This window comes from Lolium perenne, chromosome 3 (genome assembly GCF_019359855.2).
Source record: "Lolium perenne isolate Kyuss_39 chromosome 3, Kyuss_2.0, whole genome shotgun sequence".
Lineage (NCBI taxonomy): Eukaryota > Viridiplantae > Streptophyta > Magnoliopsida > Poales > Poaceae > Lolium > Lolium perenne.
Window position 1 is genome coordinate 151086494 of NC_067246.2, and position 72089 is coordinate 151158582.

Sequence of the window (72089 nt, forward strand, 5' to 3'; positions counted from 1 at the left end):
CTCTCACCTCCTCACCTATCACAAAGCTTGACACCGCTGTCACGAAGCCTGGCACCACGCCGGTGCGCGGGAAGACCACCATGCCACTCTCGCCGACGATGGCCAAGGCAGCGTGCGCAAGACTGGGTTGAATATGATAGGGCGAAGCTTTCAGTGTAGCACAACAAGAACATCGACACCATAACACCGTCACTTCCTACACCTACACGGTTACCGCCATGGATTACTGCATATCACATACTATAACCATCACCATCATGACACCGTCAGTCACACCCATCACAGGCATCACCACGACGACGATCAACATCATGACAGCGCCGTTCACGCCCGTCATAAGCATTACAATGTCACCGACGACGATGTCGAACACCACCATGACATCGCCGGTCACGCCAATCACAGACATCACCACGTCACCGAATACGAAGAACACCACCATGACACCGCCGTTCATGCCCGTCACAACCATCACCATGTCGCTGAGCACGAAGTTGAATACCACCATAGCAACGCAGGTCATAAGCATCACCACATCGCTGACCACGAAGACGAACATCACCATGCCGCCACCACCATGGATTATCACCTCTCCCGTTCATGAAGATGGCGAGCCAGAAGTTGAACAAAAGTACTCTAAACCTTAGTCACACATACATACAGATTACACTATACTTCTGAGTCATTTATCTATCAACGTATGTACACCGAAACAAAAACCTGTCAACATGAAAGTCACGCGGAATGGTGAGGTGAACCTACTCATGAAAGGAAATCTCAAATGGTTAAGCGTGTGCGACGAATTTGACATAATTCGCTTAATACTTCATACACGAAATTGACGATTTTGACCGACGAAACTCGAAACCGATTGTGGAAATTGGTTCGTATCATCGACACGCATCTTTTTCATATACATCTTATTTCGATTCAGACTATATTTGTGTTGATTTGAGAGAGGGTGTGTGGAGTAGTATGAGAGAAAGTGAGTATAAGCAACAGCTCGTGCAGCCGTTGCATCGCTAGCCAAAGTGGCTTGAGAACATGACTGTCCTTCAAGAAACTGCCATTACGAGCATTCCTCCAGAACCTGGGCCAACGCTGTTTTAAGAACCGGTCCTGCAAAAAACGCGGCTCAGCCCAAACAAACAAACAGACGAAAATTGCTAACCCCATACGAGGCAATGGACATGCAGCGTAGCAAACGCGCCCCAAGATGATTAGATTCTTTTCCAGCGGAGACGTGTCTAAGTCTACTCGATCGCGCCATCGTTTTCCTGTAATCTTGTGGGCGCACAATCGCGTGCACATGTCCTGGACGCTCGATACGTCTGTGTCTATGCTTCTTTGCTCGGCTATCATTGAAGCCTTGGTTAGCACAGAGTTTTAATGGAGATTAGTGGAAATAATCCTCACCAAATTTTAAATCTTTACTTATTTTAAATGCATATTTGTTGTTAGAGTATAAGCGAGTTAATTTAATCCCTGATTATGCCCACTTTTCTCCAACTTTTAGTGCATTTTTCGCAATCCCCAATACCCTACCTCTACCTAGTGGGTTGAGAATTGGATTTTGTGGGAATTGGATGACAACAGAGGTTTCGTCCAATACTCTAAAATATTATCCCACTAAACCCCACAACACTCTAGTGTCAAATAAGTCCTAAATGGAAAATTTTGCTTGCAACAAGAATCCGCCGGGAAAATAACATCTTATTTTTTCGGTACGTCTGTGTCAAATTGTCGATGCCGTTTGCTCGGCTAACATTAAACGGGAAAATTTCCTTGCTCAATGAATCATCCAGGAAAATATGATCTTGGGTTTTTAGTGTAGATAATGATTTATGCTACAAGTGTGCAAACAAGTGTGGATCTGAGAGAGTGAACCTGTAACTTCTCGAATCTCAAAAGTTTGCACACTAGGTATACTACTCGAATCTTCTTTTTGTAGCCAAGAATACTAGGTATTTCACCTTGAGATTTTGCAGAATCCTGTAATACATCACTCACAATATCTATGATTTATTTCATAATTTTTTTGACTTTAAAATGCTGTTTTCGAAATTTAAAAATAACGACACTACAGCTGTATAACGAGGACCCAAAACCCTCGGCAAACAATTTGGCCCTCGGCATTTACCTATTTTCCTGACATCCATGTAGGCCAAGCTTCATTTATGGTTTTTGTAAAATGTTCACTTTTGCTCTATATCTCTTTCATCTAAGTTAATGTTATTTCGTAAGAGCACGTGTAGAGGGCCGGCTCTTCGTAAGAGTCCACTTCTTCTCTTATTTCCTATCTCTCCTTTTTTTATAAGCAGAAGTGTCATGTAAGTAGGCTTATAACCCAATATTATATTCTCTAGTAGATGTACTGGCAAATGCCCTTTTTTTCTTCTGAGAAGATCAATCATTCTCCTCCGAGGAGAACGGAATCGATCTTAGTAAATGATCCAATTCTATAGTACTTTAGCTACCTTATAATTTGGAGCGAGGAATTGTGAGGAATTAACAGAACATGCATTCTACACCTACGTGCAGGTACTTCGTGGTGGCAAACGCGATGGCGTGCGCCTTCTCGGTGGTATCTCTGGCGGCGTGCCGCAGCCGGAGCGCGGTATTGCCGCTGATGATCGGCGACCTAGTGATGCTGGCGTTGCTGTTCTCGGCGGTGGGCGCGTCAGCGCAGTTCGGCATCCTCGGCGAGCGCGGCAACTCGCACGTGCAGTGGGGGAAGGTGTGCCACGTCTACAACAAGTTCTGCGAGCGCGCCATGGCCGCCGTCATCGTCTCCCTCATCGCTGCCTTCACTAACCTCGTCCACCTCATGCTGGCCATCCTCGACATCCACAAAAACTCCTCCTACTACTAGAGCTATATAGCTCAGCTAGCTGCTGACTCATGGCCACGCATCGGAGATCGACCGATGCATCATGGTAGTACTAGCTTGATCGATCTCCGAGTGAATTATTAATGGTCTCCGTCTAGTAGTTGATTTGGTGACTCTGGTCATTAAGGTTCATAATGCAGTACATGGTTTTCGCCCCCGGGGCTCCTTATATTTTGTTTTGGCACCATCTTTTTTACAAGGGTTGGTCGGAGAGATGTGTCTCACGAAGAGGTACGTGTGCTCTAGCGACTCGGGTGGCGATTGGGAGCTCGCCCTCCCCGAGCGCCGGCGGCGCGGCTCCTACCACGTCCTTGGGGGGCGCTGGGGCCTGCGTTCGACGCCAGTGGGGAAGGGGTACAGGTCCGCACCCCTCGCCGCCGTCGTCTTCGAGGCCGAGGGCTCGAAGGACGATTGCTGGGATACAGAGGATGATGCTGTTGCGCCGCCGCCCCCTTCTCCGGTGAATCTTGGCTGGTTCTGGTCGGATCTGGGGGACGCCGCCGCAGGCGTCTGCGCCTGGTTCGCCGTGGGCGGGGAGCTCCCCGGGGAACCACCGCACCTCCGCAACATCGCCGTCACCTTTGCTGGGGTTCGACCATTTTCCCCCGCTTCAAGCCTCGATGGGACCAGGGAGGTGCCCCGCTTCTACAGATCTGGAGTGCTGTCAGCTAGAAGGAGGGCCTCTTGTGATCCTCGTCGGAGAACTGGTGGTGGACCTACCGCCGTGCCCAGGGCGGCCGGAGGCAGGGAGGATGGCGCAGCAGCTAGGGTTGGATTCTGGGAAGGTCCTACTGGGGGCGGGCCGTGTTGGGCTCTCTAGGCCGACCCAAGGTGCGGGGAACAGGCCTGCGGTATAGGTCCAGTCCGACCGTGTATCGCTTGGGCAGTTCGGGCTGGCCCAAGTTGTGCGGACTCCCCTTTCCGCTGATGCCCCGAGGCCTCGACCGCTGGATGGCTGCCACGTTGCTCCTGCGGACGATGTGCGGTCCAGGCGTTCTAGGGCTCCTATTGCGGACAGTTTTACTCCTCACTCTAGGTTTCCTAGCTTTCCCTCGTGACGTTCGACGCAACATCGCCGCCGCCAAGACCTTGTCTACCCACCTCGACCCCACCTCCGGTGAACTCGTTCCTCGCCTTACGACCATGGATCAAGACCGATCCTACCATGGCAAGCGGCACTACGACGACTTCAACGATGGTTACACACGCAACCGAGACCAAGATCTCCGACAGAAATTGGATAGGGAGCAAGAAGAGCACTGCTGACAACAACGTCAATGAGACCGCGAGTTCGACAGTGCGGGCTCCTCGTCGTGGCGTTCTGAGGGGGAACATGCACGATAGGACCCCCGGGCCCCTCCACCGTCGCCGCCGTTGGCTAGCGGCCACGATTCTGGGAAGAATGCGCGCCGGAGGTCGCTCCGCCAACCTCGCGCTCAACAAGGGGCGGGCTGACACGCGTACAGCACGCGTCCGTTGGGAACCCCAAGTGGAAGGTGTGATGCGTACAGCAGTAAGTTTTCCCTCAGTAAGAAACCAAGGTTTATCGAACCAGTAGGAGCCAAGAAGCACGTTGAATGTTAATGGTGGCGGAGTGTAGTGCGGCGCAACACCAGGGATTCCGGCGCCAACGTGGAACCTGCACAACACAACCAAAATACTTTGCCCCAATGTAACAGTGAGGTTGTCAATCTCACCGGCTTGCTGTAACAAAGGATTAGATGTATAGTGTGGATGATGTTTGCAGAGAACAGTAAGAACGAGTATTGCAGTAGATTGTATTTGATGTAAACAATGGACCGGGGTCCACAGTTCACTAGTGGTGTCTCTCCAATAAGAAATAGCATGTTGGGTGAACAAATTACAGTTGGGCAATTGACAAATAAAGATGGCATGACAATGCACATACATATTATGATGAGTAGTGTGAAATTCAATTGGGCATTACGACAAAGTACATAGACCGCTATCCAGCATGCATCTATGCCTAAAAAGTCCACCTTCGGGTTAGCGTCCGCATCCCTTCCAGTATTAAGTTGCAAACAACAGACAATTGCATTAAGTATGGTGCGTAATGTAATCAACATAAATATCCTTAGATATAGCATTGATGTTTTATCCGTAGTGGCAACAGCACATCCACAACCTTAGAACTTTCTGTCACTGTCCCAGATTTAATGGAGGCATGAACCCACTATCGAGCATAAATACTCCCTCTTAGAGTTACAAGTAACGACTTGGCCAGAGCCTCTACTAGCAATGGAGAGCATGCAAGATCATAAACAACACATATATGATAGATTTATAATCAACATAACATAGTATTCCATATTCATCAGATCCCAACAAACGCAACATGTAGCATTACAAATAGATGATCTTGATCATGTTAGGCAGCTCACAAGATCTAACAATGATAGCACAATGAGGAAAAGACAACCATCTAGCTACTGCTATGGACCCATAGTCCAGGGGTGAACTACTCACACATCACTCCGGAGGCGACCATGGTGGTGAAGAGTCCTCCGGGAGATGATTCCCCTCTCCGGCAGGGTGCCGGAGGCGATCTCCTGAATCCCCCGAGATGGGATTGGCAGCGGCGGCGTCTCTGGAAGGTTTTCCGTATCGTGGCTCTCGATACTGGGGTATTCTCGACGAAGGCTATATGTAGGCGGAAGGGTAGGTTTAGGGGCGACGCGAGGGCCCCACACGCCAGGGCCGCGCGACCCAAGCCCTGGCCGCGCCGCCCTGTTGTGTCGGCGCCTCGTCGCCCCACTTCGTTTCCCTTTCGGACTTCTGAAAGCTTCGTGGAAAAATAAGACCCTGGGCGTTGATTTCGTCCAATTCCGAGAATATTTCCTTACTAGGATTTCTGAAACCAAAAACAGCAGAAAACAGCAACTGGCTCTTCGGCATCTCGTTAATAGGTTAATGCCGGAAAATGCATAAATATGACATAAAGTGTGTATAAAACATGTGAGTATCATCAATAAAGTAGCATGGAACATAAGAAATTATAGATACGTTTGAGACGTATCAAGCATCCCCAAGCTTAGTTCCTACTCGTCCCCGAGTAGGTAAACGATAACAAAGATAATTTCTGAAGTGACATGCTATCATAATCTTGATTAATACTATTGTAAGCACATGAGATGAATGCAGCGATTCGAAGCAATGGTAAAGACAATGGTTAAACAACTGAACCATATAGCAAAGACTTTTCATGAATAGTACTTTCAAGACAAGCATCAATAAGTCTTGCATAAGAGTTAACTCATAAAGCAATAGATTCAAAGTAAAGGCATTGAAGCAACACAAAGGAAGATTTAAGTTTCAGCAATTGCTTTCAACTTGTAACATGTATATCTCATGGATAGTTGTCAACATAAAGTAATATGATGAATGCAAATATGAAAGTATGTAAGAATCAATGCACAATTAACACTGTTTGCTTCTAAGATGGAAGGAAATAGGTAAACTGACTCAACATAAAAGTAGAAGAATGGCCCTTCGAAGAGGGAAGCATGGATTGCTATATTTGTGCTAGAGCTTTTATTTTGAAAACAAGAAAAAAATTTGTCAACGGTAGTAATAAAGAATATGTGTTATGTATAAGATATCCTACAAGTTGCAAGCCTCATGCATAGATTACCAATAGTGCCCGCACCTTGTCCTAATTAGCTTGGATTTACATGGATTATCATCGCATAACATATGTTTTAACCCAGTGCCACAAAGGGGTACCTCTATGCCGCATGTACAAAGGTCTAAGGAGAAAGCTCGCATTGGATTTCTCGCTTTTGATTATTCTCAACTTAGACATCCATACCGGGACAACATAGACAACAGATAATGGACTCCTCTTTAATGCATAAGCATTCAACAACAAATAATATTCTCATAAGAGATTGAGGATTGTTGTCCAAAACTGAAACTTCCACAATGGATCATGGCTTTAGTTAGCGGCCCAATGTTCTTATCTAACAATATGCATACTCAAACCATTCAACTCATGATAAATCACCCTTACTTCAGACAAGACGAACATGCATAGCAACTCACATGATATTCAACAAAGATAGTTGATGGCGTCCCCAGGAACATGGTTATCGCTCAACAAGCAACTTATTAGGAAATAAGATACATAAGTACATATTCAATACCACAATAGTTTTTAAGCTATTTTTCCCATGAGCTATATATTGCAAAGACAAAGGATATAAATTTAAAGGTAGCACTCAAGAAATTTACTTTGGAATGGCAGAGAAATACCATGTAGTAGGTAGGTATGGTGGACACAAGTGGCATAGTTTTTGGCTCAAGGATTTGGATGCACGAGAAGTATTCCCTCTCAGTACAAGGCTTAGGCTAGCAAGGTTATTTGAAGCAAACACAAGTATGAACCGGTATAGCAAAACTCACATAAGAACATATTGCAAGCATTATAAGACTCTACACTGTCTTCCTTGTTGTTCAAACCCTTACTAGAAAATATCTAGACCCTAGAGAGACCAATCATGCAAACCAAATTTTAGCAAGCTCTATGTATTTCTTCACTAATAGATGCAAAGTATATGATGCAAGAGCTTAAACATGATCTATATGAGCACAACAATTGCCAAGTATCAAATTATTCAAGACATTATACCAATTACCACATGTAGCATTTCCCGTTTCCAACCATATAACAATTAACGAAGCAGTTTCAACCTTCGCCATGAACATTAAGAATAAAGCTAAGAACATATATGTTCATATGCAATAGCGGAGCGTGTCTCTCTCCCACACAATGAATGCTAGGATCCAATTTTATTCAAACAAAACAAAAACAAAAGCAAACAGACGCTCCAAGTAAAGCACATAAGATGTGATGGAATAAAAATATAGTTTCACTAGAGGAACCTATTATGTTGTCGATGAAGAAGGGGATGCCTTGGGCATCCCCAAGCTTAGATGCTTGAGTCTTCTTGAAATATGCAGGGATGAACCACCGGGGGCATCCCCAAGCTTAGAGCTTTCACTCTTCTTGATCATATTGTATCATCCTCCTCTCTTGATCCTTGAAAACTTCCTCCACACCAAACTCAAAACAACTCATTAGAGGGTTAGTGCATAATCAAAATTCACATGTTCAGAGGTGACATAATCATTCTTAACACTTCTGAACATTGCACAAAGCTACTGAAAGTTAATGGAATAAATAAATCCATCAAACATAGCAAAACAGGCAATGCGAAATAAAAGGCAGAATCTGTCAAGACAGAACAGTCCGTAAAGACGAATTTGTTAGAGGCACCAGACTTGCTCAAATGAAAATGCTCAAATTGAATGAAAGTTGCGTACATATCTGAGGATTACTCACGTAAATTGGCAGATTTTTCTGAGTTACCTACAGAGAATACTACTCAAATTCATGACAGCAAGAAATCTGTTTCTGCGCAGTAATCCAAATCTAGTATGAACCTTGCTATCAAAGACTTTACTTGGCACAACAATGCAATAAAATAAAGATAAGGATAGGTTGCTACAGTAGTAACAACTTCCAAGACTCAAATATAAAACAAAGTGCAGAAGTAAAATCATGGGTTGTCTCCCATAAGCGCTTTTCTTTAACGCCTTTCAGCTAGGCGCAGAAAGTGTGAATCAAGTATTATCAAGAGATGAAGCATCAACATCATAATTTTCAGAACTTGTCACAATAGGTATCTTAGATGCTCCATTTTCTATAATGGTATTAAGAGCTTTATCAGTTTTAGGCCTATAATAGTTTTTTTTGGTTTAGGCACCTTAGAGACATACATGAACTTTTGCTCCTTACCCACATAAGCTTTCTCCTTAAACTTAAGAGAAGAAAAAGTCAAACCCAAGGTTCCCATAGCTTCTTCAAGTTCACTAATCCTCTGGGTTTGATTATCATGAATAGCACAAGCTTCTAAGATGGCAATTCTCTCATTAATTCTACCTAGAGATTTGTCAAGTTTATCAGTGCTATTAAGTAATTCTCCCAATTTAGTCTCAACACTTGGAAGATTTTGCTCTATGGTCTCCAACTTTTTCATGACATCTTCAAGAGAGATTTCAATTTTAACTTCATTAACAGGTGGTATTCCAAATAGACTCTCGATAATGCAACTAGCTTCTAAAGCAGGAGTGCCTAGGAAATTACCTCCCGCGAGACAATCAAGAACATACCTATTCCAGCTAGAGATACCAACATAAAAATTCCTGAGTACGATAGTGGTGGAGTGTTTCTTAGTGCACCTATTATGAGCATCACTAATTCTATACCAAGCATCCTTTAAACATTCCCCCCTTGTTGCTTAAACGAACGAACTTCAACTTCAGGATTACTCATTTTAGCAATAGTAAATAAAGCAAACTAGATAAAGTAAATGCAAGTAACTAATTTTTTTGTGTTTTTAATATGGAGAACGTAAACAAGATAGTAAATAAAGTAAAGCTAGTAACTACTGTTTTGTATTTTGATATAATGCAGCAAACAAAGTAGTAAATAAAAATAAAGCAAGACAAAAACAAAGTAAAGAGATTGGAAGTGGAGACTCCCCTTGCAGCGTGTCTTGATCTCCCCGGCAACGGCGCCGGAAATTTAGCTTGACACGTGTATAGCACGCATCCGTTGGGAACCCTAATACGCGTACAACACGCGTCCGTTGGTAACCCAAAGAGGAAGGTGTGATGCGTACAGCAGCAAGTTTTCCCTCAGTAAGAAACCAAGGTTTATCGAACCAGTAGGAGCCAAGAAACATGTTGAAGATTGATGGCGGCGGAGTGTAGTGCGGCGCAACACCAGGGATTCCGGCGCCAACGTGGAACCTGCACAACACAACCAAATTACTTTGCCCCAACGTGACAGTGAGGTTGTCAATCTCACCGGCTTGCTGTAACAAAGGATTAGATGTATAGTGTGGATGATGATGTTTGCAGAAAACAGTAAGAACGAGTATTGCAGTAGATTGTATTCGATGTAAAAGAATGGACCGGGGTCCACAGTTCACTAGTGGTGTCTCTCCAATAAGAAATAGCATGTTGGCTGAACAAATTACAGTTGTGCAATTGACAAATAAAGATGGCATGGGAATGCACATACATATTATGATGAGTAGTGTGAAATTCAATTGGGCATTACGACAAAGTACATAGACCACTATCCAGCATGCATCTATGCCTAAAAAGTCCACCTTCAGGTTATCATCTGAACCCCTTCCAGTATTAAGTTGCAAACAATAGACAATTGCATTAAGTATGGTGCGTAATGTAATCAACACAAATATCGTTAGACATAGCATTGATGTTTTATCCCTAGTGGCAACAGCACATCCACAACCTTAGAACTTTCTGTCACTGTCCCAGATTTAATGGAGGCATGAACCCACTATGGAGCATAAATACTCCCTCTTGGAGTTACAACTAATGACTTGGCCAGAGCCTCTACTAATAACGGAGAGCATGCAAGATCATAAAAAACACATAGATGATAGATTGATAATCAACATAACATAGCATTCCATATTCATCGGATCCCAACAAACGCAACATGTAGCATTACAAATAGATGATCTTGATCATGTTAGGCAGCTCACAAGATCGAACAATGATAGCACAATGAGGAGAAGATAATCATCTAGCTACTGCTATGGACCCATAGTCCAGGGGTGAACTACTCACACATCACTCCGGAGGAGACCATGGCGGTGAAGAGTCCTCCGAGAGATGATTCCCCTCTCCGGCAGGGTGCCGGAGGCGATCTCCTGAATCCCCCGAGATGGGATTGGCGGCGGCGGCGTCTCTGGAAGGTTTTCCATATTGTGGCTCTCGGTACTGGAGTTATTATCGACGAAGGCTTCTTATAGGCGGAAGGGTAGGTTTAGGGGCGACGCGAGGGGCCGACACAACAGGGCCGCGCGGCCAGGGCCTGGGATGCGCTGCCCTGGCGTGTCGCCGCCTCGTCGCCCCACTTCGTTTCCCTTTCGGACTTCTGGAAGCTTCGTGGAAAAATAAGATCTTGGGCGTTGATTTCGTCCAATTCCGAGAATATTTCCTTACTAGGATTTCTGAAACCAAAAACAGCAGAAAACAGCAACTGGCTCTTCAGCATCTCGTGTAGGGATTCGTTGCATAGAAAACAAAAAAATTCCTACCGCGAGAACGCAATCCAAGCCAAGATGCAATCTAGAAGACGGGAGCAACGAGGGGATGACCGAGACTCACCCTTGAAGATTTCCAAAGCCTATAAGAGTAGGCTCTTATTGCAGCGGTAGACGATCACTTGCCGCTTGCAAAAGCGCGTAGAAGATCTTGATCACGGTGCCACGATCGGGCAGCACCTCTGTACTCGGTCACACGTTCGGTGTTGATGAAGACGACGTCCTTCTCCCCGTTCCAGCGGGCAGCAGAAGTAGTAGCTCCTCCTTGAATCTGGCAGCATGACGGCGTGGTGGCGGTGGCGATGGAGAACTCCGGCGGAGCTTCGCTAAGCGTGCGGGAGAGGTAGAGGAGAGAGGGGGTGGCTAGGGTTTGGGAGAGGGGGTGGCCGGCCACTATGGGGTGCGGCCTCCTTGAGGGCTTGTGGTAGCCGGCCCCCTCCCCCATGCCCCTCATTATATAGGTGGATCCCCAAGTGTTGGACTACAAGTCTTCGAATAAGACCCCAACACAAGAACCTTCCATGTAGTAGGGAAACCTACCCAAGGTGGGACTCCCACCTCAAGTGGGATTCCCCCCTTCCATGTGGGGGGTGGTCGGCCCCCTTAGGTGGAGTCCACCTTGGACTCCCCCACTAGGGTTGGCCGGCCATGGGGAGGTGGAGTCCCTCCGGGACTCCTCCTTCCTTAGTGATTCCTTCCGGACTTTTATAGAACCTTCTAGAACCTTCCGTAAAATCACTGGATCATTTTCAAACTTATAAAATGACTTCCTATATATAAATCTTACTCTCCGGACCATTCCGGAACTCCTCGTGATGTCCGGTATCCCATACGAGACTTCGAACAATACTTCGAACTCCATTCCATATTCAAGTTCTACCATTACAACATCAAACCTTAAGTGTGTCACCCTACGGTTCGTGAACTATGTGGACATGGGTGAGAACTCTCTCCGACCAATAACCAATAGCGGGATCTGGAGATCCATAATGGCTCCCACATATTCAACGATGACTTTAGTGATCGAATGAACCATTCACATACGATACCAATTCCCTTTGTCACGCGATATTTTACTTGTCCGAGGTTTGATCATCGGTATCACTCTATACCTTGTTCAACCTCGTCTCCTGACAAGTACTCTTTACTCGTACCGTGGTATGTGGTCTCTTATGAACTTATTCATATGCTTGCAAGACATTAGACGACATTCCACCGAGAGGGCCCAGAGTATATCTATCCGTCATCGGGATGGACAAATCCCACTGTTGATCCATATGCCTCAACTCATACTTTCCGGATACTTAATCCCACCTTTATAACCACCCATTTACGCAGTGGCGTTTGATGTAATCAAAGTACCTTTCCGGTATAAGTGATTTACATGATCTCATGGTCATAAGGACTAGGTAACTATGTATCGAAAGCTTATAGCAAATAACTTAATGACGTGATCTTATGCTACGCTTAATTGGGTGTGTCCATTACATCATTCATATAATGATATAACCTTGTTATTAATAACATCCAATGTTCATGATTATGAAACTAATCATCTATTAATCAACAAGCTAGTTAAGAGGCATACTAGGGACTCTTTGTTGTTTACATATCACACATGTATCAATGTTTCGGTTAATACAATTATAGCATGGTATATAAACATTTATCATAAACATAAAGATATATAATAACCACTTTTATTATTGCCTCTTGGGCATATCTCCAACAGTCTCCCACTTGCACTAGAGTCAATAACCTAGATTACATTGTAATGTACCTAACACCCATGGCATTCTGGTGTTGGTCATGCTTTGCCCTAGGGAGAGCTTTAGTCAACGGATCTGCTACATTCAGATCTGTGTGTACTTTGCAAATCTTTACTTCTCCATCTTCGATGTTCTCGCGAATCGAGTGGTAACGCAGCTTGATATGCTTCAGCCTCTTGTGTGACCTTGGTTCTTGTGCATTGGCGATGGCACCCATGTTGTCACAGTAGATGACTAGTGGGTCCAATGCACTAGGAACCACACCGAGCTCTACAATGAACCTCTTCATCCATACCGCTTCTGATGAAGCCTCTGAAGCCGCTATGTACTCTGATTCTGTTGAAGACTTCGCCACCGTGCACTGCTTCGAGCTTGCCCAGCTTACTGCAGCACCATTCAATATAAACACGTACCCAGACTGTGACTTAGAGTCATCAGGATCAGTGTTCCAACTTTCATCGGTGTAACTTGTTACAACGAGCTCTTGGTCACCTCCATAACAAAGAAACATATCCTTAGTTCTTTTCAAGTACTTCAGGATATTCTTGACTGCTGTCCAGTGTTCCATCCCTGGATCACTTTGATATTTGCTAGTCAAACTAACAACATGTGCTATATCCGGTCTAGTACATAGCATGGCACACATAATAGAGCCTACTGCCGAGGCATAGGGGATCTGACTCATCCTTTCTCTTTTTTCTGCCGTAGCCGGTCCTTGTGTCTTACTCAAGACCTTGCCTGGTAACATAGGTAAGAACCCTTTCTTACTTTCGTCCATTCTAAACTTCTTTAGAATCTTGTCCAGGTATGTACTCTGTGATAGCCCTATTAGACGTCTTGATCTATCTCTATAAATCTTGATGCCTAATATATACGATGCTTCACCAAGGTCTTTCATTGAAAAACTATTGTTCAAATAACCTTTTACACTGCTTAATAGTTCTATATCATTCCCAATCAATAATATGTCATCTACATATAATATCAGGAATGCTACAGAGCTCCCACTCACTTTCTTGTAAATACAGGCCTCTCCATGACACTGTATAAACCCGAAGTCTTTGATCACCTTATCAAAGCGTCGGTTCCAACTTCTCGATGCTTGTTTCAGTCCATAGATTGAACGCTGAAGTTTGCATACTTTGTCAGCATTTTTAGGATCGACAAAACCTTTGGGTTGTACCATATACAACTCTTCCTCAATGTCTCCATTAAGGAACACCATTTTTACATCCATCTGCCAAATCTCATAATCGAAAAATGCAGCTATTGCTAACAAAATCCTCACAGATTTTAGCTTCACTACAGGTCAGAAAGTCTCATCGTAGTCAACTCCTTGAATTTGTCGGAAACCCTTTGCGACAAGTCGAGCTTTATAGACAGTAATATTACCATCAGCATCTGTTTTTCTCTTGAAGATCCATTTATTCTCGACAGCCTTGCGGCTATCAGGTAAGTCTACCAAAGTCCATACTTTGTTATCATACATGGATCCCATTTCGGATTTCATGGCTTCTTGCCATTTGTTGGAATCTGGGCTCATCATCGCTTCTTCATACGTCGCAGGGTCTTCATCATTGTTGTCCACAATCATGACATTTAGACAAGGATCATACCAATCAGGAGTGGCACGTTCCCTTGTCGATCTGCGAGGTTCAGTAGTTTCCTCGTTCGAAGTTTCATGATCATTATCATTAGCTTCCTCTGTTGCCGGTGTAGGCGGTACAGGTACAACTTCGATGCTTGCGCTACTGCGATCAACGAGTAAAGATTCATCAATCTCATCGAGTTCTACTTTTCTTCCAGTCACTTCTTTAGTGAGAAATTCTTTCTCAAGAAAGGTTCCGTTCTTAGCAACAAAGATTTTGCCTTCGGATCTGTGATAGAAAGTGTACCCTATAGTTTCCTTAGGGTATCCTATGAAGACGCATTTCTCCGCTTTGGGTTCTAGCTTGTCCGGTTGTAACTTCTTTACATAGGCTTCGCAACCCCAAACTTTAAGGAACGACAGCTTAGGTTTCTTATTAAACCATAATTCATACGGTGTCGTTTCAACGGATTTTGATGGTGCTCTATTTAAAGTGAATGCGGCTGTCTCTAATGCATAACTCCAAAATGATAACGGCAAATCAGTAAGAGACATCATAGAACGAACCATATCTAGGAGAGTTCGATTACGGCGTTCGGACACACCGTTTCGTTGTGGTGTTCCCGGCGGTGTCAATTGTGAAAGTATTCGCATTTCTTTAAATGCATGCTAAACTCATAACTCAGATATTCACCTCCATGATCAGATCGTAGAAATTTAATCTTCTTGTTACGTTGATTTTCTACTTCACTTTGGAATTCCTTAAACTTCTCGAAAGTTTCGGATTTATGTTTCATGAAATAGATATACCCATATCTACTCAGATCATCTGTGAAGGTTAGAACATAACGATAACCACCGCGCGATGCTACACTCATTGGTCTGCACACATCGGTATGTATGATTTCCAATAAGTCAGTAGCTCGCTCCATCACACCAGAAAATGGAGTCTTAGTCATTTTTCCCATCAGACATGCTTCGCATCTATCAAGTGACTCAAAATCAAGTGATTCAAGTAATCCATCGGTATGGAGTTTCTTCATGCGTTTCACTCCAATATGACCAAGACGACAGTGCCACATATAAGTAGAATTATCATTCAATTTAATTCGCTTAGCATCAATGTTATGTATGTGTGTATCACTACTATCGAGATCTAAGAGAAATAAGCCATTCTTTTCAGGTGCTCGACCATAAAAGATGTTATTCATAAAATAGAACAACCATTATTCTCAGACTTGAATGAATAACCGTCTTGCATTAAACAAGATCCAGATATAATGTTCATGCTTAACGCGGGTACAAAATAACAATTATTTAGGCTTAAAACTAATCCCGAAGGTAGATGTAGAGGAAGTGTGCCGACAGCGATCACATCGACTTTGGATCCGTTTCCAACGCGCATCGTCACTTCATCTTTCAGTAGTCTTCGTTTATTCTTTAGTTCCTGTTTCGAGTTACAAATATGAGCAACCGAACATGTATCAAATACCCAGGTACTAGTATGAGAACCAGTGAGATAAACATCTATAACATGTATATCAGATATACCTTCTTTCTTCTTCTTGACAAGGCCGCTCTTCAGATCAGCCAGATACTTGGAGCAATTACGCTTCCAGTGTCCCTTCTCCTTGCAGTAATAGCACTCAGCATCAGGCTTAGGGCCGTTCTTAGGTTTCATAGGAGGCGTGGCAGCTTTCTTGCCACCCTTCTTGAATTTTCCCTTAGACTTGCCCTGTTTCTTGAAACTGGTGGTCTTGTTGACCATCAACACTTGGTCCTCTTTCTTGATCTCAATCTCAGCAGCTTTTAGCATGCCAAAGAGTTCAGGTAACTCCTTGTTCATGTTCTGCATGTTGTAGTTCATCACAAAGTTCTTTTAACTAGGTGGCAGTGATTGAAGGACACGATTAATCCCCAGTCTGTTAGGAATCACTATTCCCAAGTCACTGAGTTTCTTCGCATGCCCGGTCATAACGAGCATGTGCTCACTAACGGAGCTGCCTTCTTCCATCATACAGCTGAAGAAGTGTTTCGATGCTTCATAGCATCCCACGGCCGCATGAGTCTCAAATATAGCTTTCAGCTCATTGACCAACTCATGAGGATCGTGGTGCTCAAAACGTTTTTGAAGATCGGCTTCCAGACTGCACATGATGGCACACTGAACTTGAGAGTACCGAGCTTTCCGAGTCGCGTAAACATTCTTTACTTCATCGGTTTCAGTTTCTGCAGGAGGGTCACCTAGCGGTGCATCAAGCACATATTGCAGATTTCCGCCAGCGAGGAAGATCCTCACACGACGGAACCAGTCGTTGAAGTTGCTACCGTTGCTCTTAAGCTTTTCTTTCTCTAGGAACTGGTTAAAATTGATTGGGGACGCCATATCTACAACATATATTTGCAATAGTTTAGACTAAGTTTATGACAAATTGAGTTCAAATTTTAATTCAACATAATTAAAAATCTAGGTGAACTCCCACTCAAAACAATATCCCTCCAATTGTCTTAGTGATCACACAAACCAAATCCACCACACCTAAGTCCGATCATCACGAGACAAGATGTAATTTCAATGGCAAACACTCAAAGTGTTCATCATATCAATCATATGATTCATGCTCTACCTTTCGGTATCACGTGTTCCGAGACCATGTCTGTACATGCTAGGCTCGTCAAGGCCACCTTAGTATCCGCATGTGCAAAACTGTCTTGCACCCGTTGTATGCACTTGTTGATTCTATCACACCCGATCATCACGAGATGCTTCGAAACGACAAGTCTTGGCAACGGTGCTACTAAGGATGAACACTTTATTATCTTGAAATTTTAGTGAGGGATCATCTTATAATGCTACCATCGCGATCTAAGCAAAATAAGATGCATAAAAGGATTAACATCACATGCAGTTCATATGTGATATGATATGGCCCTTTTGTCTTTGCGCCTTTGATCTTCATCTCCAAAGCACAGACATGATCTCCATCATCAACGGGCATGATCTCCATCATCGTCGGCGTAGCGTCAAGGTCCATGACGCCGTCTTCATGGTTGTTCACCTCATGTAGCAACTATTACAACAACTTTGAAATACTACTCAACACGAAATTTAAAGACAACCATAAGGCTCCTGCCGGTTGCCACAATACAATAATGATCATCTCATACATATTCATCATCACATTATGGCCATATCACATCACCAAACCTTGCAAAAACAAGTTAGACGTCTCTAATTTGGTTTGCATATTTTACGTGGTTTAGGGTTTTCGAGAGAGATCTAATCTACCTACGAACATGAACCATAACGGTGATACTAGTGTTGTCAATAGAAGAGTAAATTGAATCTTCACTATAGTAGGAGAGACAGACACCCGCAAAGCCTCTTATGCAATACAAGTTGCATGTCGAACGAGGAACAAGTCTCATGAACGCGGTCATGTAAAGTTAGTCCGAGCCGCTTCATCCCACTATGCCACAAAGATGCAAAGTACTCAAACTAAAGACAACAAAAGCATCAACGCCCACAAACCATTGTGTTCTACTCGTGCAACCATCTATGCATAGACACGGCTCTGATACCACTGTAGGGATTCGTTGCATAGAAAACAAAAAATTTCCTACCGCGAGAACGCAATCCAAGCCAAGATGCAATCTAGAAGACGGGAGCAACGAGGGGATGATCGAGACTCACCCTTGAAGATTTCCAAAGCCTATAAGAGTAGGCTCTTATTGCTGCGGTAGACGATCACTTGCCGCTTGCAAAAGCACGTAGAAGATCTTGATCACGGTGCCACGATCGGGCAGCACCTCCGTACTCGGTCACACGTTCGGTGTTGATGAAGACGATGTCCTTCTCCCCGTTCCAGCGGGCAGCGGAAGTAGTAGCTCCTCCTTGAATCCGGCAGCATGACGGCGTGGTGGCGGTGGCGATGGAGAACTCTGGCAGAGCTTCGCTAAGCGTGCGGGAGAGGTGGAGGAGAGAGGGGCGGCTAGGGTTTGGGAGAGGGGGTGGCCGGCCACTATGGGGTGCGGCCTCCTTGAGGGCTTGTGGTTGCCGGCCCCCTCCCCTATGCCCCTCATTATATAGGTGGATCCCTAAGTGTTGGACTACAAGTCTTCGAATAAGACCCCAACACAAGAACCTTCCATGTAGTAGGGAAACCTACCCAAGGTGGGACTCCCACCTCAGGCTTTGTTTACTTCTCTCGTATTTTTCTTCCCAATAGGTATGGGGATGGGAGGGGATTTGGTGTTCACCCAATCCCCTCAAATACCCTTCCCCAAAAATACACTAGTATGATGTAGAGTTTTTGATTTAGGCAAAAAATGTGGGGATGAAAGGGGATGGGAGGGGATATCTCGGGATTATGTCGTTCAAAACCGGAGAAGTAAACGGACTAGTGGGGATTTTCCGGGATACGAAATAATTCCCTCCCATCTCCATAAATACCCTAGAAGTAAACAAGGCCTCAAGTGGGATTCCCCCCTTCCATGTGGGGGGGTGGCCGGCCCCCTTAGGTGGAGTCCACCTTGGACTCCCCCACTAGGGTTGGCCGGCCATGGGGAGGTGGAGTCCCTCCGGGACTCCTCCTTCCTTAGTGATTCCTTCCGGACTTTTCTAGAACCTTCTAGAACCTTCCGTAAAATCACCGGATCATTTTCAAACTTATAAAATGACTTCCTATATATAAATCTTATTCTCCGGACCATTCCGGAACTCCTCGTGATGTCCGGGATCCCATCCGAGACTTTGAACAATACTTTGAACTCCATTCCATATTCAAGTTCTACCATTACAACATCAAACCTTAAGTGTGTCACCCTACGGTTCGTGAACTATGTGGACATGGGTGAGAACTCTCTCCGACCAATAACCAATAGCGGGATCTGGAGATCCATAATGGCTCCCACATATTCAACGATGACTTTAGTGATCAAATGAACCATTCACATACGATACCAATTCCCTTTGTCACGCGATATTTTACTTGTCCGAGGTTTGATCATCGGTATCACTCTATACCTTGTTCAACCTCGTCTCCTGACAAGTACACTTTACTCATACCGTGGTATGTGGTCTCTTATGAACTTATTCATATGCTTGCAAGACATTAGACGACATTCCACCGAGAGGGCCCAGAGTATATCTATCCGTCATCGGGATGGACAAATCCCACTGTTGATCCATATGCCTCAACTCATACTTTCCGGATACTTAATCCCACCTTTATAACCACCCATTTACGCAATGGCGTTTGATGTAATCAAAGTACCTTTCCGGTATAAGTGATTTACATGATCTCATGGTCATAAGGACTAGGTAACTATGTATCGAAAGCTTATAGCAAATAACTTAATGACGTGATCTTATGCTACGCTTAATTGGGTGTGTCCATTACATCATTCATATAATGATATAACCTTGTTATTAATAACATCCAATGTTCATGATTATAAAACTAATCATCTATTAATCAACAAGCTAGTTAAGAGGCATACTAGGGACTCTTTGTTGTTTACATATCACACATGTATCAATGTTTCGGTTAATACAATTATAGCATGGTATATAAAAATTTATCATAAACATAAAGATATATAATAACCACTTTTATTATTGCCTCTTGGGCATATCTCCAACATCTCGTTAATAGGTTAGTGCCGGAAAATGCATAAAAATGACATAAAGTACGTATAAAACATGTGTGTATCATCAATAAAGTAGCATGGAACATAAGAAATTATCGATATGTTGGAGACGTACCAGCATCCCCAAGCTTAGTTCCTACTCGTCCCCGAGTAGGTAAACGATAACAAAGATAATTTCTGAAGTGACATGCTATCATAATCTTGATCAGTACTATTGTAAGCACATGAGATGAATGCAGCGATTCGAAGCAATGGTAAAGACAATGAGTAAACAATTGAATCATATAACATAGACTTTTCATGAATAGTACTTTCGAGACAAGCATCAATGAGTCTTGCATAAGAGTTAACTCCTAAAGCAATAGATTCAAAGTAAAGGCATTGAAACAACACAAAGGAAGATTTAAGTTTCAGCGGTTGCTTTCAACTTCAACATGTATATCTCATGGATAGTTGTCAATATAAAGTAATATGATGAATGCAAATATGCAAGTATGTAGGAATCAATGCACCGTTAACACGAGTGTTTGCTTCTAAGATGGAAGGAAGTGGGTAAACTGACTCAACATAAAAGTAAAAGAATGGCCCTTCGCAGAGGGAAGCATGGATTGCTATTTGTGCTGGAGCTTATATTTTGAAAACATAAAGAGAGCATAAAATTAAAGTTTTGAGAGGTGTTTATTGTTGTCAACGAATGGTAGTAGGCACTCTAACCCCCTTGCCAGACAGACTTTCAAAGAGCGGCTCCCATGAAAAAGTTTTATTTTTGGGTGGCACTCCTTCCAACCTTGCTTTCACAAACCATGGCTAACCGAATCCTCGTGTGCCTGCCAACAATCTCATACCATGAAAGAGTGCCTTTTATTTTAGTTTTTATTTATATGACACTCCTCCCCACCTTTGCTTTCTCAAGCCATGGCTAACCGAATCCTCGGGTGCCATCCAACAATCACATACCATGGAGGAGTGTCTATTTGTAAAATTATGAAAGTTTATTAATTTGGGACTGGGAACCCCATTGCCAGCTATTTTTGCAAAGTTATTGGATAAGCGGATGAAGCCACTAGTCCATTGGTGAAAGTTGCCCAACAAGATTGAAAGATAAACACCACATACTTCCTCATGAGCTATAAAACATTGACACAAATAAGAGGTAATAACTTTTGAAGTGTTTAAAGATAGCACTCAAGCAATTTACTTTGGAATGGCAGAGAAATACCATGTAGTAGGTAGGTATGGTGGACACAAATGGCATAGGTTTTGGCTCAAGGTTTTGGATGCACGAGAAGTATTCCCTCTCAATACAAGGCTTAGGCTAGCAAGGTTATTTGAAGCAAACACAAGTATGAACCGGTACAACAAAACTCACATAAAAACATATTGCAAGCATTATAAGACTCTACACTGTCTTCCTTGTTGTTCAAACCCTTACTAGAAAATATCTAGACCTTAGAGAGACCAATCATGCAAACCAAATTTTAGCAAGCTCTATGTATTTCTTCACTAATAGGTGCAAACTATATGATGCAAGAGCTTAAAAATGAGCACAACAATTGCCAAGTATCAAATTATTCAAGACATTAAACCAATTACCACATGTAGCATTTCCCGTTTCCAACCATATAACAATTAACGAAGCAGTTTCAACCTTCGCCATGAACACTATGAGTAAAGCTAAGAACATATGTGTTCATATGCAACAACGGAGCGTGTCTCTCTCACACACAATGAATGCTAGGATCCAATTTTATTCAAACAAAACAAAACAAAAACATACAGACGCTCCAAGTAAAACACATAAGATGTGATGGAATAAAAATATAGTTTCACTAGAGGAACCTGATAATGTTGTCGATGAAGAAGGGGATGCCTTGGGCATCCCCAAGCTTAGATGCTTGAGTCTTCTTGAAATATGCAGGGATGAACCACCGGGGCATCCCCAAGCTTAGAGCTTTCACTCTCCTTGATCATATTGTATCATCCTCCTCTCTTGATCCTTGAAAACTTCCTCCACACCAAACTCAAAACAACTCATTAGAGGGTTAGTGCATAATCAAAATTCACATGTTCAGAGGTGACATAATCATTCTTAACACTTCCGGACATTGCACAAAGCTACTGAAAGTTAATGGAATAAAGAAATCCATCAAACATAGCAAAACATGCAATGCGAAATAAAAGGCAGAATCTGTCAAAACAGAATAGTCCGTAAAGACGAATTTTTTAGGTGCACCAGACTTGCTCAAATGAAAATGCTCAAATTGAATGAAAGTTGCGTACATATCTGAGGATTACTCACGTAAATTGGCAGATTTTTCTGAGTTACCTACAGAGAATACTGCTCAAATTCGTGACAGCAAGAAATCTGTTTCTACGCAGTAATCCAAATCTAGTATGAACCTTACTATCAAAGACTTTACTTGGCACAACAATGCAATAAAATAAAGATAAGGAGAGGTTGCTACAGTAGTAACAACTTCCAAGACTCAAATATAAAACAAAAATGCTATAGTAAAATCATGGGTTGTCTCCCATAAGCGCTTTCTTTAACGCCTTTCAGCTAGGCGCAGAAAGTGTGTATCAAGTGACATCAAGAGATGAAGCATCAACATCATAATTTGTTCTAATGATAGAATCAAAAGGTAACTTCATTCTCTTTCTAGGGAAGTGTTCCATACCTTTCTTGAGAGGAAATTGATATTTAATATTGCCTTCCTTCATATCAATAATAGCACCAACAGTTCGAAGAAAAGGTCTTCCCAATATAATGGGACAAGATGCATTGCATTCAATATCCAACACAACAAAATCAACGGGGACAAGGTTATTGTTAACCGTAATGCGAACATTATCAATCCTCCCCAAAGGTTTCTTTGTAGAATTATCAGCAAGATTAACATCCAAATAACAATTTTCAATGGTGGCAAGTCAAGCATATTATAGATTTTCCTAGGCATAACGGAAATACTTGCACCAAGATCACATAAAGCATTACAATCAAAATCATTGACCTTCATCTTAATGATGGGCTCCCAACCATCCTCTAACTTCCTAGGAATAGAAGTTTCAAGATTTAGTTTCTCTTCTCTAGCTTTTATGAGAGCATTTGTAATATGTTTCGTAAAGGCCAAATTTATAGCACTAGCATTAGGACTTTTAGCAAGTTTTTGTAAGAACTTTATAACTTCAGAGATGTGACAATCATCAAAATCTAAACCATTATAATCTAAAGCAATGGGATCATTGTCCCCAACATTTGAAAAAAATTCAGCAGTTTTATCACAAGCAGTTTCAGCAGTTTTAGCAGTTTCAGGCAGTTTTGCAAGCCTTGCATTAGGAGTAGAAACATTGCCAACACCAATTATTTTACTGTTGATAGTAGGAGGTGTAGCAACATGTGAAGCATTTTCATTGCTAGTGGTGGTAATAGTCCAAACTTTAGCTATATTATTCTCTTTAGCATTTTCTTCTTTTTCCCACCTAGCACGCAATTCGGACATCAATCTTATATTCTCATTAATTCTAACTTGGATGGAGTTTGCTGTAGCAAATGACTTAATATCTTTATCTTCATTAGGCATAACTTTCGATTTCAAAAGATCAACATCAACAGCAAGACTATCAACTTTAGAAGCAAGTATATCAATTTTACCAAGCTTTTCTTCAACAGATTTGTTAAAAGCAGTTTGTGTACTAATAAATTCTTTAAGCATGGCTTCAAGACCAGGGGTACATTTCTATTATTGTTGTAACAATTCCCATAAGAATTACCATAACCGTTACCATTATTATAAGGATATGGCCTATAGTTGTTACTAGAATTATTCCGATAAGCATTGTTGTTGAAATTATTATTTTTAATGAAGTTCACATCAACATGTTATTCTTGAGCAACCAATGAAGCTAACGGAACATTATTAGGATCAACATTAGTCCTACCATTCACAAGCATAAACATAATAGCATCAATCTTATCACTCAAGGAGGAGGTTTCTTCAACAGAATTTACCTTCTTACCTTGTGGAGCTCTTTTCGTGTGCCATTCAGAGTAATTAATCATCATATTACCAAGAAGCTTTGTTGCGGCGCCTAGAGTGATGGACATAAAAGTACCTCCAGTAGCTGAATCCAATAGGTTCCGCGAAGAAAAATTCAATCCTGCATAAAAGGTTTGGATGATCATCCAAGTAGTCAGTCCATGGGTTGGGCAATTTTTAACCAAAGATTTCATTCTTTCCCATGCTTGAGCAACATGCTCACTATCCAATTGCTTAAAATTCATTATGCTACTTCTCAAAGATATAATTTTAGCAGGAGGATAATATCTACCGATGAAAGCATCCTTACATTTAGTCCATGAATCAATACTATTCTTAGGCAAAGATAGCAACCAATCTTTAGCTCTTCCTCTTAATGAGAAAGGAAACAATTTTAATTTTATAATGTCACCATCTACATCCTTATACTTTTGCATTTCACATAATTCAACAAAATTATTAAGATGGGCAGCAGCATCATCAGAACTAACACCAGAAAATTGCTCTCTCATAACAAGATTCAAGAAAGGTGTTTAATTTCAAAGAATTCTGCTGTAGTAGCAGGCGGAGCAATAGGTGTGCATAAGAAATCATTATTATTTGTGTTTGTGAAGTCACACAACTTAGTATTTTCAGGAGTACCCATTTTAGCAATAGTAAATAAAGCAAACTAGATAAAGTAAATGCAAGTAACTAATTTTTTGTATTTTTTAATATGGAGAATGCAAACAAGATAGTAAATAAAGTAAAGCTAGTAACTAATTTTTTTGTATTTTGATATAATGCAGCAAACAAAGTAGTAAATAAAATAAAGCAAGACAAAAACAAAGTAAAGAGATTGGAAGTGGAGACTCCCCTTGCAGCGTGTCTTGATCTCCCCGGCAACGGCGCCAGAAAATGTGCTTGATACGCGTACAACACGCGTCCGTTGGGAACCCCAAGAGGAAGGTGTGATGCGTACAGCAACAAGTTTTCCCTCAGTAAGAAACCAAGGTTTATCGAACCAGTAGGAGCCAGGAAGCACGTTGAAGGTTGATGGCGGCGGAGTGTAGTGCGGCGCAACACCAGGGATTCCGACGCCAACGTGGAACCTGCACAACACAACCAAATTACTTTGCCCCAACGTGACAGTGAGGTTGTCAATCTCACCGGCTTGCTGTAACAAAGGATTAGATGTATAGTGTGGATGATGATGTTTGCAGAGAACAGTAAGAACGAGTATTGCAGTAGATTGTATTCGATGTAAAAGAATGGACCGGGGTCCACAGTTCACTAGTGGTGTCTCTCCAATAAGAAATAGATTGTTGGGTGAACAAATTACAGTTGGGCAATTGACAAATAAAGATGGTATGACAATGCACATACATATTATGATGAGTAGTGTGAAATTCAATTGGGCATTACGACAAAGTACATAGACCGCTATCCAGCATGCATCTATGCCTAAAAAGTCCACCTTCAGGTTATCATCCGAACCCCTTCCAGTATTAAGTTGCAAACAACAGACAATTGCATTAAGTATGGTGCGTAATGTAATCAACACAAATATCCTTAGACATAGCATTGATGTTTTATCCCTAGTGGCAACATCACATCCACAACCTTAGAACTTTCTGTCACTGTCCTAGATTTAATGGAGGCATGAACCCACTATCGAGCATAAATACTCCCTCTTGGAGTTACAAGTAATGACTTGGCCAGAGCCTCTACTAATAACGGAGAGCATGCAAGATCATAAACAACACATAGATGATAGATTGATAATCAACATAACATAGCATTCCATATTCATCGGATCCCAACAAACGCAACATGTAGCATTACAAATAGATGATCTTGATCATGTTAGGCAGCTCACAAGATCGAACAATGATAGCACAATGAGGAGAAGACAACCATCTAGCTACTGCTATGGACCCATAGTCCAGGGGTGAACTACTCACACATCACTCCGGAGGCGACCATGGCGGTGAAGAGTCCTCCGGGAGATGATTCCCCTCTCCGGCAGGGTGCCGGAGGCGATCTCCTGAATCCCCCGAGATGGGATTGGCGGCGGCGACGTCTCTGGAAGGTTTTCCGTATCGTGGCTCTCGGTACTGGAGTTATTATCGACGAAGGCTTCTTATAGGCGGAAGGGTAGGTTTAGGGGTGACGCGAGGGGCCCACACAATAGGGCCGCGCGGCCAGGGCCTGGGCCGCGCCGCCCTGGCGTGTCGCCGCCTCGTCGCCCCACTTCGTTTCCCTTTCGGACTTCTGGAAGCTTTGTGGAAAAATAAGATCCTGGGCGTTGATTTCGTCCAATTCCGAGAATATTTCCTTACTAGGATTTCTGAAACCAAAAACAGCAGAAAACAACAACTGGCTCTTCGGCATCTCGTTAATAGGTTAGTGCCGGAAAATGCATAAAAATGACATAAAGTATGTATAAAACATGTGTGTATCATCAATAAAGTAGCATGGAACATAAGAAATTATCGATACGTTGGAGACGTATCAAACCCCAAGTGGAAGGTGTGATGCATACAACAGTAAGTTTTCCCTCAGTAAGAAACCAAGGTTTATCGAACCAGTAGGAGCCAAGAAGCACGTTGAAGGTTGATGGTGGCGGAGTGTAGTGCGGCGCAACACCAGGGATTCCGGCGCCAACATGGAACCTGCACAACACAACCAAAATACTTTGCCCCAACGTAACAGTGAGGTTGTCAATCTCACCGGCTTGCTGTAACAAAGGATTAGATGTATAGTGTGGATGATGATGTTTATAGAGAACAGTAAGAACGAGTATTGCAGTAGATTGTATTTGATGTAAAGAATGGACCGGGGTCCACAGTTCAGTAGTGGTGTCTCTCCAATAAGAAATAGCATGTTGGGTGAACAAATTACAGTTGGGCAATTGACAAATAAAGATGGCATGACAATGCACATACATATTATGATGAGTAGTGTGAAATTTAATTGGGCATTACGACAAAGTACATAGACCGCTATCCAGCATTCATCTATGCCTAAAAAGTCCACCTTTGGGTTAGCATCCGCACCCCTTACAGTATTAAGTTGCAAACAACAGACAATTGCATTAAGTATGGTGCGTAATGTAATCAACACAAATATCCTTAGACATAGCATTGATGTTTTATCCCTAGTGGCAATAGCACATCCACAACCTTAGAACTTTCTGTCACTGTCCCAGATTTAATGGAGGCATGAACCCACTATCGAGCATAAATACTCCCTCTTGGAGTTACAAGTAACGACTTGGCCAGAGCCTCTACTAGCAACGGAGAGCATGCAAGATCATAAACAACACATATATGATAGATTGATAATCAACATAACATAGTATTCCATATTCATCGGATCCCAACAAACGCAACATGTAGCATTACAAATAGATGATCTTGATCATGTTAGGCAGCTCACAAGATATGGCGATCCGCTTGGTGACGATCTTGTTGTAGAACTTGGTCTTGTGGAGGACGTTCATGTGGACGAGCATGGCGATGGAATTCTCCTCGCCTAGAGTTGGAGCGAGAGTCTTCATGACGTACATGTGGGAGATGAGGTCAATGATGGTCTTCATGTCTTGAGGTGGAGCTTGAGGACGAATGGCCACCATGAGAGTAGTAATCTTGTGACGAGCTTGATGATGATGAAGTAGAGCGGTGTCGGCGATGACGACCCAAGGTGGTGATGGCGCGCTCGAGGCTATCCATGCGCCGCTCCATGTTCGCATCATTGGCCACCATTTGGCCATTCAAGTTGTCCGTAGCTTCACGAAGTAGAGCCAAGTCTTGGTTCACAAAGGAGAAGTTGTGTGCCACTTCGTCGTATTGCTCGTCGATGCGTGTCTCGAAGAGGGTGAGTTGCTCCTTGAACTCTTGGCGTTGCGTCCATAGGTTGTGTTGAGTAGCCAACCTCTCGGTGTTGCGGAGGACTTCTCCATCCCTTGGGTCATCTCCATTCCTATCCATGATGGAAAGACAAGAACTATTTTGTGTATTTTAGTGGAAGGAGACTACCTCGCACTCTTACCAAGGTAAGATAGTATTGAGGCAATCAACCAAGCCAAACGCAAGACCAAGTGTATCGGGTACACACGCAAAGCCACATGCAAAAGCTAGCAAATATGGTGTTAGGTGAGTATGGTGGGAAAGCCAAAAGATGAAATCCGAAACCAAGTATGTTGTTAAAAGTGGGTGAGGTCCAAAAATCCAAATGTCAAAGTGAAGATCTTTATAAACACGGAAAAGTTGTGGAACGCACACACGGGATAAGTGGGGTAGTGCAACCAAAAGTGAGCGGAAAAGTGTATGTAAGGGTGCTCAAAGTCACACTAACACAAGGAGAGGCAAAGCTTCGGTTGCAACGGAGAGACAACAAGATTCACACGCGGCCTCTCTTCTCTTCTCTCTTTTGCTTAAAAGCTTGTGACTCTTTTGTATACGGTGGCGCTTGCACTCTTTTGTAACTATGGTGGCACTTTCACTATTTTGTATGTATGGTGCGACTTGCACTCTTTTTGTGTTTTTGGGGCTTTTTCACGCACTATGTTAGCGTTAGCCTTGCTTTTGCTATCTTGCCACACGAGTGTTTGCTTAGAAGCTTTACTCCACACTACACACACACCTCACAATCGGGGCCACGTGCAATGTCTCGCAACACTAAACAAGCAATGCTCGATAGGATAGATCGCAAAAGGAAGAGGGCTACAAGGGAAAACTGCAAGTTATACCTGCGATGTTGGTGGTGGTGGTGGTGGTGGTAGCCGAAATCGAGCTCGGAGGAGGGCGCGGAGTGGCGCCCGGTCTGGGGGCCGGTTTGACCGGTCTCTGGGCCGGCTGGTCCGGTTGGCACCCGGTCGGCCGGGTGCTGGGCCGGCTGGTCCGGTCTGGGGGCCGGTTGACCGGCTTTCTCAACCGGATTTCGCGTTTCTCTCTCTTGTTCTTCCCCAAACCAAAACCAAAAGATCAAATCGACGGGAAACGATGGAATTGGAGGCTAAAAGTTGGGGAAAATAGTAGATCAAGCACAACAACACCGAATCTACAGACCAAAACCACTCAAAACGCAACCAAATCACAGATCCGTCCAAAGGCAATTTGGGGCTATTTTTGGGGATTTTTTGGAAAAAATTTCTAGAAACGAAATTGGGTGGGTGGAGGGTCAAAATCGCGGTAACTAAAAGCTGCTGATACCATATGATGAGGTCTAAGACCTAGGATGTGGCCCGATCTCGCGAATTGACCCGAAATCGAAAGGGGAAAAGAGGGGAAACAAAGAACACGAAGAACACGATAAGATCTCGAGAAGAGCACACGCACACCAACCCGATACACCCGATACACCCGATACTTACCCCCGTGGCTCGATGGACCATGCCAATAGAATCACCCGGAAGAGACGCGAAGGTTGAATTCCCGGTGAGAGATTGGTGTTGAAGACGGAGATCGGTGAGAAAGAGAGAGTTGGATGCAACTAGAATCTCACTCACAAATATCCAAATCCACAACAAGGATGCCTTGATTACAAAGGGATGCTAACCCTAGGGAGACAAAGCTCAAAGTAGTGTTTAAGCTCAAATTAAGTCTAAGGGGTAAAGGAGGGGTCCAGGTTGCTTATATAAGCCTACATGGCCAGCAGGGCGAAAAGGTACATAAGTGGATAACTTAGGCAGTTTGGTGGAGCAATCTCGTCGGATCCGGTCCTGGGGCCGGTCAGACCGGGCCTGGGGCCGGATGGGCCAGTCCAAACTGGGCGGGTGACCGGGCGCCAACCGGAATTGTCGCAGATCTCCGTCCGTTTGGCCCCGGTACGATGCCCGGTCGAAACCGGAGGAAATCCGGTTTGGCGCCCGGTTGACCAGGCCTGAGACCGGGTGGTCCGGTCGTGGGGCCGGTCGACCGGGTCCTGGGCCGGCTAGCTTCTTCTTTTCCTTCGCGAGCTTCGAGTGACGTCGGGTCCAGCTTCATGCTCATCTCCAAGTCCCGCTGCTCCTCTCCTTCCCTTGACCATGGTGTGTCCTCCTCTCCGGGGTCTTGATGCACCTTGTACCTAATGACACAAAGCACATCGGCATGAGGTAGCATTCCATCCAAAGGGGTACCGAGATCAAGGGTGGTGAGGAGCGAGTTCACCTTATCATATAGCGCTTTAACTCGAGCCCGAGTCATCGGTCCACTTGGGGGACTTGTTGGTCTTGGTGTAGTGTCGTCGGTGAGCGGGGCTACATCACGCCATGAAGAAGATCCTCTTGATGCGTGTCTTCATTGATCTGACTGGAGTATCGAGTTCCAAAAAGCTCCACTGACGAACTCCAATGGACGACATGCCTGGAGATTGCCGGATTGGATGGGATTCGAACACGCACAACCATGTTTTTTAACTGTTTTATTTCAGAGGGAGCGATGCGAAGCTTCCCAGTCTATTGCCACCGTGGACATGTATTTGGTCCATGGTGAAGTTAGTCACGGAGAATGGTATAGAAGCCAAGATCTGAGGACTAGTAATGGTGATTCGACTCGTGCTGGCGATGAGGTTTTGGCTTGGTGATGTTTGGTATGATGTTATAAGCAATAGATCTCTATGCAGGGCTTCTCTGTTCTGTATTTTTTTCAAGGATACACCATGAAAAGGTTATCGATCACATAGAAGGGTGCCAAAGAAGGCAAAGTTAGTGCTGCCAACTGGGGTGGAAGCTCCCCACTCACGCCTACTTTCCATATTGCCACGACACATCTCAGCTCTGGAAAAGCAAAAAAAAAATGTGTCACGAAAAAGCTTGGCAAGCCATCACCTATCAAACTCCTCTCTAATTTTCTCCCTAATGGCGATCTGCGAAGCCATTGCACCATTAAAGACCACATCGTTCTGGAGCCTCCAGATGCACCAAAAGACAAGGATGATAGCAGTCCACATGTCTCGCTTATGTGCCGCCGGCAAGAGCAAGATGTCCACCACTCCCGCAGCTTAGAGTCCGCTTTCGGGAGACACTCCAGCATGTACTGATATTGGAAAAGTCTTCTAATCTACCGGCTGCAGCTACAACTGGCTTCTTCCTCGGCGCGCACACCAGTCCTTCTGTGTGTCCTGCGTGCATGCACCTCCCTAGGTACTGACTGTCGTCGCCCCGCTGCTTGCCTTCCGCTGCCGCCGCGCGCTCCTTCCGCTTCTTGTTCGCTGGCACCGCACACTCCTGCCTCGGTAGCCACACGCTCCCGCCGCCGCGAGCTCCCGCTGGCACCCTGGGCGACGCGTCCCTGTGAGCCTACGCGCTCCTGCTGCCACTCGCTCCTGCCGCGAGCTAGCACACTTGCCCCCCGCATCCCCGCCGCCACTGCGAGCGCCTGTCCCGACCGTCGCCGCGCGCATCATTCGCCTACCGCCCATCGCAGTTGTTTCCCCACGTGCCGCCGCTGCTCCTCCTCTCACTAGCTATCGTGGCCGTGGCTGCTCCTCCGTCACCGGTGGATTTGTTGGCTGCGACCTCTTATTGGGCATGGTGGTGTCTCCATGGATATGGTACAAAGTGATTTGCACCGATGTTACATATGCTATCGTGTAATTTTGGATACATTACGTCAGAAATGTTGGACGGATTGCAACAAAAAGTTGTTTACCAATGTTGCGTTTTCGAAAATGTTACATACGAAGAGAAAAATGATACATGCAGAAAAAATATTGGAGGCCAATGTTACATACTATGAAAAAAACATTATATACGAACAATTTTTGTACCATGATCTGACCCGGTTGTTATAGTTGCTAGGTGCAAGTAGTATCTATATCTATACCTAATAATAAAGGGAGAAGTGTTTCCGTCGTTTGGTTTGGTACGTCATAAAATCATGTCCGTTCAAATCATGTCCGTCCGTCCATCCGCCCCGTACATAGTCGGTCGCGTGAGAAAAGGCTTTCCAGCTTCGCCACGTGAAGGACTGAATTCCAGAGTTCATAACGGTGTCGGACGGGTAGACCGGTCCAATCACGACCAGACCTACTCTACGCCTTAAATAATGGGAGAAATCCCTCGTTACAAGCTGTGATACAAGCGATCTTCAATGGCGGGCGCTTCATCGCCGTACAAGTTTCTTCATCTCTCCATCACGGGAAGCCGGAGCAGAGCCCGTCATGTCCAGACACCGTCGCCTTCGAGCCGAGCGTCCACACCGTGGTTTAGCAGCGACTGGCCGGTGCTTCTCCAAGGCCCACATGCTCCGTACGTATGGTACAAGGACTCGACCCTGAGCCTAGACCCTCTGTCCTGCTCGGATACTTCATATCTATAGTACAAGGACTAGATCGAGTCGTCATCTCATTACCTATATAAACATATGAGCAGGCTACAAGGTTCCCAAAAACCAAAGGATGCGAGTTTCTATGCCTCCACGATCGAGAGAGAACCGTCGTGGTGATCACCACAGGATTGTTGCATGGACGCCGAACTCTGCCGGGAAGAAATCCAGTCTGCAAGAACAAATTCAGAGGTGATCGACATGGTCGACGTTGTCACGGACTTCATGCCGACGTTTGCGACATGGCCCCGGTGACTGGTCGGAAATAAAATCCACCACGCCAGATCAAGACCCACCGCGGGAACAAACAGAGGTGCGCGGGCAGGCCCTATGTAACGGACTAGACCGATGGCAGGGCCTAGGCGCGGCCAGCAGCGATGGTCACGGGCGGAACGGCCTCGGCGGTGAGACAGTGACGGTGAATTTCCACCAAATCAATCGCACGAACTCGCCCGGTTTCTCTCGCTGCGGAATCGAAATCAAATTTCTGCCGGCAACGGATTGATGGATCGTCGTAACTGTATATGACAACTCAAGGTAGCTTCTGTGATTATTATACATGAGTGGACGGAAACAATTTTGGGAGCAGCTACTGAAGTCGTTTGGTACCAAGCTATGTTATGTGTGTGTGGGCCAGGCACCGGAAATTTAACATTGATGCAACTGATCTGTCAGATTAACATCCCAAGTTCAATACTATTGATGATTAGTTCGTGACTACTGGAATAATTGATTAAAGCTTTTAAGTAACTGGTCCTAAATCTTGTGTTTTTCGCGTTTGAAATTGCATACCAAAGATCTGCATGCGATAGCTGTTCTTTCGATATCAACTCTGAACAATCAGAGGTGCATCTATTATGAGAAGATGAAACTCTAAGAATTAGATGACCCAACCATGAAACAAGCAATTTGTATGTTGAGGGCCGTTTTTTTCGTCATATAGATGATTATCACTGCAATCTATTGTTTTACCGGTATTGATCTACATATCTGCTCATGTAGAACTATTGTATTCGTTTATTGTTTTTACCAGCTAGAGATGAACGCTGGAAAAGTTGCAGCTTATCCATCAGGCGAATGCACAATTGCAGACACCGCATGCTTCGATGTTGTTGCAGAGTTGTGCCTTGTCTCCCTGTCTATATTCTGGTGGAATCTGAGGCCATTCAACAGTGGTGTCATTGAGTTGTACAAGCATATTGTTAATTTCGAAATATTTTCATGGTTTCGTGCAATGGTTATCTTTTTTCATGTGCTCCACATCCAATTTGTATACTATTTCTAAAGTACTTTATCATGGTAGTTTTATCATTTCTAGAAAATATTGGCAACCTTTATCTATGGGCAATGGCTAACATCGAAGGGATGATCCAAAATTTCATCGAACCGTCAGCCACTTAGGAATTGTAGTTGGTCTCATTTCTATCAAAAATAAGTGTAAAATAAAAAATATATGAAATTAATTCTTCACCCTTCAATAATATTAAATATGTTAGATTTGAGGGGGGAACGATGGGAGCAATCGGTGTGTTCTTGTCATTCACGTTCCCATTTTCTAGATTTGTTTTATCCAAAACTAAAAAAATAGTTCACCCTTCCTATTTATCTACATTTCTATATCTAATATTTTTGACCGTGATAACGCACGGGCACTCTTGCTAGTCTTCCTAATATTAATCGTATTTTTTTTTTTTTGCACAAAGAAGGGGTCAAGAAGACCCCGGAGAAACCTCAATTATCATCAGTGGTGGGTACAAATTTACAGACAAGCCCTTTTACATCACTCGCCCTAAAGAACCAGTAATTAGAAGATAAGGCCTGCCATCTTTCAGAAAACACCCTAGAACTAAAGATAAAAACGCAATCGAGACCCAGCGCGGCACCAACACAAGTCGCCGGCGACCGCCAACCGTCCCCGAAGAGGAACCGCGCGCAGATGCCCGAATACCCACCTCCGGCGAAGATCCGTCGGCTCCCGGACGCCTTGGAGCCACCGGGGACGCACCACTTGGTAGCGACAACGCGCCGAGCTCCAGCAGGAAGGAAGGCTGCAGGGCCTCCGAATCGGAGGTTGATGATTTCAGGCCGCCATGCCGACCATGGATAGCAGAGGCGAAGTACCTCTAGGCGTGAAGAACGGGATGAAGCGAGAACCACCGCCACCGCCTCTCCGTCGATCCGCAAAGGACGACTCCATCAAGGGTTGCTTCCTCTTCTCCACCACCATGGTGGCCGGGGAAAGCAAGATCCAAGACGGATCTATCCGGATCGAGAGAAAAGCACGAGAGCTTTATTGGGGGAGTTGTGGTAGCGCCGCCGCCTCGCCTCCGGCTCCGACCATCGGAGCGCCGCGGCCGGCCAGACGACCACAAGCCACCGGGAGCCTCTCCAACTCCGCCATGGCCAGACTCCCATGGGCATAACGCCATACTCCACAGGGGTAAACAAGCTAGATCTAAATCTAAAACTAGCCCTATCTACTCCGGCGCCCTTCCTTGACCATCTCCGGCCGGCTAATCCGGCGGAGGAGGCCTCGGAGCGGCCCGGCCAACGGAGGTCGACCCTCAACCTACTGTAGCTGGACGAGAGAGGGGAGGGGGGGAAATGAGAGCCTCTACATGTCATATTAATCGTATTCCTTTTGTAGAAAAGAACATAGGAGAAAAACAAACAACGAGTAGGCTGTTGTAGGTTCATCCGTGTATAGCCCAAATTGTTGTGGTCAGCAGTGAGCTTGTCCCTTTCTCGTGAGACTCTCATACGTGCCCCGCTGCCACTCCAATCATTCGACGCCCCCATCCCCTCCACACTCTTCTTTTCTTCGCTCCTGCTCAGTCTCGCCCCAATCACACGCGCATTCCACTTCAGCTCCCGCCCGTTCAAAAAAAAAAAAAAAAAAAACTTCAGCTCCCGCAATGTCCATTCCCGCCCTCCGTTCCTTCCCCACCGTCTACGGCGTGAAGCGGAGCACCCGCCTTGTCCGACGCCATTCCCGGCTCGGCGGCGGCCTCCGGGCCAGCTCCGTCGCAGTGAACGGGGAAGTGGGGCTGGGCAGCAGGAGTACTGAGAAGAAAGAGGACGCGGTGAAGGAGGTCGCCGACGAGGAGGACAGTGGACTGGAGCCTCTCTACGATGATGGGTTCGGGGCCGTGACCGTGAAGGACTACTTTGCGGCAGCCAAGGCCCTGTCCAAGGACGACGGAGGCCCGCCTCGGTGGTTCTGCCCCGTGGAGTCAGGCCATCCGGCGGTGGAGGATGCGCCCCTGCTGCTCTTCTTGCCAGGTTGGTCCTCAAATCTTTCGAGACTGATAGCTTCCGTGATGTTTTTGTTCCCTTCTCTCTTGATTGCTGCATGATGAATCGAAACCAGCTCTTCAGTGTGATATCGCTTCCATGAAATGCCCAAGTGGAGAACTCGCTCTAGACTTGCTTCTCTTCTAAGACTGTACCTCGAATCGACTGCACTGCAGGAACCGACGGCGTTGGGATGGGACTCATTTTGCACCACAAGTCTTTGGGCAAGTGAGTATATCTTGTTTTCTTGTGCACTAGCACGTGTTGTCACCTTCAGCGAAATAGTATAATCAAAGTAATTGCAGGTAAGCCTGCTTTCAGTGCCTTTTAGTTTTAGCGATTGCTACTTGTCCTCATTAGTCACGAATCATGATCTAATAAGTTAATTATGGAAAAAAAAATAAGACTACTAGTCTGGGATGATGTACGCCTCTTCTTCTAAAATATTTGCATACGCAGCTAAAAAAATAATAATATGAAAAGTCTTTCTGGCACATGAACTCCAGCGATCATCTATATTATGAAAATTCGAAAATCATATTTATAAATTTTACAGAAAAAAAATCCGGGCTTTGTCAAGCATGCAAAATTGCAATGTTGAATTCTTTATATTATGGGCTACACAAAAATGACAAAATCTGATATTTTTTTGGATATTTGAAAATGTGATACTCAAATCCACTTTCTTTTTCATTTTTGTGTATCTCAAAATACACATTATTCCAATTGACAGTTTGCACGTTTGTTGTGGTATACTACCTCTGGACGTTATTAATTGACGCACGGACCTTCTAATGATATGCATGCGAATGCCTCCCTCCGCGTCGATTTAATCCGGCCGGAGGGAGTACATCATTGGCTACATCCTGTTTATTTTTCATTTTTTTCGAAAGGCAGAAATACAATTTTTTTCTTAAAAAAAAGGGATCCCAGCAGCCCATGTGCACCAAATCTCCACCCCCGTCCCCGTTGATGTTATGTTTTCCTTTTTGCTCTAAAACTGGACTGCCCATGTGACAGGAAGTAAACTGCCTGCTTCTGTGTCTTGTTTTCTCTTGCACTGATCAGGTAGCTTGCTGAATCTCATCAGATCGGCAGTGCAGAGTCTAATCCTGCGTGATAATAATATACAGGGCCTTTGAGGTTCGTTGCTTGCATATACCAGTAAATGATCGTACTCCATTTGAAGGTACGGCTTGCCAGTATTCGTTAGCTTCCCTATGATTCTGTATTCAGATTATACTATCATCCAAGTCTAATTCCAAGAATTTATAAAACTGTGACTGTAAATGTACTGTATTTAATTATGAAAGAAAAACAGAGATAAGTATCATGAAAGCTTCGATTAATCTAACACGAAAGAATGTAAATGATTACAGGGCTACTACAAATTGTCGAACAATCTATCCAACATGAGCAAGATTTGTCACCAAACAGACCGATATATCTTGTTGGAGATTCGTTTGGCGGATGTCTGGCGCTTGCAGTGGCAGCTCGTAATCCACAAACTGATTTGGTCCTCCTACTGGTAAACCCAGGCAAGCGAAAACCTTATAGTTCAGAATTTAATGAGGAAGTATTGCTTTCATAAGACTTTTTATATTGTAAAATAACCTGCTGTCCTCTTCTCATTGTAGCAACGTCATTTGCAAAGACTCCATTGCAGCCAATATTGCCTCTTCTGGAAGCAATGCCAAGCGACCTTCATGTTACAGTTCCATATCTTCTCAGCTTTGTAATGGGTATACTTTCTTAGCTTGTTAATGATACTAGTTGTTCTCTGCATTTTTTCAAGTGTCTGATCTGACATGCCTGTCATATATTTGTCTCCTTAATTTCGTGATCTTCCAGTAGTATAAAAACATTTAATGAATGTTCATACTATGGGAAATGACGTTAAGAAACAGGGGGATAAAAGGAAAAAATTAGTACAGCAAATTAGATGTTTAAAATATTTCCCATAGTACTCACTGTATGTTAGTTGGAAGAAATTATCTTTATTATTTAGTTATTGTTTCATAATAAATGCATATTCTACCTCACTGTATGTGCTATTAAATTTAATGCTTGTTCCACTTCTTCTGATGAGCTAAGGATGTTTATGAGCAGCTGACCCTCTGAAGATGGCTATGGTTAGCATTGAGAACAACCTTTCTCCTCCAGAAACTCTTCAAAAGCTGGCAGAAAATCTCACTTCTTTGCTTCCTTTGCTTTCAGTATGTTATCCATACCTCCTCTGTCTATCTATCAATACCACACATTTTTTAAGTAAGTGAACTCCTATTTAAACATAAGGACTAAAAGTGCAAGAAACATATGGTTATAAACTTCCTTAACATTAGTTGATCGGCCCTAACTCTATCTGCCAATATGAATTAAGAATTTCTTTTCGTATGTCTTTTTATTATGAGGACGCTCGGAGATCTCTACTATGGGAAATGTTTTTATTTTGTTTTTGTTTTTACACTTCTAGAAAATCTTATAGATTATAGTTGCATTTGTTACACTTGTAGAAAAGTCCGGTTAGATTGGTATTTGAGTTTAATTAACCAAGTTCCATGATGTAGTTGGTCAGACTTCGTGCTTGAGCTGTACTAGCTGAGTAGGATAGGATATAGGTGTGCGTTGGTTAGTAGCAATCCGTGTCCGAATATATTGATCACGAAGGGGTATCTATTTCTTTCATCCCACTATTTTCAGAGATCCACTTTGTGCTTTTCATCCTCGGGACAATCAGTTACAACCTCTTATGGAGCTACTTAATCAGTTAGAAATCCTTTTGTATTACTATAATTTAAGATTCCAATCCTTTCATTTATCAGGAATTGGCAGATATCATTCCAAGGGATGCACTTTTGTGGAAGCTTAAGATTCTTAAGTCAGGAGCAGCCTATGCCAACTCCCGTCTTCATGCTGTACAGGCCGAAGTTCTACTTCTTGCCAGGTACTTGCTATAACAGTGGTGCCTAAATTGTGCCGTTCTCCAGCTTTGATGGAATCATTTATCTCAAATGTTTTGATCTGATGCTCAAAATATTAATATATTTAGTGGAAAAGACAATCTTCTTCCGAGTGGAGAAGAGGCAGATCGACTCTTCAAGACACTGAAGAACTGCAGAGTTCGATACTTCAAGGACAATGGCCATACCCTACTCTTGGTACACTTGTAATTCATCGAAATGTTCCTAAGCCGAGCACTGGAATTTTTTGGAGTCAATTCTGAAATTCACATTTTTCTTCCACAGGAGGATGGTATCAATCTATTATCTGTCATAAAAGGTGCAAACATGTACCGTCGTGGCAGACAACGGGACTTTGTGACTGACTACCTCCCCCCTACACTAAATGAGTTCAAGAAAACATTTGATGAAGATAACAAGTGTGTATTCAGCTTCTGAGAGTACTTCCTATTTTCCTTGGAACAGATCTAGTAAGTGGAAATTTTATTTTTGCAGATTGTTTCACCTTGCACTGAGCCCAGTCATGATGTCTACACTGACAAACGGCAAAATTGTCCGTGGCCTCGCTGGTGTTCCTGACCAAGGTCCTGTCTTGTTTGTGGGTTATCATGCACTGATGGGGATCGAGTTAAGCCCATTGTATGAAGAATTTTTGAAGGAGAAGAACACCGTTGTCCGTGGCCTTGGTCATCCAGTGTTGTTTGGAGCAAGTAATGAGACCTCGCGTCAGGAGTTGTCTCGGTTTGATACAGTTTCTATGTACGGCGGATTGCCGGTCACTCCAATCAATATGTACAGGCTGTTCGAGAGAAATCAGTATGTTCTCCTCTATCCAGGTGGTGTTCGGGAAGCTCTACATAGAAAGGTGTGCTTAATGTCACCACATCTCTGCTAAGGCTAAAAAGAATCATTAGGGGCAGTTTGGAAAAATAACATTTTTTTTGGTAAAGTTCTGGTATTGAAGTGAAATTTGAACCTAATTCCAAAATTTTACCAAAGGATGCCCCTCTTCAAGCAGGCTCTTAGTGTTTTATTACCACGCAGAACTATTTTCTTTGCTATACAAGTAAATTAACATGTCAGTTTTTATTAATAGGAGTGTCCCCACTAATATAAAAATAGTATGATCAAGGTTAGTACCTAAGCGCTCCATAACTGAAACAAAAAACGAAAGAATGTTATCCGAGTCTTAGCCTACTAGTAGATCTTTTCTCCTTCGGTAATTACTGAGCTGAATTTGGCAGGGTGAAGAATATAAGCTGTTTTGGCCGGATCAACCAGAATTTGTAAGGATGGCAGCAAGGTTTGGTGTTACCGTCGTTCCATTTGGGTTTGTCGGAGAAGATGATGCATTAGAGGTAGCTTTCCTAGTCCTTTTTTTGTACAATCAACACTGTTATATAAAATATCAACATTCAGATGTCATATCATTTAACATCTTTACCAGTTGACCTTTAAAGCATGTTTTATTCAAGAAAAGAACAGGAAAGCATGGCGCAGTAAATGACTGAAGTTTATGATAATGCACAATTTCTAGCTCTCTGCAGGGCAAGTGTGGTGCTAATATATGTTTGTGACCAAGGCAAGGTTATGTACTGTGTTTTGGGAAAAACTAAACCAGGTGTATCTTTGCATTCTTTCCGCAGTTGGTTCTGGATTACAATGATCAAAAGAACATTCCGTACCTTCGGGAGTGGATTGAGTCAATCAACAAAGACAGCCAAAGAGTGAGGTGAGATACTACTTTCCAAACAAATAAAAGATGTGTTACTCAAACTCTTCTTCATTCCGCTGTGCACATTTTTAATTTCAGAGATAGTGTCAAAGGAGAAGAAGGGAATCAAGATATGTACCTACCTGCTATTGTTCCCAAAGTACCTGGACGGTTCTACTACTTGTTTGGCAAACCAATCAAAATGAAAGGGATGAACAATGTTCTGAGAGATAGGAAGAGCGCAAACGAAGTGTATTTACATATCAAATCAGAAGTCGATAATGCATTGGCATACTTAAAAAGGAAGAGGGAGGAAGATCCTTACAGGAGTATATCGCAGCGTGCTGTGTACCAGGCCACTTGGGGTTTTTCTGCTCAGGTCCCAACTTTCGAACCATAGACTAGGTGCAAATATATTCCTGTGATAGATGACTGCACATTGGCAGTTTGGCATAAGCAGAAACGGAAGAACAGCTAGCACTTTCTGCGGAGGAAGTTAGGGCAAGCTTTCTGCAAATCCCAGTGTACAACTCTAACATTAGTTAAGCATTCAGAAAGAAGATATCCATTATAGCAAAGTACATAATGCGTAGAGAACATACATTGAGCATTTTCTTATAGTACGTTTGACTGATATATGTTACTTACTCATTGATAGTGATTAATTCACACAATATGCTACTGATTTTTTCAATTTTTGTTCAAAATCAAAGGTCTCTTTCATCTCCGTACCCTAAATTCAATGTGAAAATGGATAGCCTAAAGTTGGAACCAGATGCACATCAGCTAGTCAAATATGTTCACTTTCGCAGCAACTGTTTTAGGAAAATATGTTATGCTGGCAACCTGGCATATTTTGAAAAGATGTCACATGTACGTGGTTTGGCACATAGTGTGGAAATATATTTCAGAAAAAAGGGCATGCAAGTTACTGCAACAACTATGGGGAACTCCCTTGTGGCTTCCACGCTTTAACATGTTCTACCTGATTACGAGAATGAGGAGGGGGAACCTCTAGGGTTTTGGCCCGATTTTCACAGATTTTTGGGGTAAACCACGCGGAAGTGGGGAAGAAGAGGACATGAACACAAGGAATGACTCACATACGCGAAGAATGAAGACGAACACACGCAAACACTAAACAATACACAGCTAAAGCACTCGCTGGTGGCCAACAGTCCAATCGAATCCCTTCGCAAAGGGAGAGATTGGGCAACATGCTCCCTCAGTTCCCAACCGGAGAGGGAAGAACACATTGGCGAGGATCTTGCCAACTCAAACATGATCACGCGGATGAGAACCTTGTACAGCTCAAGACCAAATCAAGAGAGGTATTGGATTGGGTTCCCCATGGGGAATAAAGACAAATAGCAAGTGGTTTAAATCTTTGTCTAATTTCAAATCGAATAGGTAAGTTGGGGGTAGTGGCGGATAAGATTACATGGTGATAGGGCAAAGGTGTCCGATCTTTCGATGAGACGAAGATAAATAGATTTGTTGGTGTAGTTCGTGCATGACGATCCAAGTACACCTGCAGACCTCGTGCGCCAATGCAATCACTAGGACAATCTTCAGACGTTACTGATCTTGCAGGTGCACGATCAGCCTGACCAGAGAGGGTCTTAATTCCTACATGAAATCGAGAACAAATAAGAACTATTAATGCAATCAAGATATTCCGGATGAAGATGAATGATTTATCAAAAAAAAGTGAAATTCCGAATAGTCGGTCCTGTTCTGGGCGTTAGCCTCAAGAAGTACACGAAGTTGCAGCCAATCTAATCAAAATCCTAGTTCTAACTACGAGGCGGTATATAAGAACAAAAGGAAGGGTTTTCGACCAACCAAGGTATGGGGGTTGAAATCCATCCTAGATGGGTTTTCCTCCTTAGATACGGACCCTAAAAACTAGTTGTTTTAGTTGCTGCGAAAATAACATGGGCTGGCCCAAAACTAAAGGTGGGGTAGCAACATATTAAGCTATGGACCAAATTATGACGTATAATCTTGAATATTTCGTCCAAGTCCTCAATCATCATTATGGGGCTTCAAAGTTCCAAAATCTTCACTTGTGACATCCTCTTCAATCCTCACATGCTTGCTTCTATCTCCATGCACAATCATGCTCCAATACTTGTCCCTCGCGTCCATACTAGATCCATCACTCCTAATAGAAACAAACATATCTGATTTAGACAGCATCATAATCTCATGTATGTGAGAAATAGTTCCAAGAAACGAAAGTACCTGATAGTGGCACGAGCACAAGTGATAGGTCCTAGTATTTGTATCGTTGTAGGTATAACAGTTATATCAATAGATGTCCTAATCATATGGCCAAAGGTCCACTTTGCACATAGGCAACGACAAAATCGGTACTACCAACCCTAGAGGCGGAGTACATGCTATAGCATATACTCTACTATCATAAAAACCGTGAGTTTCCTGCCTGTATAACGATTTGCTTCTCGTCAACCTATCGATGAGGGACACACTGGTGCATATGTTCGAGTGTGCGCTCTTCCCATTGGTTGAAAGTTGTGGGTCGGGAGGTGACAAATTTCCTTCACAGGCTTGTTGACTGGCTCTATCCTTCTTCTTTGCCAGTTGGTGCGATTTCCTCTGGTTTCTTCTTTAGCTGACATGCCTTCTCTTCCAGTTGCCCCTAATTTTTTTTCTTCAACTGCAGTCTTTCTTGCTTTGCAGCCTGTTCTGTTTGTCTTGCATGCCCTTTTGTCTGCTGGCCATAGAGCATTTCTAGCATATAGGTCAAATCGCAAACCCCAAAACTACCAAAACTACCGATCCAGGGCATCTCAATGCAATATTGGGTTCTGAAAAAGTGCATGCAGAGTACGGAAAAATATTTTTACAAAGTTGGCGCGTACACTAGTAGAAAAAGCCTTATAGGTGAGATCTTATTTTTGTGGCGCACTAGCCAAATATGCGCCACAGAAAGTGGTTTTGTGGCGCACCTAGCACGGTGCGCCACAAAAATAGCTTATTTTTGTGGCGCAGCCACAATATATGCGCCACAGAAACAAGGTGGAGCCCACACCCTGCCACCCCCAATCATACGTTCCACTATTTCTGTGGCGCATAGGACGGGTTGCGCCACAGAAATACTATTTCTGTGGCGCATAGGCGGGTTGCGCCACAGATTTAACTATTTCTGTGGCGCACTGGGGCTGGTGCGCCACAGAAATAATTTTTTCAGTGGCGCACTTGTTCTGGTGCGCCACAGAAATAGTAGAACTTATATCATGCCGTACCCCCTCCCCTCTCCCTACCGCGCGCGCGCCTGTACCCCTCTCCCCTCTCCGAGCGCGCCGCCATGGTGAGCGTTGGCGTCGCCGTCGCCATCGTCGTCGCCGCCGCCTTCCTCAGCGAGGGCTGCATGCCGCCACGCTCCTCCCATCCCCGCCACCTGCAGCCCAAGCTGCCGCTACGGCGAGGAGGGGCCGCCGCATCAAGGTGGAGGAGGGGCCGGCGTCGCGTCAAGGAGGAGTAGCCGCCGCGTCCTCCTCCTCCTCCACCCCTGTCGTCGGTGAACTCTCTCCCCTCCCCTCCATCTTCCTCTCCCGCACAAGCACAAAGTGCTCGACGAAATGCTCGTGTGCTGCTCTGGTTGTGCTGATGTTGTTGTTGCTGTGCTACTGGCTACTGTTCCTGTTGATGTGCTACTGGATGCATTCTATCTATCTATCCTAGCTTGCTGTCATTGTTGCTGCAGCTACATGCATGCTCTGGTTGTGCTGATGTTGTTGTTGCTCTGAACTGGATGCTGTTGTTGTTGATGTTCTACTGGATGCAATCTATCTATCTATCCTAGCTTGCTGTCATTGTTGCTGCAGCTAGATGCATGCTCTTGCAGCTTCTCACCATTCCTGGTGAACTATACTGTTGCTATTGCTTGTGTGTGCATGCTCTAAATGGTCAAATGATCATCATGTGCTAGTGATTTACTTAGTGGCTCATTGCTCATGCCTTTTACTTAATGTCCTATGCTACTGCTATGTCTCTGTAGCTTCTCACCATGTATTGGTGACCCTCATGCTTGTTAAAGCATGCTGGGGAGGGTTTTGGTGATGTGCCTAATGCTTCCATAGCATCCTGGTATGATTGTTGTTGCCTAATTCAATTATCTGAAAATGTTTTCTTTATTGATGTCAGATAATTGGATGAACTGCTTATGCAGTAATGATTCCTTTGATGTGTTATTGAAGCTTGGATGGAAGCCAACTAGTGTTGGGTACCCTAGCTTTATTTTGAACTCAACCGAGTAATGATAAATTTCTATTTCTTGTTGGCTTGGATAAATTTATGGTTGATGTAACCTCAGCAGTGGTTCACTGGTGTGATTGCTTGTGCTGTGTTGTGACCTCATTAGCTCTGCTACTGCCACTCGTTGCATCTCATAGTTGGATAATTGGTTCATTTTGGTGAAAATAGAGATATTCACAGTAGGGAATCATGTAAATGAATTCCACTGTGGTATCCTTTGAAGAAAATTGGAAATTTCTGATGGTTTAAAAGACTAGGTGATGCTAGGTTATTAAGTTGGCATTGAAGGTTGGTTTTATCTGGTTAACTTGGATAGGCTATGTGTTCTTGCTTACTTATGCATATCCATCTCTACTGGATTTACTAGCTTAGGCTTGGCCTCTCTCTTGCCAGCATCACTTGGTTGGTTACTACCAAAGTGATGAGTAATCCCTTATGGTACCCCAGCTTTGTTTTGAACTCAACTGAGTAATGATAAATTTCTATTTCTTGTTGGCTTTGATGAAAATAGAGATATCCACAGTAGGGGATCATGAAATGAATGTCACTGTGGTATCCTTTGAAGAAAATGGACTATTTCTGATGGTTTTAAAAGGCTAGGTGGTGCTAGGTGATTCAGTTGGCTACCAAGATTTGTCTCATATGGTTAGCTGGGATATGCTATGTGTTCTTGCTTGTTTAGGAATATCTATCACTTACTGGATTTACTGGTTCTTGCTTGGCCTCTCCTTTGCCAGCATCACTTGGTCTATACCAAGTGATGAATAATCCCTATGGAGCATCTGCTCCATGCTAAATGGTTCTCTTTATAAATGATTTGGTCTTTAATTTTATTTGTACTTGCCGATGATTAAATTGTTTGGTCACTTGTACACTCTGGGGTGGGGCCAGTGAGCCTGGTGCGATGGCACAAATATCAATCTCTCGTGCATCCTGCCTGGCCTCGCTGACCCCATCTCTGAATGTTAATATTTGTTTCGGCCAACAAAATATGAGGCATTTCATTTAGTTCATACTAGCTACTTCTTAATTGCATTGGCCTTTCTTCCATTTTAGTGCCGATGATTAAATTGTTTGGTCACTTGTACACTATGGGGTGGGGCCAGTGAGCCTGGTGCGATGGCACAAATATCAATCACTTGTGCATCCTACCTGGCCTCACTGACCCCATCCCTGAATGTTAATATTTGTTTTGACCAACAAAGTATGAGGCCCTTGTCATTTCATTTGATACTACTTGGCTCGTATTTGAGTTGGTCTTATTCATTTATTTTGGTCTTTCTTCGAGATAGCGCCGATGATTAAAATGTTTGGTCACCGTACACTTGGGGGTGGCGTAAGTGAGCCTGGTAAGATAGCACAAATATCAATCTCTTGTGCATCGGACTTGGCCTCACTTACGCCATTCCTGGATGTTAATATTTGTGTTGACCAACAATGTATGAGGCATATGCTATCTAGTTGAGATACCACTTGGCTCTTTCTTCCATTTTAGTGTCGATGATTAGAATGTTTGGTCACTTATACGCCGCAATATACTTTGTAGACGGGCCCCCTTTCCCCGGCCGCCGTTCCATGACCGAGTCCTTGACGAGACAACAACGCCGACCTGCCTCTCCGGCGCAGAACCACGCCAGTCCCAGCCGCCTCCCTTGTGGCCGCGTCTCCTGCGCCCTGCGCTCTTCTCCATGGCCGGACCACGATTGGACTCACCGGGAGAATAATGATAATCGCCATCACCACTATCGTCAGGCTCCACAGGTGCAGAGTACTTTGCAGCAGATGCCACTTTTCTTCCATCGCAGTCCAGTGAACGAGTCCTTGATTCAAAGACCGTGCCGGCCTACCCAGAATCATGCCGGCTGTCAACACCCAGATTTTTAAGTCCATATGCCTATTATGCCATACATCGCAATCCCAGGAATATTGTTTTTGCGAGACATAATAGATTGATATCACAGAACATCATTCATTACAACTCATAATTGTCTTACAACAAAAGGATCACATGATCCAGTCTCATTACAACAATTGATCTAAGGATCAAATACAGAACACAATAGCGGAAGTACGTAGTAGAGGTCCATCTGCTCCACAGGCAACTGTTGACGTCAGGAGTAGTCCTAGTTATTGTAGACGTCCTGCTGTCCATCATCCTGGTACTGGGGCTCATCTTCACAGTCTGGCCATTTGAATAGCCAGGGACACAGCCGTGAGTACTTTCAAGTACTCGCAAACTAATACTAGTGTAAGTACTAACAGTTTTAGTGAGAGGGTTCTAAGCTCTAAGTTTATTTGCATAAAGCCAGTTTTATTTCATAAGCATTTAGTAAACAAAGACCCTTCATTTGCCCAACTTAACTCAAGTGGGAACATTAGTGTCATTCCCACAACTCTGTTGTGATTCAAATCAAAGTCACCTTTCAAATTCAATTCACAAGTCACCTTTTGGAAAAGTTCTGATGACGGAACAGTATGGCCTTTCCAACTATCCATAACCGAGGACGCGGCTATTTGAATAGGTTTACACTCTGCAGAGGTTGCACACTTGTGCCACAACATTTGATTACATCCGTCAGGGATAGCCCTGAATCATCATACTCAGTATGCGGATCATCAACCATTAACCTTTCACTTACATACCCTAGTATAGGCACCTCTCCCCATGAGCTTGGCCTCCCAGTGATAGCAAACCGCCAACCTGGGAACTGCACAGGGCTTGGGTAGGACATTCACCTCATTTAACGTCATTTCACTTTCAACGGAGGCAGCCTCGGCATAACCTCGATGACGCTTGTTCAGAGGGAACCCATACTAAAATACATAAGTTTTCAGCTAAGCCTTACCCATAATCAGGTATTGTGGGGGTACTCAAAAGTAGTAATGGTATCGCATTCGAACCCAATCATCAGTTTTTATCAAAAATCACCAAGTCATTCAAGTCACCTTCACCTTCAAAATCTTTCAATAGAATGACTCATCATTCCAAGGTTTTCAAAGTCATGAATTTCACAAGTTCCCATCTAGAGTAGTCAATTTTAGTTTTAGCACTAGCAACTAGTCATGAGGGGTACTAATTAACTTGTAGCTCTCTAGGCTAAGTGTGATGCTCTTGTACTACTCCATATCTAGACCCAAGTTAACTATATGAGTAAGACTTGGAAATTCAAGTAAAAGCTTTGAGAGATAAAAACTGGGACTTGTAAAGTAAAACACAAAGTAATAGGGTATTAGTACCTTGCTCAAGTTGAGCTTGCACCAAGGTATCTTGCAAGAGTATAGCTTGCCTTGATTGGGGTAGTGATCAAAGTTCTCTTCTTCTTCTTCTTGATAGAAGACCTCCTCCTCCTGGTATTCCTCGGTACTAGCGTCTATAAATAGATACGAAGTATACAATCACCAAACAATACTTAAGTAGACTAATTAGCCTTAAGGGCTCACACAAGATGATCTAGCATCATCCCAATCATCACTCAACATCATACTAGGGTTTCTTTTTTTAGTGTTTGGAAAAAATACTTTCCTCTCATTGAAAATTCTATTAGGGTTTCTATTTAGTTCTTTGGAGAAATAATTTCCTCCCATTGAATCTTGTTAAGATTTAATTTACTCAAATAATGAGGTATGAATACATGTTGACCAAGGTCAACACTTCACACTTATCATTTGAGAAAAATGATTTAAATGAGGTACTATACCTCATGCAATTTAAATCCTACTTTGATTTAATATCATCGAGTAAGCAATGATGAGACCATGCAACTAAGGTCACTTTACTTCACATTACTTGGAAATATGATTTAAAAGAGATGCTACATCTCATTGATTTGAAATTCAAAAATTTAAATGATTTAAATGAGCTAGAAATGACTACATAGCCATTATTTGAATCTAGCTCATGATTATAAGAAGCAACCATGTCATGTTTTTACATAATCAAATATACAATATAAAATGTGATTTATGAGAGTTGGAATCAACTCAAAATCACTTATGGTTGATTTTTAATAATTGTTTGAATCTGGGAAAGGCTCTGCCTTGTTATTTTTTCTACCTTTATTCTATAACGAAACTAGGTATGAGACCAGTGTAGTTAGTTAGCTATTTTCACAAGCTTTCCAAAGATATAAAATTCATCAAATTTGGCTTAGTATATTTGAAGTTATTCAAATTTGAATTTGACACCAGTATGCAATTTGACTGAAATGAAATAAACTGAATTCAAAATTTTGGGCCTAGGCGGGAAAGAACTTGGGCCAGGAGAGGGTAAAATAATTGGGCCGGCCCAGCTACGCGATGGTGCTCAGTGGGCTAACTGACAGGGTGGGTCCCAGCTGTCAGCGAGTCTTAAAACCCGAAGCGGTAAGTTTTAATGTGAATCGTTGGATTAGAACTGAATCGAACGGGCGAGAGGCGTCGTCGTCTCCGGCGAGAGGAGGCTACTGGCGCGGCAAGGGTAGAGGTTTGGCGAGCTCACCGGCGGTCGGCGGTCGTCGGCGAGGGTGCGCAGCGATGTTGTCGAGGGTGGCGAGTCTCCTGGTACAGGTGGCGTCGCCGGAGGTGGCTTCAATCGACGGTGTCGTCTGCGGTGGCTTCGCGGACTCCGGCAAGCGATTGGCGAGCTATGGTGGACAATAGGAGAGGGAAGGTGGTCGAGGAGGGTCAGAGAGGAGAGGGGAAGCTGATGGTGTGAGGAGAAAGGCAGGGGAGGGTCTCCTTTTATAGCTGCGAGAGGGTGCCGTGGGGGTGCGGGTAGGTCATCGTCGCCGACGGTGCTACAGCAGCGGAGGGGCGTGGGCGCTGACGCAGCGAGGTTCCTGGCATCACGGTGAGTATGACGGGCGTGACGGCATCGGAAATGGTGGACGGTGGCGGTCGTCATCGTCGTGCGACCGTGCAGTACCGCGGCGGAGAGCTTCGGTGATGACGGCGGCTACAGGTCTATCGCCGGCCAATGGGGATGTCTATGCGCTTGCTGAGGTCATGGCAAGGCTACTGGCGAGAGGAGAGGGTGAGAGGAGGACGACAGCGATGAGGTGAGTATGTGCACTGGCGCGTCCAGAGCGTCACCGTGCGCGCTCTGGCGCGTCCTGGCATCGTGGGCGCGTGCGTGTACGAGTGTTGTCGGCTTCTCCTTGGCCAGGGCTCGCGCCAGTGGTGTCAGGGGAGTGAGGCAAGCATGGTTGACAAGGTTAGAGAGAGAGAGGAGGAGGAGAGGAGCAGGTTTGGGCATGGTGGTGATCAAGGTGGCCGGCATGGCATGTTCTGTGATCTTTTGTGCACTCCTCTGGGTCTCTGAGGGTAGGGCATGTTTGAGTGAGGCGAGGCCAGGGTACTAGACATGGTTGGCAAGGTTGGAGAGGGTTAGGGCATGCACAATTGATTAATGCCAACATGTATGTGACATAGGCCATGTACTTGGCATGACTTGTGTCATGGTGACCATGGCAAGACTAGGTGAGGTCATTGAGAGTGGTTAGGGGTACAAGGTACTATAGATGAGCACAAGAGAGAGAAGGGTGAGGTGGTACAAAGTGGTTGAAATAGTGGTTGTACCTCTATGTAAACAAATTGATCATAAGCCAAGGTCTCACTTTTTTTTGAATTTGGCCAAAATTCTACATAGGAGTGATCTAAATAATGTTTGGAAACTATTGGTGGCATTGGTTTGAATTTTGGAAAGGTTTTGTGAAATTTTAGAAGTTGGGGGTAATCTAGAATCTGATTCAACATTGCCACTTTGCATCCTTATAATAATCAATAGAAAAGGAACTAGTCAAAGTGGTCAACATCAAAAGTGTTCATCTTGATGAGGTCTTGGATGAGGTTCAAAGAGTTGGGAGAGTTTGGTTTAAGAATATCTTAATCAAGGGGCTCAAAGTGGGTAAGATGTTAAAATTGTCACATGTGACCATTATCACATGTCACTTGATTTTGATTTTTCTTTGATTTGATTTTGGTTTCTTTGATGCAAAAGGGATTCTTTTGAGTTTAGATGAGTTTCCAAACCATTGGCACAAATTAATATGGCCTAGGTTAAAGATTTTCAAAAATGGCCCATTGTAAGAGCAAGATCCATATCCCGTGTTTTGTGTGTTTGATAACAACACTCGAACAATTCTAACTGTGCACAAAGTTTGTCGTTGATAGGTTTGCAAGATGCACGGTGCCCTCGCCAAACACATTATGATCAGAAGACCGAAGCGTAGTTCTTAGGCTTTCTGGTTTTGTGTGTGTGTCGCGAGGTAACATGGTAGGAGAGGAAAAGAGGAAAAAGCTGTTTTAGCCATAGCGGTACTACCGGTACCAGGAGCGGTAGTACCGCTACCCCTACTGGTACCGCCCGAGATACCGCTCTGAGGATTGCACGCGAAATTGTTCCACAGAACAGGTTACGGTACCTTGAGCGGTAGTACCGCTTGCAAGCGACAGTACCGCCCACGGTACCGCTTAAGTACCGTAACGCGTTACGGCAGTACCGCTTTGGATCCAGTAAGGTCTGGACCCTATTGCGGTACCTCAAGAGGTACCGCGAGCGGTAGTACCGCTATGTGTCCACGTGGACAAGTTCTGTGGGGATTCGAACTCAGAGCGGTAGTACCGCTTCCCACAAGCGGTAGTACCGCTTCCCACAAGCGGTAGTACCGCTTAGGCAAAAACAGCGCACAACGGTTGGATTTGGAGGGACCTATAAAAGGGCCCCTTCTTCTCCAGCCCGAATCAGCTCTTCTCTCTCTCCTCCATTGTTGCTGAGCTCAAAATTGAGGGGATCTCCTCATCCACCCAACCAATCTTGTTCATACTTTGAGGGGTGGTGGAGGAGACTATCATTCTACCGAGAAAAAGTTCGCCAATTCGTGGTACTCCTTAGTGGATCTTGGTGGTAGGGTTCCTTTGGTGGAGCATTGGAAGAGTTCCTTTGGTGGAGCATTGGAAGGGTTCCTTTGGTGGAGCATTGGAAGGGTTCCTTTGGTGGATCATTGGAAGGGTTCCTTTGGTGGAGCATTGGAGAAGGGTTCCTATGGTGGAGCATTGGAGATGTGCAGCTATGGAAGCTAGCTTGGTGATGTACTAGCTCCATAGGGTGTTGGGAGCATCCTTGTGTGTGGAGCTCGCCCCAACCTTGTGAAGGAATCACCGCCTCGACCGGTGCCTTAGTGGAAGAGGGGGAGCACCTTCGTGGAGCTCTCTTGTAATGTCCCAGGTTTAGAGACGATAGAGGGGTAGATTTTAGAAAGGGATGTGCATTGCATCGTAAATTCTGGGGAAATTTTGCGCTTTTAAAACAAAACTGCATCGAAGGGGGACAAGTTTCTCTCTCGACACCTTACGGGGTTAGGGTTTCGAGAGTGCGACAAACTTGCTCTTATTTAACTAAACTAGTGTTTTGGAGAAGAGAGAAGGGATATTGCATCACAAACTTAAGTTGCATGATTGAATTCAATTTTAAGTTGCATGATTGAATTCAAACCTAAAGTTGAATTTGAATTTCAAATTCAAACATTAAATAAATATCTCATCATTCAATTGAGAGGAAATTAAATAAAGGAATTATAATAATACACAATATGAACAATACAAATAATAAATAAAGCTCATTAGAGAAAACCTTGAGCTTTATTGATTATCACACAATATACATTGTCTTTACATTATTCACAATTGAAATAAAGGAATAATACAACACATTACAAGAATTGGAAAAATAGAAAAAGAAAAGAAAAGAAAAGTACAATGTGTTGATCTATCCTAAAATTACGAAGCTAAACTCCACTTGATCTTCACTTTGATCATCATCTTGATCCCTGCATACAACATAGCAAATCGCAAGTTATGCCAAGTGGCATAGCCACTTGGCAGGTTAGAAAGAAAATAGAATTGGAGAGGATATGACCAACAGCTCTGCCGAGCTGATCATCTCACAGCCAAGTACCAAGCTAGATACCAAGCATCTGGTACACACACACACACACTAGCTGCTCACACAGCTAGTGTGCATGCCCAACAGCAAGCCACCAAGGGTGCATGCTGCACAACACACACACACCAGCCAGTGAGTCATCAGGAGTGCCAGGCCAAGCTGTCGACCAGGAGAGCAAGGAAAGGGTGGTATATAAGCCTCCACAGTAAACCCTAAGCCAAATCCATCGACAGGCTGCACTGGGTATGTCACCAGCAAACCAAGAACACAAGAACAGGAAGAACAACATTGCTGTTCAATCTGTCCAAAATCATCACAACACCAAATCAAGCACCACCAGCTTGCAAGGAGGAGCAGGGCAAGCATAAGATCAACACAACAGCTAAACCTCTACACCAACAACTTTTCTAGGAGCTGGAGTGAGGTATAAAGCAAATCAACCTGAGCAAAACACTGATTTGCTCATAAATAAGCATACACTTGCATCACAGAAGCAAAGTGGGTAGAAACCCTATGTGTGAGTCATCATATGGCTAACAGCCAAATTGGTGCAAGTAAACAAGAGAGAAACCAATAGGAAGTCACCCTGGGAACATTGGTTATACCAAACCAGAGGCATAACCAAAGACATCCAGCAAGGGATGATCCTATCTAGCTAGCCAAAGTTACTTAGCACCTATGACCAATACACCATCAGACAGATAGACAAATTGTGTCTATTCTTGTTTGTCAACATCAAAGATCCCTGGAAATCCAACATGGAATTATCCAGTAATGCATTCACTAAGCCACAGCCAGCCAACAGGGGTGGGAGCTTCCTGAACAGCAAAGAGTTGCTGTTGAGGCCACCTCAACCACTGAAACAGCCCAAACCATCAAGCCAAACACTTGTATCATCACCCAGATGGGTTCAAAGAGGAGCTAGGGTCCCCAACAGATGTTGGCATCCCTCTAGCTCAATCAAATTAACTGTAAGAGTCATCACTGCAAGCAGTTCATCTCATTTATCCAGTAAACAAGGACAAGCTATACAGATAAATGAAATTCATAAATCACAAGTAACTGGAACACTTGCACATGATCCAGAGGATCATTGCAAGCATCAACAGATGCTTGAGCAAGCACCAGCACACACCAGGACAAGTCTGTGTGACACACACACATCACAGGGTGAGCAGCAGTGAGGCACAGGAACAGCACAACAACTTTTACAAGCAACTGATGATCACTAGATCATCAGAAGCTTGCTAGAGCATGCTACAACATGCTAGAATCAATTCTAGTATCAATACATGGACCAGATAATTAAATCAACCATATAACATGAACAATTGCATCACAGATAAGTGAATACAGGTAGTACAACTGTATCCAGAAGCACTCCATCAAGGGATGGAGCTGCCAAGTCAACAACAATGCTCAATTGAGCATGACCATGAATTATAGCACAGAGATAGCACACCCGGAGCACTGGCACTTGCCAAAGGCAAGGATCATGCATCATGATCAAGCCAGGGAAAAATAATTGCACACACAGGAGAGGCAGGAGCAAGATAGCAGCAGCAGTAACAATTAAATAAAGCATAGCATCACAGTATGCTCATAAGCAAGAGCTCATGAATTGCAACAGCAAGCTATAGAGCAGAATAGCATAGCACAACAGCTAGGATCCATGGTAGATGCACAGCAGCAGCTAGCACAGCACCAGAGCTGGCATGGCGCAAGGCACACAGAGGCATAGTAGCAGCAGCATCACGGCCTGACCAGCATCTCCACAAGGAGAAGCAGGCCAGTGGCCAGAGCTAGACAAGAAGGGAAGGAGAAAAGGTATAACAGGTAGTAGAGAAGGAAGGAGGAGGTGAGAACTTACAGGTTAAGCGGAGAGAAGCTCGGCCATGGCGCCACGACGGCACACGCCGGGCGAACGGCGGCGCCAGGCCAAGCCAAGCCAGGCACCACCTCGCCGCAACGCCAGCACCACCACAGCGAGGCACACGGCCGCGCCACGGCACCAGGAACATCGGCGGCGACGAGATCGCCGTGGATCACCACGGCCAGGCGAGCAGAAGTGTTGGGGGTGAAACGAGGAGGCGACGAAGAACAGATCGGCGCGGTGGATCTGAAGCGCCGTCGAACGGCGGTTCAGATGCACCACATCTCGCCGGCGGCGATGGCCGGAGTTGGCCGGAGTAAATCGGCGAAGGCGGCAGCGACGCGGGAGTCGCCAGAGCACGGGAGCGATTAGGGTTAGCGCGTGCGCGAGAGGAAGGGGACGGATGCGTCCGACCGAGCCGGACGTGCGGCTTGGGTTAGGGTTAACCCGCTGGGCCACCCTGACAAGTGGGCCCAGGGGTATTTTAGACTTCTCACAATTCCAATTAAAACAGAAACTTTGAAAATGCATAAAAACGATAAATAGCTCTAAAAAATAATTAAAAATATGAAAACTGCTCAGCATAAAATTCTCTATCAGAATAAAATATCAAAAGGAATTTTTGATAACTAAGAATAAGTCCTAATTTGATGATTATAATAATCATTTAAATCACACTTTATATTTTCAATAATGAAAATAAGTCCATAAATTCTTTTGGACTTTAAAAACACCTTGACAATATTTCAAGGTTGTATTTTGCCCTAAATAGAGTATCCCCAAATCATTCTTAGTATTAACCTCCCACATGAAATAATAACGACATCGTTAGGGGGGAACAAACCCTAAAACTGGAATCATGCATCAATGCTTCTTTAACCATTGCCCTTATCGGACAATGATGCTATTTTTTCAGCAACAGAGGACAAGGGTCAGTCCACACCATCCAACTGCAACACTTTGCAGTGTTCAGGCAAGTTCATCACTTGCTCATGTCATTCGAGTATTTTTACCAAATTACTTGCAAAGTACTATGTTTATCACTATTGCATAAAAACCAAAACCACTATTTTCATAACTATGAATATGACTATGTGGTGGGCAATGGAACCATGGATTGTGTTGATATGGTGGAGGTTCCATTGCAAGGGTTTATATCCATCTAGGATTAAACAACAAATGTCGTCCAGTGATTCGTGTGCCGTAATACCCGTGTTAACCATAAGATCTGGAGTGGGACGGAATAGTCAATCGTATTTCCACCTCTTGTACATCAACGGACGCGCTTTACTGTAGCACACTTGTCATCTGTCGGGGCAAGCGGTAGGCTGGGGAGGCCAAAAAAGTCCCCACGGCTTTGTCCGTAGCACACTTGTCGCCGAAGTGCAAGCGGTAGGTTGGGGAAGCCATAATATTCCCCACGGTATTGCGGTCTATGAGGGGTTGCAGCTACCGGCGAAGGAGTTTATGGTATTAGCCCAGAACTGTTGTCGTGGTCGGGGTCCACCCTGAAATATGGGAATAATGGGACCGGCGAGGACCCAGGGTCGGGGCCTTCAACAAAGGGTGGGTGTGCGAGGTAGCGGAGGAATATGATTGGCTATGACCTTATACCGGGCCTCACACCGAAGGAAGTGTGGACGGGAAAGCTGCCCGGTTGGCACCAAGGTTAAGATCTCTTATGGGTAAAGCAACACACCTCTGCAGAGTGTAAAGAACCGTGACCTGTCACTCCCTGTTCCGGGATATGGAACAGCGAACGCGGCCGGAAAGGAACTCCATGAAGTTCTAGTAAACCGGTGAAGGCTGACGGACATAGTTCTTTGAAATAAAAGCAACCTCTTGAAGAAATGTTTATCAAAACCTGCATTGGTATTAGACTTTCTGGTCTAATATCGTAGCTAGTGCATTAAACACCTCTTATCTATAATGAACTTGTTGAGTACGCTCGTACTCATCCCACTCTTAAATCCCCTGCTTAGATTGTCTGAACCATCTGGAGGAGGACAACGACAACCCTGAAGGAGCCAAGATCATCGGCTATGAAAAACCAGACCTCTCTGGAGGTGTTGAAGGCGTAGACTACCTTATAGTCTACGGAACCGGGGAGGGTTCCGGAGGAGATCAAGTCTAGACTAACCGAGTAGTAGTAGTATCCGAGCAGTGCGAACTCTTAGCACTTAACTGCTCGAGGGAATAAATGTATAACCTAGTAAGACTTCTATATTGTAAGTTAAGATGGGTTCGCCTTGAACCCAGGAGTATCTCTCTTAGGACCCAAGAGGAGCTCCGAGATGATATGTACATTATGCTTGTAATAATAAATGAATGAGTTGTGGACCTGCTATGTTCTGTTGTACTACTCTGAGGGATGTAATATTTGCGGAATGGTACTTCGTGAATTTTATATCAACGACTGGCATACTACAACATGCAGTGGTATGCAGGGTCACCACAGTTGGTATCAGAGCAAAAGCTTTGACCTTAGGTTGGAACCTAGTAAATGGGACCGAACGTTAGGAGTCAAATAGGATTAGTAAAGAATTCTCTAAAAATATGGTGTATATTCAATTGAGAATACAACAATCATATCTTTTAGTGCGATAATTCTTTATTATCTCTATTATGATGCATAATTACTAATCTTATATTCTTTCTATTTCTACAGCCAACTATGGCAAGTTCACGACCGGGACGAAACGTGAAAGTGATGGATTCAACACTGAGTGAATATGAAGGAGGACTCGCAGATATTCTTCGTGCCATGTTACTTGAATTTGGGTGTGATCCCCAGATCCAAGTAAAGAAATACATGTACTACGACGGTATTGTATTAGCAAAGTGTAGGGTAGGACTAAGACTTCCAGAATCCCTAGGAATGAGCATAGTGATGCCAGCAGGTGAGGCTAGAACTACCCAAACAGCCTACCATATAGCCATTATGAGAGCCATCACTGATATCCGGGAACATAAGACGAAAGAGCTTATGGGTTCCGAATTCTCACACATTCCTCACATGGAGGAGGAAGATGATCCTATGCTTAACCACTTCAAATTTGCAAAACACAAACCAGCAGAAGCCGCTAAGTACATGGACAATAGCCGCAACTTGCTATCATTGTTATTTCAGTTGAACCGACATCTGTCGGGGGCAATTGATACAATGCTAGAGGAGTTTACTGAGCCCAAGGAGGAGACAAAGGGGAAGGAACCCATGGAGAATGAAGTGCACACACCAGTTTACTCAGCTGGTGACTACATTAGTATTGACCATCCTGAACTAGAAACTACACCCATTACACCTAGGTACTATCCTAGTAGTTCCTATAGAGGTTATGAGGGTGGAGAGGAATCCGGAAACAATCAGCGTTCTGAGACTCCTATAGAGAACTCAACAGGTTGGCGTTGGGGGTCAGACACCAGAAACTCTGGCAATTCAGTCAGAAATAATGCGGAGATGAATGAGGACGCCACAACCCAGTTCTAGGGCAATCAGTATAATAGGGGTGACTATGAGGAGTACCCTATACTGATCGAGTCAGATACTGATGGAGGTAATACCTATGGTGGAGTCACAGGGGAGTATACCCGATGGGTGGATTATGATGTTTTGAATAATCAATTCATGAACACAGATTTCTCCCTCGGATCATCCTCTGATTCCGACTACCAGCCAACGGGAAGACCCTACGTTCCAGATTCTGTCAGGAGGACGACACGTTCGACCGGATGGAAGCCTGGGATGTACCGGGAGTGAAGCACGACTAGAGACCACCAAGGGAGGCGAGACTACAATACATAAGTACCACATGTATTGTAGTGTGTAATATTTGTAGAAATTTGTACATATACTTCAATAAGTGAGTTTGCATACTCACATCGACCTGAGTATTGTAATAAGACCACTTAAGTATGTATATACATGGTATATGTTTTGAATGATTTGGATTTGCTTCTTGATTTCCATTGCGTGACTAGTTCTGTGCACAAAGTTGAGCTCAGAAAACTTGCACATGGAGTAATTATGAGTATCACTTTGTGTTGCAGAACTAGGGGGATATGTCGGGACCGGTAGGTGAGGAGAGTGAAGCGCAGCGCATGGAGCGCGAGGCTAAGCAGAAGGAAGAGGCTGATGAAGCAGCCAGAAATCAGTTTCCACCACCACCACCACCCATGACACAGCAGAACTTCGTCCAGTACATGCAAATAATGGAGGAAAGGCAACAGATAACATTGGAGCAACAGAACAAGTTCTTCCAGGAGCTGCTTCAACAAAACAAGGTGGAAAGACCCGACAACCAGGGAGTCACTCTGTCAGACTTCCAGAATACTAAGCCTATATCCTTCGCATACGCGCCCGAGCCAATGGACGCGGAGGATTGGCTGATGGACACTGAGCGAAAGCTCAACACCGTTGGATGCAATGACCTGGAGAAGGTCAGATACGCAACACACTTGTTGTGTGGACCTGCCGCATCGTGGTGGGACAATATAGTAGTCGTTTATCCGGCTGAGAAAGTATTCACCTGGGAGGAGTTTAAGAGGAAGTTCAGGGAATCCAATGTCCCTGAAAGCATTGTGGAGTTGAAGCGTCGAGAATTTGAAAGTCTCGAGCAGAAGGATAAGGCCATCCTGACTTATGTCAGGGAGTTTTCGAAGCTGTCCCGGTATGCTGTTGAGGAGGTCAACACCGAGGACAAAAAGAAAAAGAGGTTCATGCGGGGACTGAATCCCCAGTTCAAGGTTCAGCTTAGGATGATGAGAGCAACAGAGTTCCAAGAGTTGGTGGATGCAGCCATCACTCTTGAAGATGAATTCAAGCAACTGCAGGATGAGAAGAGGAAGAAGGCTAAATTCGAGCCTAAGAGGTTTGTCATCAACAAGCCTAACACTGGCTTGAGTTTCAAACCAAGGTACAACAACAACAACTACAACAACAACAACAACAACAACCAGAAAAGGAATCAAGGATTCCAGCCTGCAAACCTGGTATTATGCCGAAGCTGTGGAAAACCAGGACATTTCTCCAAGGATTGCAAGAGGCCAAGGATAATCTGTTTTGGTTGTCATGAGGAGGGGCACATGATGAAGGATTGCCCTAGGAATAAGTCTGGAGGAGGACAGTCTGGAGGAGGAGGAAGACGAGGAGGAAACACCGGAGGGAACTGGAAGAACAAGAAACCCTTCTGCAAGTTAAACTGCACCAGCTTGGAGGAGGTGGTTAACTCCGATCAGGAAGTGATAGGTACGCTCCAGATACTTACTCATCCTGGCAAAGTACTTTTTGATACTGGTGCAACTACATCATTCATTTTTCAGCAATTCATCATCAAACATGGGATTAGTTGCACTAAGTTAGATACACCCATAACCATACTTTCTGCGGGGGGAACGATAGTAGTAACCCATACCAAACAAAAACAAGTCATCATGATCAATAAATGTGCGTTTGACGCAGACCTGTTCATTTTACCGATGAAGGACATTGATGTCATTCTTGGTATGAACTGGTTAGAAGTTAATGGAGCATTGATCGACTGTGTGAATAAGACTGTGTCTTTGAAAAGACCCGATGGAAGTAGAATGATCTACCAAGGAGACAAGCATACACAGATCGAAGTCGAGCTACAGCTGAACAGCATGAAGGAGGTGAAGTTGGAAGATATACCTGTAGTAAATGAATTCCAGGATGTGTTTCCTAAGGAATTACCTGGAATGCCACCAGATAGGGAGATAGAATTCACTATCGACCTAATTCCAGGACCGATTGCTAAAGCACCATATAAGATGGGGCCTAAGGAGTTGAAAGAACTTAAGGAGAAATTGGATGACTTGGAACAGAAAGGATTCATACAAGAGAGTGTTTCACCATGGGGATCACCTGTGATCTTCGTGGATAAAATAGATGGAGGTAGAAGGATGTGCGGAGACTACATGAATTTGAATAATGTCACAATCAAGAACAAATATCCACTTCCTAGAATACAAGATCTATTTGATCAAGTTAGAGGCGCGGGAGTCTTTTACAAAATTGATCTAAGGTCCGGTTAAATCATCAGATTAAGATCAAGAAGGAAGACGTTCCGAAAACCGCCTTTGTCTCAAGGTATGGACACCATGAATACCTTGTAGTGCCTTTTGGATTAACCAATGCCCCAGCAATCTTCATGAATCTTATGAATAAGATCTTCATGCCATATTTAGACAAGTTTTCATCGTATTCATCGATGATATCTTGATATACTCCAAAGATAAAACTGAACATGCTGAACATTTGAGGTTAGTGCTGCAAACACTAAGAGAACATCAACTCTACGCCAAGTTCAGCAAGTGTGAATTTTGGCTAGACCAAGTGGAATTTCTTGGTCATGTCATTAGCAAAGATGGAATAGCTGTTAACCCAAGCAAGGCAGCAGCAGTTTTAGATTGGGAAGCACCCAAGACTGTCAAAGAAATCTGAGGATTCCTAGGAATGGCAGGATACTATCGGAGATTCATTGAAGGATTCTCCAAGATAGCAGGACCAATGATGAAGCTGTTAAGAAAGAACACACCATTTGTGTGGTTAGAGGAGTGTGATAAGAGTTTTGAAACTCTGAAAGAGAAACTCACCACGGCACCGGTGTTAGCAGTTCCAGAAGTTGGCAAGGATTACACCGTGTAATGTGACGCATCCAAACATGGATTGGGTTGCGTACTCATGCAAGATCGGAAAGTAATATCTTATGGATCGAGTCAACTCAGACCTCATGAAGTGAATTATCCAACACATGACTTAGAACTAGCAGCAGTCGTTTTTGCACTTAAAACTTGGAGACATTTTCTCTATGGAGCCAAGTGTGAGCTCTATACGGATCATAAGAGTCTCAAGTACTTATTCACTCAGAAGGAACTCAATATGAGGCAGAAGAGATGGCTCGAACTAATCAAGGATTATGATTTGACCATCAACTATACTCCAGGAAAGGCTAATGTGGTAGCAGATGCCTTGAGTAGGAAGAGCACTGGAGGAGTAGAATAAGAGTTATCACCGGAGTTGAGGAAGGAAATAAGCCAAGCCCAAATACAACTTTGGGAGAAAGAGGCTCATGAAGGGCTATCGGCTTTACAAGTAGCCGATGAGCTAAATGTTAACTTAAAGAATGAGATAATGATGGGTCAATTGGACGATCCATTCATCGTGGAGGAGATGAGAAGGATTGATGAAGGAAGACCATCAGAATTCCACCGAGGAGAATCAGGATCACTATGGTTTCAGAAGAGGATTTGCGTTCCGGATATTGCTGAGATCAAGGAAGTAATACTCCGGGAAGCCCATCAAACACCATATTCCATACATCCAGGGAGTACAAAGATGTACATGGATCTCAAGGAGTTATTCTGGTGGAATAATATGAAGAGAGAAATAGCACAATACGTGGCGGAATGCCATACCTGCCAAAGAGTGAAGGCTGAACATCAGAGTCCGGCAGGAAAGTTACAACCTTTACCAATTCCAGAATGGAAATGGGAGGAAATAGGAATGGATTTCATCACCGGACTACCCTGACCAATAAAAAGAAGGATATGATATGGGTAATCGTGGACCGGTTGACAAAAAGTGCACACTTCTTAGTAGTAAATCAACAGGATAAAGGAGAGAAACTCATCGATCTTTACATCAAAGAGATCGTGAGTAAACATGGAGTGCCCAAGAAGATCATGTCAGATCGAGGATCCGTGTTCACGTCAGCATTTTGGAAGCAATTACATGAAGCTTTAGGATCCAAAGTGGATTATAGTACCGCCTATCATCCTCAGACAGGTGGACAAACGGAGAGAACTAACCAGATCCTAGAGGATATGCTTAGGGCTTGTGTTCTAGACTTCGGAGGATCATGTGAGGAGCACTTGCCACTAGCAGAGTTCTCGTACAACAATAGCTATCAAAGCAGCATCAAGATGGCACCGTTCGAAGCTCTGTACGAAAGGAAGTGTAGATCACCCATATGCTGGTATGAAGCTGGAGCAAGCAAAGAGTTTAATCCTGATTATGTCAAGGAAAAGCAACAAGTCATTGACATTATAAGAGATAGGCTTAAGATAGCCCAAAGTCGACAGAGGAGTTATGCCGATCAGAAGAGAACGACATGGGAGCCACAAGTTGGAGACATGGTGTATCTCAAGGTGAGCCCGATGAAAGGACTTCAGAGATTTGGAGTAAAGGGGAAATTAAGCCCTAGATACATCGGACCTTTCAAGATTCTGAGTCAAAACCGAGGGTTAGCCTTTGAATTGGAACTACCGGGAAGGTTATCTCAAGTTCACAATGTGTTCCATGTGTCGCAACTCAGGAAATGCTTAAAGACCCCAGATGAGCCAGTGTCACATGATGAGCTCGAGTTACAACCAGATTTGACTTATATCGAGAAGCCAGCGAAGATTCTCGAGGAAAACTAGAAACAACTCAGGAATCGAGCTATTAAGTACTGCAAGATACAGTGGAAACATCACCCCGAGAGAGAAGCCACCTGGGAAAAAGAGGAAGACCTGAGGAAAACATACCCCGAACTCTTCAGGTATTACAACCACAACTTCGGGACGAAGTTTTCTTTAAGGGGGAAAGGCTGTAATGTCTCGGGTTTAGAGACGATCGAGGGGTAGATTTTAGAAAGGGATGTGCATTGCATCGTAAATTCTGGGGAAATTTCGCGCTTTTAAAACAAAACTGCATCGAAGGGGGACAAGTTTCTCTCTCGACACCTTACAGGGTTAGGGTTTCGAGAGCGCGACAAAATTGCTCTTATTTAACTAAACTAGGGTTTTGGAGAAGAGAGAAGGGATATTGCATCACAAACTTAAGTTGCATGATTGAATTCAATTTTAAGTTGCATGATTTAATTCAAACCTAAAGTTGAATTTGAATTTCAAATTCAAACATTAAATAAATATCTCATCATTCAATTGAGAGGAAATTAAATAAAGGAATTATAATAATACACAATATGAACAATACAAATAATAAATAAAGCTCATTAGAGAAAACCTTGAGCTTTATTGATTATCACACAATATACATTGTCTTTACATTATTCACAATTGAAATAAAGGAATAATACAACACATTACAAGAATTGGAAAAATAGAAAAAGAAAAGAAAAGAAAAGTACAATGTGTTGATCTATCCTAAAATTACAAAGCTAAACTCCACTTGATCTTCACTTTGATCATCATCTTGATCCCTGCATACAACATAGCAAATCACAAGTTATGCCAAGTGGCATAGTTAGAAAGAAAATAGAATTGGAGAGGATATGACCAACAGCTCTGCCGAGCTGATCATCTCACAGCCAAGTACCAAGCTAGATAACAAGCATCTGGTACACACACACACACACAAGCTGCTCACACAGCTAGTGTGCATGCCCAACAGCAAGCCACCAAGGGTGCATGCTGCACAACACACACACACCAGCCAGTGAGTCATCAGGAGTGCCAGGCCAAGCTGTCGACCAGGAGAGCAAGGAAAGGGTGGTATATAAGCCTCCACAGTAAACCCTAAGCCAAATCCATCGACAGGCTGCACTGGGTAAGTCACCAGCAAACCAAGAACACAAGAACAGGAAGAACAACATTGCTGTTCAATCTGTCCAAAATCATCACAACACCAAATCAAGCACCACCAGCTTGCAAGGAGGAGCAGGGCAAGCATAAGATCAACACAGCAGCTAAACCTCTACACCAACAACTTTTCTAGGAGCTGGAGTGAGGTATAAAGCAAAACAACCTGAGCAAAACATTGATTTGCTCATAAATAAGCATACACTTGCATCACAGAAGCAAAGTGGGTAGAAACCCTATGTGTGAGTCATCATATGGCTAACAACCAAATTGGTGCAAGTAAACAAGAGAGAAACCAATAGTAAGTCACCCTGGGAACATTGGTTATACCAAACCAGAGGCATAACCAAAGACATCCAGCAAGGGATGATCCTATCTAGCTAGCCAAAGTTACTTAGCACCTATGACCAATACACCATCAGACAGATAGACAAATTGTGTCTATTCTTGTTTGTCAACATCAAAGATCCATGGAAATCCAACATGGAATTATCCAGTAATGCATTCACTAAGCCACAGCCAGCCAACAGGGGTGGGAGCTTCCTGAACAGCAAAGAGTTGCTGTTGAGGCCACCTCAACCACTGAAACAGCCCAAACCATCAAGCCAAACACTTGTATCATCACCCAGATGGGTTCAAAGAGGAGCTAGGGTCCCCAACAGATGTTGGCATCCCTCTAGCTCAATCAAATTAACTGTAAGAGTCATCACTGCAAGCAGTTCATCTCATTTATCCAGTAAACAAGGACAAGCTATACAGATAAATGAAATTCATAAATCACAAGTAACTGGAACACTTGCACATGTTCCAGAGGATCATTGCAAGCATCAACAGATGCTTGAGCAAGCACCAGCACACACTAGGACAAGTCTGTGTGACACACACACATCACAGAGTGAGCAGCAGTGAGGCACAGGAACAGCACAACAGCTTTTACAAGCAACTGATAATCACTAGATCATCAGAAGCTTGCTAGAGCATGCTACAACATGCTAGAATCAATTCTAGTATCAATACATGGACCAGGTAATTAAATCAACCATATAACATGAACAATTGCATCACAGATAAGTGAATACAGGCAGTACAACTGTATCCAGAAGCACTCCATCAAGGGATGGAGCTGCCAAGTCAACAACAATGCTCAATTGAGCATGACCATGAATTATAGCACAGAGATAGCACACCAGGAGCACACAGTAACAATTAAATAAAGCATAGCATCACAGTATGCTCATAAGCAAGAGCTCATGAATTGCAACAGCAAGCTATAGAGCAGAATAGCATAGCACAGCAGCTAGGATCCATGGTAGATGCACAGCAGCAGCTAGCACAGCACCAGAGCTGGCATGGCGCAAGGCACACAGAGGCGTAGTAGCAGCAGCATCACGGCCTGACCAGCATCTCCACAAGGAGAAGCAGGCCAGTGGACAGAGCTAGACAAGAAGGGAAGGAGAAGAGGTAGAACAGGTAGTAGAGAAGGAAGGAGGAGGTGAGAACTTACAGGTTAAGCGGAGAGAAGCTCGGCCATGGCGGCACGGCGGCACACGCCGGGCGAACGACGGCGCCAGGCCAAGCCAAGCCAGGCACCACCTCGCCGCAACGCCAGCACCACCACGGCGAGGCACACGGCCGCGCCACGGCACCAGGAACATCGGCGGCGACGAGATCGCCGTGGATCAGCACGGCCAGGCGAGCAGAAGTGTTGGGGGCGAAACGAGGAGGCGACGAAGAATAGATCGGCGTGGTGGATCTGAAGCGCCGTCAAACGGCGGTTCAGATGCACCACATCTCGCCGGCGGCTATGGCCGGAGTTGGCCGGAGTAAATCGGCGAAGGCGGCGGCGACGCGGGAGTCACCAGAGTACGGGAGCGATTAGGGTTAGCGCGTGCGCGAGAGGAAGGGGACGGATGCGTCCGACCGAGCCGGACGTGCGGCTCGGGTTAGGGTTAACCCGCTGGGCCACCCTGACAAGTGGGCCCAGGGGTATTTTAGACTTCTCACAATTCCAATTAAAACAGAAACTTTGAAAATGCATAAAAAATGATAAATAGCTCTAAAAAATAATTAAAAATATGAAAACTGCTCAGCATAAAATTCTCTATCAGAATAAAATATCAAAAGGAGTTTTTGAAGATAACTAAGAATAAGTCCTAATTTGATGATTATAATAATCATTTAAATCACACTTTATATTTTCAATAATGAAAATAAGTCCATAAATTCTTTTGGACTTTAAAAACACCTTGACAATATTTCAAGGTTGTATTTTGCCCTAAATAGAGTATCCCCAAATCATTCTTAGTATTAACCTCCCACATGAAATAATAACGACATCGGAAGGGGGGAACAAACCCTAAAACTGGAATCATGCATCAATGCTTCTTTAACCATTGCCCTTATCGGACAATGATGCTATTTTTTCAGCAACAGAGGACAAGGGTCAGTCCACACCATCCAACTGCAACACTTTGCAGTGTTCAGGCAAGTTCATCACTTGCTCATGTCATTCGAGTATTTTTACCAAATTACTTGCAAAGTACTATGTTTATCACTATTGCATAAAAACCAAAACCACTATTTTCATAACTATGAATATGACTATGTGGTGGGCAATGGAACCATGGATTGTTGATATGGTGGAGGTTCCATTACAAGGGTTTATATCCATCTAGGATTAAAAACAAATGTCGTCCAGTGATTCTTGTGCCGTAATACCCGTGTCAACCATAAGATCTGGAGTGGGACGGAATAGTCAATCGTATTTCCACCTCTTGTACATCAACGGACGCGCTTTACCGTAGCACACTTGTCATCTGTCGGGGCAAGCGGTAGGCTGGGGAGGCCAAAAAAGTGCCCACGGCTTTGTCCGTAGCACACTTGTCGCCGAAGTGCAAGCGGTAGGTTGGGGAAGCCATAATATTCCCCATGGTATTGCGGTCTATGAGGGGTTGCAGCTACCGGCGAAGGAGTTTATGGTATGAGCCTAGAACTGTTGTCGTGGTTGGGGTCCACCCTGAAATATGGGAATAATGGGACCGGCGTGGACCCAGGGTTGGGGCCTGCAACAAAGGGTGGGTGTGCGAGGTAGCGGAGGAATATGATTGGCTATGACCTTATACCGGGCCTCACACCGAAGGAAGTGTGGACGGGAAAGCTGCCCGTTTGGCACCAAGGTTAAGATCTCTTATGGGTAAAGCAACACACCTCTGCAGAGTGTAAAGAACCGTGACCTGTCACTCCCTGTTCCAGGATATGGAGGCTATGACAGCAGGAAAGGAACTCCATGAAGTTCTAGTAAACCGGTGAAGGCTGACGGACATAGTTCTTTGAAATAAAAGCAACCTCTTGAAGAAATGTTTATCAAAACCTGCATTGGTATTAGACTTTCTGGTCTAATATCGTAGCTAGTGCATTAAACACCTCTTGTCTATAATGAACTTGTTGAGTACGCTCGTACTCATCCCACTCTTAAATCCCCTGCTTAGATTGTCTGAACCATCTGGAGGAGGACAACGACAACCCTGAAGGAGCCGAGATCATCGGCTATGAAGAACCAGACCTCTCTGGAGGTGTTGAAGGCGTAGACTACCTTATAGTCTATGGAACCGGGGAGGGTTCCAGAGGAGATCAAGTCTAGACTAACCGAGTAGTAGTAGTATCCGAACAGTGCAAACTCTTAGCACTTAACTTCTCGAGGGAATAAATGTATAACCTAGTAAGACTTCTATATTGTAAGTTAAGATGGGTTCGCCTTGAACCCAGGAGTATCTCTCTTAGGACCCAAGAGGAGCTCCGAGATGATATGTACATTATGCTTGTAATAATAAATGAATGAGTTATGGACCTGCTATGTTCTGTTGTACTACTCTGAGGGATGTAATATTTGCGGAATGGTACTTCGTGAATGTCATATCAACGACTGGCATACTACAACATGAAGTGGTATGCAGGGTCACCACATCTCTCAAGGAAGAAGGTGAGGCCTTCCTTCGTGGTGTGGCCGTCTAGTCTCTTGTGTGAGACTAGCACCTCCTCAACGCAGACGTACTTCCTATTGTGGAAGGAACTGCGGTAAACAAACCTCGCCTCGCCTCCGCGCCCTCCGGTTGTCTCGCTCCTTACTCTTACTATCTTGTTGATTCCTTTGCTTGTTGCACTTGTCCTAGTATCATTGTAGGAACACCACTATTGCGAAAGCTATCACCTTTACCTTCCGTTGCACTAAAATTGAAAAAGGCTAAAACTTGTCATAGCGCCATTCACCCCCCCTCTTGTTCGCTACGATCCATTCAAGTGGTATCAGAGCAAGGTTTTCTTGCTCGGGCTTTACCGCCTAAGAAATGGCCGAACAAGAGGTGGTTGTGAATGGAGTCCTTCCCCGTGAGCAATCATCTCCATCATCAAGTACCGATAATACTCCGGCTACTTTGGATGACCTCAAGAAATTGGAGTCATCCATTGTATCTCAATTGAAGGCGATGATGATGGAGTTGATTACTCCAAAACCAAACCCCATAATAGATACTAAGAGAGGTGTCAATGTTTCCCCACTACAAGTTAACACTTTCCCTTGTGTTGAGATTGTATTGATTCGTTGCATAGAAAACAAAAAAATTCCTACCGCGAGAACGCAATCCAAGCCAAGATGCAATCTAGAAGACGGGAGCAACGAGGAGATGATCGAGACTCACCCTTGAAGATTTCGAGAGCCTAAAAGATGAGGCTCTTGTTGCTGCGGTAGACGATCACTTGCCGCTTGCAAAAGCGCGTAGAAGATCTTGATCACGGTGCCACGATCGGGCAGCACCTCCGTACTCGGTCACACATTCGGTGTTGATGAAGACGACGTCCTTCTGCCCGTTCCAGCGGGCAGCGGAAGTAGTAGCTCCTCCTTGAATCTGGTAGCACGACGGCGTGGTGGCGGTGGTGGTGGAGAACTCCGGCGGAGCTTCGCTAAGCGTGCGGGAGAGGTGGAGGAGAGAGGGGGCGGCTAGGGTTTGGGAGAGGGGTGGCCGGCCACTATGGGGTGCGGCCTCCTTGAGGGCTTGTGGTGGCCGGCCCCCTCCCCTTGGCCCCTCATTATATAGGTGGATCCCCAAGTGTTGGACTACAAGTCTTCGAATAAGACCCCAACACAAGAACCTTCCATGTAGTACGGAAACCTACCCAAGGTGGGACTCCCACTTGAGGTGGGATTCCCCCCTTCCATGTGGGGGGATGGCCGGCCCCCCTAGGTGGAGTCCACCTTGGACTCCCCCACTAGGGTTGGCCGGCCATGGGGAGGTGGAGTCCCTTCGGGACTCCTCCTTCCTTAGTGATTCCTTCCGGACTTTTCTAGAACCTTCTAGAACCTTCCGTAAAATCACCGGATCATTTTCAAACTTATAAAGTTACTTCCTATATATGAATCTTATTCTCCGGACCATTCTGGAACTCCTCGTGATGTCTGGGATCCCATCCGAGACTTCGAACAATACTTCGAACTCCATTCCATATTCAAGTTCTACCATTTCAACATCAAACCTTAAGTGTGTCACCCTACGGTTCGCGAACTATGTGGACATGGGTGAGAACTCTCTCCGACCAATAACCAATAGCGGGATCTGGAGATCCATAATGGCTCCCACATATTCAACGATGACTTTAGTGATCGAATGAACCATTCACATACGATATCAATTCCCTTTGTCACGCGATATTTTACTTGTCCGAGGTTTGATCATCGGTATCACTCTATACCTTGTTCAACCTCGTCTCCTGACAAGTACTATTTACTCGTACCGTGGTATGTGGTCTCTTATGAACTTATTCATATGCTTGCAAGACATTTAGACGACATTCCACCGAGAGGGCCCAGAGTATATCTATCCGTCATCGGGATGGACAAATCCCACTGTTGATCCATATGCCTCAACTCATACTTTCCGGATACTTAATCCCACCTTTATAACCACCCATTTACACAGTGGCGTTTGATGTAATCAAAGTACCTTTCCGGTATAAGTGATTTACATGATCTCATGGTCATAAGGACTAGGTAACTATGTATTGAAAGCTTATAGCAAATAACTTAATGACGTGATCTTATGCTACGCTTAATTGGGTGTGTCCATTACATCATTCATACAATGATATAACCTTGTTATTAATAACATCCAATGTTCATGATTATGAAACTAATCATCCATTAATCAACAAGCTAGTTAAGAGGCATACTAGGGACTCTTTGTTGTTTACATATCACACATGTATCAATGTTTCGGTTAATACAATTATAGCATGATATATAAACATTTATCATAAACATAAAGATATATTTAATAACCACTTTTATTATTGCCTCTTGGGCATATCTCCAACAGTCTCCCACTTGCACTAGAGTCAATAATCTAGATTACATTGTAATGTACCTAACACCCATGGCATTCTGGTGTTGGTCATGCTTTGCCCTAGGGAGAGCTTTAGTCAACGGATCTGCTACATTCAGATCAGTGTGTACTTTGCAAATCTTTACTTCTCCATCTTCGATGCACTCGCGAATCGAGTGATAACGCATCTTGATATGCTTCAGCCTCTTGTGTGATCTTGGCTCTTGTGCATTGGCGATGACACCCATGTTGTCACAATAGATGACTAGTGGGTCCAATGCACTAGGAACCACACCGAGCTCTACAATGAACCTCTTCATCCATACCGCTTCTGATGAAGCCTCTGAAGCCGCTATGTACTCTGATTCTGTTGAAGATTTTGCCACCATGCACTGCTTCGAGCTTGCCCAGCTTACTGCAGCACCATTCAATATAAACACGTACCCAGACTGTGACTTAGAGTCATCAGGATCAGTGTTCCAACTTGCATCGGTGTAACTTGTTACAACGAGCTCTTGGTCACCTCCATAACAAAGAAACATATCCTTAGTTCTTTTCAAGTACTTCAGGATATTCTTGACCGCTGTCCAGTGTTCCATTCCTGGATCACTTTGATATCTGCTAGTCAAACTAACAGCATGTGCTATATCCGGTCTAGTACATAGCATGGCATACATGATAGAGCCTACTGCCGAAGCATAGGGGATCTGACTCGTCCTTTCTCTTTCTTCTGCCGTAGTCGGTCCTTGAGTCTTACTCAAGACCTTGCCTGGTAACATAGGTAAGTACCCTTTCTTACTTTCGTCCATTCTAAACTTCTTTAGAATCTTGTCCAGGTATGTACTCTGTGATAGCCCTATTAGGCGTCTTGATCTATCTCTATAAATCTTGATGCCTAATATATACGATGCTTCGCCAAGGTCTTTCATTGAAAAACTATTATTCAAATAACCTTTTACACTGCTTAATAGTTCTATATCATTCCCAATCAATAATATGTCATCTACATATAATATCAGGAATGCTACAGAGCTCCCACTCACTTTCTTGTAAATACAGGCCTCTCCATGACACTGTATAAACCCGAAGTCTTTGATCACCTTATCAAAGCGTCGGTTCCAACTTCTCGATGCTTGCTTCAGTCCATAAATTGAACGCTGAAGTTTGCATACTTTGTCAGCATTTTTAGGATCGACAAAACCTTTGGGTTGTACCATATACAACTCTTCCTCAATGTCTCCATTAAGGAACGCCGTTTTGACATCCATCTAACAAATCTCATAATCGAAAAATGCAGCTATTGCTAACAAAATCCTCACAGATTTTAGCTTCGCTACAGGTGAGAAAGTCTCATCGTAGTCAACTCCTTGAATTTATCGGAAACCCTTTGCGGCAAGTCGAGCTTTATAGACAGTAATATTACCATCAGCATCTGTTTTTCTCTTGAAGATCCATTTATTCTCAACAGCCTTTCGGCTATCAGGTAAGTCTACCAAAGTCCACAGTTTGTTATCATACATGGATCCCATTTCGGATTTCATGGATTCTTGATACTTGTTGGAATCTGGGCTCATCGTCGCTTCTTCATATGTCGTAGGGCTTCATCATTGTTGTCCACAATCATGACATTTAGACAAGGATCATACCAATCAGGAGTGGCACGTTCCCTTGTCGACCTAC

The 72089-nt window shown here is 44.0% G+C and overlaps 2 protein-coding genes across 2 annotated transcripts in view; both read left to right on the forward strand.

Moving 5' to 3' along the window:
• LOC127326956 (CASP-like protein 1E1) overlaps positions 1 to 3059 on the forward strand; it is a 13366-nt gene extending 10307 nt beyond the window's left edge. Inside the window, exon 2 of the mRNA XM_051353749.2 lies at positions 2542 to 3059. Within this exon, the coding sequence (XP_051209709.1) occupies positions 2542 to 2872 (331 nt within the window). The 3' untranslated portion in view covers positions 2873 to 3059. The remainder of the gene's footprint in view (positions 1 to 2541) is intronic.
• Positions 3060 to 35239: 32180 nt separating this feature from the next.
• On the forward strand, positions 35240 to 41054 carry LOC127327029 (phytyl ester synthase 1, chloroplastic). The gene is made up of 13 exons (XM_051353804.2): positions 35240 to 35674; positions 35863 to 35914; positions 36820 to 36875; positions 37066 to 37224; positions 37324 to 37428; positions 37796 to 37902; positions 38509 to 38630; positions 38736 to 38844; positions 38932 to 39065; positions 39142 to 39511; positions 39891 to 40004; positions 40293 to 40378; positions 40460 to 41054. Exons 1-13 carry the CDS (start codon positions 35308 to 35310, stop codon positions 40758 to 40760), a joined length of 2082 nt encoding a protein of 693 aa, XP_051209764.1. The 5' UTR covers positions 35240 to 35307; the 3' UTR covers positions 40761 to 41054.
• The last annotated feature ends 31035 nt before the right edge of the window (positions 41055 to 72089 follow it).

Bases quoted from the DNA above. Each gene is read 5' to 3' on its own strand.
- LOC127327029 (XM_051353804.2), top strand. From the start codon at position 35,308: ATGTCCATTCCCGCCCTCCGTTCCTTCCCCACCGTCTACGGCGTGAAG. The intron at 38,845-38,931 runs GTACACTTGTAA...TTTCTTCCACAG, and splicing joins ATGGCCATACCCTACTCTTG to GAGGATGGTATCAATCTATT. The intron at 39,066-39,141 runs GTGTGTATTCAG...TTATTTTTGCAG, and splicing joins ACATTTGATGAAGATAACAA to ATTGTTTCACCTTGCACTGA.